Here is a 66,012-nt window from a genome sequence, read left to right as displayed (position 1 = left end):
TGGATTTGGGTGAAGGAGGCGCTGGGGAGGCTTGGGCAAGTAGCTGCGGGTGGTGCGGAGCTGTTGGCTGGGGTTGGGGTAGCCAGAAGGAAAGCATGGCCAGCCGTAGAGAAATGCTTATTGAAATTCTCGATTATCGTGGATTTATCAGTGGTGACAGTGTTTTCTAGCCTCAGTGCAGTGGGCAGCTGGAAGGAGGTGCTCTTATTCTCCATGGACTTTACAGTGTCTATTGGACTTTACAGTGTCCCAGAACTACTTGCAGTTAGAGCTGCAAGATGTAAATGTCTGTTTCTGTATTAGTTCCTGACTTCCCTGAACAGTTGCATATCGCGGGGACTATTCAATATCCTTCCAGGATACCCGGGCCAGGTCGATTAGAAAGGCCTGTTCGCAGAAGTGTTTTAGGGAGCGTTTGACAGTGATGAGGGGTGGTCGTTTGACCGCGGACCCGTAACGGATGCAGGCAATGAGGCAGTGATTGCTGAGATCCTGATTGAAAACAGCAGAGGTGTATATTTGGAGGGCAAGTTGGTCAGGATAATATCTATAGGGGTGCCCATGTTGACGGATTTAAGGTTGTACCTGGTGGGTTCCCTGACAATTTGTGTGAGATTGAGGGCATCTAGCTTAGATTGTAGTTAAGTTCGTTGGAGTTCGTTAGAGTTACCAGCCTCAGAAATTGCAGCCCAAGTCAAATTAAGAAAAACGCTGGAATGAGTAGGTTTGTCCAAACTCTTGACTGGTACTGTATATCTGTACTCTATTCTACTGTATTGTAGTCAATGCCACTATGACATTGCGTGATGTAATATTTATATATTTCTTAATTCCATTCGTTTTACTTTTAGATTTGTGTGTGTTGTTGTGAATTTCTTTTAGATAATACTGCATTGTTGGTGCTAGGAACACAAGTGTCACGCCCTGACCATAGAGAGCCATTGTTTCTCTATGGTGTAGTAGGTCAGGGCGTGACTAGGGGGTGTTCTAGTTTTTTTATTTCTATGTTGTGTTCTAGTTTATATTTTCTATGTTGGTGTTTTGTATGATTCCCAATTAGAGGCAGCTGGTAATCGTTGTCTCTAATTGGGGATCATATTTAAGTTGCTATTTTTCCCACCTGTGTTTGTGGGATATTGTTTTGTGTTTGTGCATGTGCACCACGTAGTCACGTTTAGTTGTTCGTTTATTGATATATTTAGTTTTGTTTAAGTTTCTCTTTGAATTAAATATGTGGAACTCAACATCCGCTGCGCCTTGGTCCTGTTCTTACGACAGCCGTGACAACAGGCATTTCGCTACACCCACCATAACATCTACTAAATATGTGTATGTGACCAATGAAATTTGATTTGAATGACAAATACAAAAACAGAAATACCTTATTTACATAAGTATTCAGACCCTTTGCTATGAGACTCCGTGCATCGTCAAGACAGAACAGCTGCCTCTGCTAAGGCAAGGGGTGGCGGTATGTGTCTATTTGTCAATAACAGCTGGTGTGCAAAATCAAATATTAAGGAAGTCTCAAGATTTTGCTCGCCTGAGGTAGAGTATCTCATGATAAGCTGTAGACTACACTATTTACCAAGAGTTTTCATCAATATTTTTAATAGCTATCTATTAACCACCACAAACCGAAGCTGGCACTAAGACCACACTCAGCGAACTGTTATAAAGCCATAAGCAAACAAGAAAATGCTCATCCAGAGGCGGCGCTCCTAGTGGCCGGGGACTTTAATGCAGGGAAACTTAAATCCGTTTTACCTAATTGTGCAACCAGAGGGAAAAAAACTCTAGACCACCTTTACTCCACACACAGAGACACGTACAAAGCTCTCCCTCGCCCTCCATTTGGCAAATCTGACCATAATTATATCCTACTGATTCCTGCTTACAATAAAAACTAAAGCAGGAAGTACCAGTGACTCGCTTAATATGGAAGTGGTCAGATGACGCAGATGCTAAGCTACAGGACTGTTTTGCTAGCACAGACTGGAATATGTTCCGGGACTCATCCAATGGCATTGAGGAGTATGCCACATCAGTCACAGGCTTCATCAAAAAGTGCATCGATGAAGTTGTTCCCACGGTGACAGTACGTACGTATCTCAACCAGAAGCTTTGGATTAAAGGCAACATCTGCACTGAGCTAAAGGGTAGAGCTGCTGCTTTCAAGGAGCGGGACTCAAACCCGGACGCTTATAAGAAATCTTGCTATGCCCTCAGACGATCCATCCAACAGGCAAAGCGTAAATACAGGACTAAGATCGAATCGTACTACACCGGCTCTGACTCTCGTCGGATGTGGCAGGGCTTGCAATCTGTTAAGGACTACAAAGGGAAGCCCAGACGCGAGCTGCTGAGTGACACAAGCCTACCAGACGAGCTAAACGACGTCTGTGCCTGCTTCGAGGCAAGCAACATGCATGAGAGCACCAGCTGTCCGGAAGACTGTGTGATCACGCTGTTGTGAGTAAGACCTTTAAACAGGTCAACATTTACAAGGCCGCAGAGCCAGGCGGATTACCAGGACGCATACTCCGAGCATGCGCTGACCAACTGGCGAGTGTCTTCACTGACATTTTCAACCTGTCCCTGACTGAGTCTGTAATACCTACATGTTTCAAGCAGACCACCATAGTCCCTGTGCCCAAGAACACCAAGGTAACCTGCCTAAATGACTACTGACCCGTTGCCATGAAGTGCTTTGAAAGCCTGGCCATGGCTCACATCAAAACCATCATCCCAGAAACTCTAGACCCGCTCCAATTTGCATACCGCCCCAACAGATCCACAGATGGCGCAATCTCTATTGCACTCAACACTGCCCTTTCCCACCTGGTCAAAAGGAACACCTACGTGAGAATGCTGTTCATTGACTTTTATTATGACGCTTCGACTATTTCTCTCTATACCATTTGTATTTCCTATACCTTTGACTATTGGATGTTCTTATAGGCACTTTAGTATTGCCAGTGTAACAGTATAACTTCCATCCCTTTCCTCGCCGCTACCTGGGCTCGAACCAGGAACACATCGACAATCTCGGGAGTTGATAGGCTTGAAGTCATAAACAGCGCTGTGCTTCAAGCATTGCTAAGAGCTGCTGGCAAACGCAGTGCTGTTTGAATGAATGCTTACGAACCTGCTCCTGCCTACCACCGCTCAGTCAGACTGCTCTATCAAATATCAAATCATAGACTTAATTATCATATAATAACACACAGAAATACGAGCCTTTGGTCATTAATATGGTAAAATCCAGAAACTATCATTTTGAAAACAAAACGTTTATTCTTTCAGTGAAATACTGAACCGTTCTGTATTTTATAGAACGGGTGGCAATCCTAAGTCTAAATATTCCTGTTACATTGCACAACCTTCAATGTTATGTCATAATTATGTAAAATTCTGGCAAATTAGTTCACAGTTCGCAACGAGCCACGTAGCCCAAACTGTTGCATATACCCTGACTCTGCTTGCACAGAACGCAAGAGAAGTGACACAATTTCTCTAGTTAATATTGCCTGATAACATGAATTTCTTTTAACTAAATATGCAGGTTTAAAAATATATACTTCTGTGCATTGATATTAAGAAAGGCATTGATGTTTATGGTTAGGTACATTTTTCACGAATGCGCTTTTGTTAAATCATCACCCATTTGGCGAAGTTGAAGTAGGCTGTGATTCAATGATAAATTAACACGCACCGCATTGATTATATGCAACGCAGGACAAGCTAGTTAACCTAGTAATATCATCAACCATGTGTAGTTAACTTGTGATTATGTGAAGATTAATTGTTTTTTTAAGATAAGTTTAATGCTAGCTAGCAACAAGCTCGAGCCTCCCGGGTGGCACAGTGGTCTAAGGCACTGCATCGCAGTGCTAGCTGTGCCACCAGAGATTATTTTGGCCCAGCGTCGTCCGGGTTAGGGAGGGTTTGGCCGGCAGGGATATCCTTGTCTCATCGCGCACTCGCGACTCCTGTGGCGGGCCGGGCGCAGTGCACGCTGACCAGGTCACCAGGTGTACGGTGTTTCCTCCGACACATTGGTGCGGCTGGCTTCCGGGTTGGATGTGCATCGTGTCAAGAAGCAGTGCGGCTCGGTTGGGTTGTGTTTCGGAGGACGTTAACTGACTTGCCTAGTTAAATAAAGGTTAAATAAAAAATTGACTGTGTCTTAAATTACACTCTATTCCCTACATAGTGCACTACTTTTGACCAGAGCCTTATGGGACCTGTATGGTTAAAAGTAGTCCACTATATAGGAAGTAGGGTTCCATTTGGGACACAAACATAGCGCTGCCTGAATGCATTATTAAAGCCTGGCCTTTTGTGTTGTCATCCCTATAAATGGACTGTTATGCTGCTACGGCCCTCTAACTGGGTGACCCTGTTTAGCCTACAGGTTTATGTACACTGCTGCTGCTGTGGGACAGGGCTAAAGAGGGAGGGAGGGAGGGAAAGACAGGGGGTGGAAAAAGAGGGAGGGCAGGAAAGGTCTGAATCTGTGTGGGTGGGGGGTCTGGTCAGAGAGAGGGGGAGAGCTAGTCTGCGGATAGAATGAGGGATGAAGCGAGGGAAAGAGAGAGAGGAAGGATGGGGGTCACTGCGAGTGTGTACGTGGTTGGTGGGGGTGTCGTTGGCAGTTGCCAGTGCCCTCCTGACCTGTTGGGGAATGGATGCTACTCTCACTATGCCTGTTTTTACACATTTGCCGATCCGCTGATGCAGCAGCTCAAATAATCCACTGTGTAAGCTCCTTATCTAGAGTACAATTTTGTGGAGAAAAAAAAGCCTAGATTATTCCCTATACGCTTAGGGCTGCCCCCACAATCTTATTGCAGAGTAGGGGAGCTTAATAGTTGACCTTGATGAAAAATACGTTCATTTCAAATAAGGAAACACTTTGCACATCGATTTTACAATCAGTAGATGCGATGTAAAGCACAGTTGCAGGATTTACACAGCAAAGAGAAATGTGGTAAAATAAATGTTCATGCCTATTACACATGTATATCGCATTTGTTACTAAATATAAAAATAAAGAAATAAAGAAGATAGTATTCAACATTGACAGTATAAGAGGCCGATATTGCTATTGTAGCGATCCACGTGTCTCAATCGTTGCCCCACTGAAGCAGCTACTGTCTAGACTACACATCCCAGCCTACATCGCGAGGAAAATAGAACGCTTTTGACGTTATTCTGACGCACTGCATTCCTTTCAGTCGTGGGTAATGTAGTTAATAGACAAGCCACTTCACGGTTTTGAGTAATTGGTTATTATTGTAGGAAAACTACAAATCCCATACACCTCCAGGAATATTGCGGAACGGTAGCTGTCTGTGTTGAGGCAGTCACGTGTAAATAGTGTTCGTTGAGTCTTATTTCTTTCGTTCTTGACTGTAGAGAGAGTGGTCTGTCTGTGCATTTCCCTTATCGTTAGGTGTTTGCTTCATGTTGTGAGCTATCCTTTCATTTTAAATTCACCATTTCACCGAAGAATGAGTGATAACGATGATATCGAAGTCGATAGTGACGTGAGTAAATGTATATTTCGTTACTTTGCTAGCTTGTTGACTAGGTAGCGAGCCATTAAAACGCCTAGTATTTATGAACCCGTGGCTGCTAGCTAGTTGCTAACTACCTAGCTAGTTGGCTAGTACAGTAACTGGTAGTGAGCTAACGTTATCCACAAGAACACCAACAGCTCATAAAAGGTTAGCTAGCTCAGCTAGTAGCAAGCAGTGCTGACTCAGAAATGGATTATGTTCACTTACCAGCTAGCTACAGATATTCTTTGCATTAGGTTTGCTGCAATTATGGGGGTAAAATTGATTGCTAACTAAGTTAGCTAGATCACGCTACATGGAATTGTGGCTACAATCGTACTTTTCTGTTCTGTTTCTTTTTACAGGAAGACTCACCGAGATATCACAATGTGGTGCGTAATGTTAAATATATCCAAATTATTGGAATTCTATCAAATGTATTGAAATTATGCCGTGATCATATCTGGCAAAAAAAAACATGTTCCTTCTGCTAGCTAACGCTAGATGATACACATTGGCCATTCCCGGTAAGCTTAGCAAGTGATGGTGGGAATGGATACTGTGGCGGAATAAAAGGGTTTCCTGCATTTAGTGAGTGAGAATAAATCAACCAACCTTGTTGTTAACTAGCATGCAAACCTAGCCACATACTCCCCCCGAATATACCATTGCACACTACACACACGGAGGATGTAACTAGTAGCCAGAATGTAAGGAGGTAGCTGAAAGATGGGGGTTTGGACAGGAGTCAGCAATTTGTCCTGTGGCAACTATGATTTTACTTTTACATAATGCCTGCGATATATCCATCAAGCCGATGTTTTTGCTTTCGCACATATCATCTTATCCATGTGTTGAAGGATATGTTCATCCCACACGCGGCTAGGAGTTGGAGACACGGAATTTATGCTATATTTAGAATAAATCCAATCCTGAAAAACACGGCAGCAAGCCGAAGCATAGGTACAAAAAAATACTAACCAGCTTCTCCTAGGCATACTGTTCACGACCAGATGCGCTTTTGCCAAATATACTTCTAGGTCATCTGTTTAATCATGAAGTGGCAATTAAATCGCAAATGCGATGCTTTTGAAATGGGAATTTACTAGCTGGCTATTGACAATAGTATCTGTTTAGTTAATAAATGACTGCTTCGTCATGTAAGGAAAGGTGAAGTCACGGAGCCACTGTTTGTTTTTAGGGGTTCAGAGTGAAAATTATATAAAATCGTATTTATTTGTCACATGCTTCTTAAACGACAGGTGTAGACTAACAGTGAAATGGTTACTTACAGGCCGGTCCTAACAATGCAGAGTTAAAGATAAAACAAAAAGTATAAATAGTGACACAAGGAATAAAGAGTGTGTAACAATAACATGGCTATATACAGGGAGTACCAGTACCAAGTCGATGTACTATGTAATTGAAGTAGCTATGTACATATAAGTAGGGTTAAAGTGACTAGGCAACAGGATAGATAATAGACAGTAGCAGCAGAGTATGTGGTGAGTGTCTATGGCGTCAGTATGGGTGTGTGTGTTGGGGTGTCGGTGCAAGAGCTTGCTGAATAGTTAATCAAATGGTTACACAATCTTGTTTAGCAGTCTTATGGCTTGGGGGTAGAAGCTGTTTAGGGTCCTGTTGGTTCCAGACATTGCACTTGTACAGCTTGATGTGCGGTAACAGAGAGAACAGTCTGGCTTGGGTGGCTGGAATCTTTGACCATTTTTTGGGGGCCTTCCTCTGACACTACCAGGTATAGAGGACCTGGATGGCAGGGAGCTCGGTCCCAGTGATGTACTGGGGCGTACTCACTACTAAGGTTGCACATTTTGGGGAATATTCAGAGATGGAAATTATCCATGGGAATTAATGGAAATATATGGGAATTAATGAGAATATATGGGAATTAACGGAAAGATATGCACATTAATGTTAATACCATTTAAATATAATTGGGTTTTTGCTTTGGATATATTTACCATATCATATGGAGACAGAAATATAAACCTTTTACCTTATCATAAGTAGACATAATTTCAAATGATTGAAGCCTTCCAATAGAAATTTAAAAAACAATTTAGTTACGAATTGAACTTTTAATGAAATGAGTTGACTCTTTACATGGGATGATTTCACTGAACAACAAAATAAAGGGAATATTGAATGATCCCCAATGATCCATCGCATCTTCCAAGAACGTTTTCAACAAACATCTGTAAAATTATAGTCTAGAAACTACATCTTTGGTTGTCTTCCTCTCAGCCTTCCATGTCTTCTCCCTGGACCTACTCAATGTTCACCTCTTGAACATCAGACTCTGAGGCCTCATCTTCACTGTCACTTTCCAACCTTGTTGAGGATGGCTCGTTGTCAGGCTCAAAAAGCCTCAAATTTGCCCGAATGGCCACCAATTTTTCAACCTTTGTATTTGTCAGCCTGTTGCGTGCTTTGGTGTGTGTTCCCTAACAAGGACCAGTTGCGCTCGGAGGCGGCTGATGTTGGTGGGATTGAGGATGATGGAGGCAACAGGGAATGAGCCTCAGATCCACCAAGTCCCTTCCACCAGGTGGCTGATGAGATGTTGGCACGACTGCCATATTGCATCTCCATCCCAAAGCCCTTGCTTGGAAGTGTACTTCGCCAGACTGCCAAGAACCTTGCCCTCATCCAGGCCAAGGTGGCGAGACACCGTAGTGATGACACCATAGGCCTTGGTCATCTCTGCACCCGACAGGATGCTCTTGCCAGCATACTTGGGGTCCAACATGTACGCTGCGGCGTGTATGGGCTTCAGGCAGAAGTCTTCATGCTTTTTGATGTATTTCAGAACTGCTGTTCCCTCTGCTTGGAGCAATAGTGAAGTGGGCAGGGCAGTACGGATTTCTTCTCTTACATCTACAAGCAGAGTCTGAACATCAGACAGGATGGCATTGTCTTTCTCAATCCGTCCTATAGATTTCAGGCTGCTTACCACTCTCTCCCAAAATACATCATCCAGGAGGATCCTCTTGATGGGGCTGTCTATTTCGGCAGACTGTGATATGGCCATTTCTTGGAGAGACTCCTTCCCCTCCAGGAGACTGTCAAACATGATGACAACACCACCCCAACGGGTGTTGCTGGGCAGCTTCAATGTGTTGCTCTTATTCTTCTCACTTTGCTTGGTGAGGTAGATTGCTGCTGTAACTTGATGACCCTTCACATACCTAACCATTTCCTTGGCTCTCTTGTAGAGTGTATCCATTGTTTTCAGTGCCATGTTGTCCTTGAGGAGCAGATTCAATGCATGAGCAGCACAGCCAATGGGTGTGATGTGAGGGTAGGACTCCTCCACTTTAGACCAAGCAGCCTTCATGTTCGCAGCACTGTCTGTCACCAGTGTAAATACTTTCTGTGGTCCAAGGACATTGATGACTGCCTTCAGCTCATCTGCAATGTAGAGACCAATGTGTCTGTTGTCCCTTGTCCGTGCTCTTGTAGAATACTGGTTGAGGGGTGGAGATGATATAGGTTATTATTCCTTGCACACAAACATTCAACCACCCATCAGAGATGATTGCAATACAGTCTGCTTTCTCTATGAATTACTTGACCTTCACTTGAACTCTGCATCCAGCAAATGAGTAGATAAAGCATGTTGGTTGGAAGGGTGTATGCTGGGCGAAGAACTTTCAGAAATCTCTTCTAATACACATTGCCTGTGAGCATCAGAGGTGAACCAGTTGCATACACCCCTCAAGCAAGACATTCATCAGCATTTCTCAGACTACGTTCCTCCATTGAGTCAATAAAACTTCTGATTCCAGGAGGACCATGAGATGTTGCTATCGATAAGGTGTCTACTTCTATTCGAGGTGAACATGATGAATCAGAGGGACTTTTATCAGAGGTTGCTTGTTGTGAGCGCTGAGGGAACTTTATGCACTTGGCCAGATGATTCTGCATCTTTGTTGCATTCTTCACATATGATTTGGCACAGTATTTGTAAATGTACACTGGTTTTCCTTCTACATTAGCTGCAGTGGAATGTCTCCACACTTCAGATAGTGCCCGTGGCATTTTCCTGTAAAAATTAGAAAAAATGAGTAAAAACCCAAATACAATGTACACAAATAGTTAATCAGTTTGATTGAACAACTCCTTAGTAAGATAACAGTTTTAAAATGAAACATGTATGGAAACAGGTGAATTAACACTCCTCAGTTAGTTTTAGCTTGTTTGAGCCTGCTAACTAGCAAAAATTGTTAACAAGTTAGAAATGATTGAAACACACTTTGCTGAAAGGCTTCTATTTACTAGTTCACAGAGCATGTAGTCCTTGGCTCAGACTGTATGGTAGTGTGGGCTCAATAGCATCTCATTAGTGTGTAAGATCTTGAGAATCAGCTGTACATGTGATGGAAGAGTGCACTGTGCATGCAGAGGGTTGCAATTCCATTGAATTGGGGATAGTTTAACCAAAATATGCCACAAGACCTAGAATTGCCTTATGTGTATCCCACAAAAAAGGTTCACTGTTATAAGCTAACATTTTGGATGAATTTAAGCAACAATTCCCAGGAATAACTTCCCAGAAATGTATCGGAGTGTTTCCGACCCTTTGCAACCCCACTCACCACCCTATATAGCGCCTTGCGGTTGGATACCTTGCAGTTGCCGTACCAAGCGGTGATGCAGCCAGTCAAGATGCTTTCAATGGTGCAGCTGTAGTATAACTTTTTGAGGATCTGAGGGCCCATGCCAAGTCTTTTCAGCCTCCTGAGGGGAAAAAGGCTGTTGTGCCCTCTTCACAACTGTGTGTGTGTGGACCATGTTAATTCCTTAGTGATGTGGACACTGAGGAACTTGAAGCTCTCGATCTGCTCCACTACAGCCCCATCGATGTGGAAGCGTAGCTGTGAAACCTATTTGTTCTCAGATGTTCTTTTTTTCTTGACATAGCAATATATTCTGTAGTAAAAAAAAAAAAATCTAATTTGGCACACAAACTAGAGGCCATGGGTAACTGGGTCTAAAAGAATGGCACAGATTAGCCTATAAGTGGCTCTGTTATAAAGCAGTCTTACTTAAACCCTCATATCCGTCGCCCTGTTTGATTTAGAGACTTAACTTTCTATGTAGGTGTCTTTCCTCATGCTGAACAAATTCCAGCATGTGGACCCATAAGGTCTGTCAGGATAGATTTTCCTCCGTCTCGGTCATTTGAATACCTTTTTTGAAAAATATATTTTCGTGAATTATACGTACAAGTAATGCCAAATTCACAATAGTCCCTAGAGAGTTTGAGAAGATAACACTGAAGCATTCAAACATGGCCTCACTATACCAGTAGATGCACATTAGCACATATTCAAAAACAAGTGTCATACTTAAAAAATCTTCTCATGAACCATAGGTCCAAATGACACCAAATTTAGAATATGGGCCCATGGTACATGTCTTAAATTAGTTTGAGCCCAAAGGATTGGTCAAAAGATGGCTGATTTTTACATGTCTATTTAAACTACTGTAAATCCACTCCACAGTGGCCTATCAATTTAAAGCTTGTCATCGTCATCATGGACGTCCCTAAGATGATCTGCGATAGTCTTCTCCTCATGAACCCTACGCCAGATTCACTCCAGATTTTTGTATTTAGACACCTTACATCAGTCTTTAATGGCCGCACTGTACCAATAGATGCATGTTAGCACATATGCTAACGCTAAAAATAATGTAAAAAATCTTATGTGAAATTGACTGCAGATTTGCTATATAGCCTCTAATAAATATGATATTGATTAGCTGCTTCATTCAAAGTAACACTGAAAATATTTCACTAATCTTAACATAAACCATTAGTCAAATTGACCTCCGAATTGGTATGCTATATAAACTCAATACGTTAATGACTTTAAGAATTAATTACCTGCTGCATTCAAAGATGACCAACTTACAGCATTAAACTTCACTTGCATCATCCTTGTGGTATTGAGAGATAAACATGGTAATGCGGTCACTGATTGAACATACAGGAAGATAGTGCTTGTTTTCTTATCCAACTGATCTTGTCCTTTCCATCATCTTCTGAACCCCGTTCATTGCTGCTCACAGCTATATTCTTGTCTGCGTGTTTCAGCTAGCTAGTGATTAGTGCCATATTTACTGGACAGGTCACTGTGTACTTACTGGACAGGTCACTGTGTACTTACTGGACAGGTCACTGTGTACTTACTGGACAGGTCACTGTGTACTTACTGGGCTGCTGGCAGGCTGAATGAATGACGTAGCCACGTTGCATACCGGTGAAGAAAACGCGCGTGCTGGTGGCAGGGACATACTTTTGCATTACAGCACATAATGTTTTTCCCCTGTCAGCTAGGTCAGTGTTTATCAAACTGATTCGCATGGACTCAACACATAGTGAACACTGATAATATAGGCAGGGCTTTTATGTCATATTTTTTCAATTTCCAAATAGTACAAATTACAATAGGATATTCCAAAAACAAATATGTACCATGGTTGACCATTTTTGGATGAGGATTGGACTATGAGAACAATTAGACTGTGTTTTGCACATCTCACTTTCAAGTAACCTACAAAATAATCTTTGTTGTCGACGATTCCAATCGATTCCTCATATAAATCTGTTTTAATGCATCTCAAACGTGAGATGTGATGTGACCCATATCTGAGATATATATTTTTTAGTTTTTACATAGTTAACCCAGACATACTGGCTCCTGTAAGACAATAGCTTCCACTGGGGCCCACCTAGTCCCCGAAGAACATGTTTATAAAGTGGAACACACACTGATAAGGATGAGACCTCTCATAACAGGGCATAGTGTACGGACACTGTGTGTATCAGCACCAGAAGTATCTAGCTGTGCAGGGACACTTCATTCTGAGTGTCAGAATTACACGTTGGAAGTGCAGTCAGTGACCTGCTGTCTCTCAATGCAACTCAGTTCTGAAGACTTTCAGCACAATGCAGGGGTGCCACTGGTTTAGTTGGAGGACAGTTACTCTGCTATACTACTGTACTCTAGTCTACTTCACTATTAATTTGTCCCACATGGCACCCTATTCCCTGTATACTGCACTACTTTGGCCAGAGTCCTATGGGCCCTCATCAAAAGTAGTGCACTACAAAGGAAAAAGTGTGCAATTTGGGATTCAAACACTTACTCCACTCAGCAACAATTGGAGGTGTTCTTCTGTTTTCGTAATTGGTTGCTGAACGACCTATGGCAACCTCCTTCCCCTTCACGCCGTGTGATTTGAGATGCTTAATATCAAAGATGTTTATAGTCACGCCACACCCTTACTGTACCCATGTGACCTGTCACTATAAAAGGCGGTGTGGCGTTGTATTTTCTTCACTCTCACGTTTTGTTTTTTACATTGAGATTGCTATTAATCCCTTTCAGATTACTTTCTTACGGAAATACGATTCTTCAACGACTCGAATTGGTGCAGTCAGTAGTTGATTTTTATCAAATCCATTCACATTATTGTGCCTGACCATATTAGCTAACTTTTTGTTTTTTTGTCAGGCATTTCCATTCTTGTGTGTTGTACCTGTTGCTTGTTGACCCGTGGTGTCATGCCAGTCCCTGCTTGACTGCCACACCAGCCCTTTGATCCAGCGTTACCACTCCCTCGCTTGTAGTTTTGCTGTGATCACGGAGCTCAGCGACGCTGTAGGCTTCCGGTCCTCGCTTGACCGAGTCCACCAACCCCCGAGACTGACGGTTCATGCTTGATTGTGCCATTCAGATGACTTCATGTAGGCGGGAGTTCGAGCCCGGACCTTGATACATATTTAGGCGGGAGTCTCGACCCAGAAGCACGATGGGTCGGAGCCAACGGTAAGTAACTTTCTCTCGACGCATCCGAAGCCGATACCGAAGGGCAATCGACGCATACACCAAGACACACTGAACAAAAAGCTACCGTTGTCTTCGAGCACAGCCCTTTCCCTCCTTGGTAATTGATACAATTCAGGTAGCCAGGGCATCTTCTTCGTGAAGCCTGTATTTCTACGTGGAATGTGTTCAGGAAGTTGTGTGTCAGCGATTCTGCATGGTCATCCTTCTCTGCCCAATTCCTGATATTTTGACTTTCCTCCAGGAGGTTATGGCTGCAGGGAATACCTCGAGCTACATTGAACATTTTATGGCAGCCATCTCTATGGGTCATGATCAGTTTGCGGCTACATAACCAGGGACACACCCTCCAGTATCATAATTCATGAAAGGTACCAGCAGGCTACGGCTCCCCTAAAGCTCCTTCCGTACCCTCATGGGAGTTAGATGTTCTTCTATGATCACTGATAAGCCCACCATTTGAGGCCCTGCCTTCACTTGAGCTATTTGAGCTCTGTCAATACCAAGCCTGTTTGAAGAATTACGTTCCATCCTTCATGCCTCAGTTTAGCAGAAGATGGCTTTAAGGCATTGCTTCGGCCATATCCAGCATTCTCTCCTAAGGTGCTTTCATCATCACACGCTAACCAGCCCTTAATCGTAGCTGTATTTCATCGCTCCTCACAGGAGAGTCGTGAGTTGCGTACACTTTGCCGTGTTAGACGTCGTGGCAGCACACGCCACCAGAGGGGCCTTCCTGGACTCGGTGCTGCTGAAAGTTGGACAAGACCCATGTCTTTTTTAGGACGTACGTTTCTGTTACATGGCACCTTCTCTCGACCCAGATAAGTGAGCACACTGTGAGAACCTTGTTCATACTTACTTATCAACCGTCAGTGACATGGATGTTCTATACGAAAGCCTTCCACTCTTGGTGTGCTATTGCACACATTTGAAGCCACCCAGCTTTCAGCTTGCTTGTCTATACGGTTGTGTACGACAGTTAAAATTCTCTGTTACACTGTTGGGTAATTCTATTCTCTTGCATCCTGCGGTGGATACAAGGACGTCCCAGGGACTCATCTGGATTAAGTTAAAAGGCGAGTTATCCCGCTCGGTTTCCCGAATGACCTGTTTTTTGTTACAGCCTCTCCCGTCTTTCGTTTGGTGACCCCCGTTAGAGACCTCTGAGTTACGGATGTAACCTGTGTTCTTTTGAGTAGAGTAATGGGTCGCCAAGCTTTCATTTGGTTCCTCCACATCCGTGGGGTTTTGCGCTATATCATAAACAGTATGTCACGCCAGTCTTTTTAAAAGTGACAGGTCACATGGGTACAGTAAGGGTGTGGCGTGACTGTAAACATCATTTTTGATATTAAGCATCTCAATCACATTGTGTGAAGGGAAAGGAGGTTCCCATGGGTCATTTGGCGACCCCCCCCCCCCTACCCTACTCAGAGAACCAAGGTTCCCTCCTTCACCCAACGTTTTGTCATCTTGATGTTCAGATGTATGAATAGAATGCGAGTGTTAGGTCTAACTAAGCCATGGAGAAGCATGGTATCGGTTGTATGAACAGATGGTGTGATATTGTGCGCTAAAGTAACTGGAGATGAAGGCCTGGTGACACAGAAGGCCTGGTGACACAGAAGGCCTGGTGACACAGAAGGCCTGGTGACACAGAAGGCCTGGTGACACAGAAGGCCTGGTGACACAGAAGGCCTGGTGACACAGAAGGCCTGGTGACACAGAATGCTCTTCCCTCTTATTTGGAAATTACTCGACAGACATCAACATCAAAGACACTGCTGTGTTGTTAAATAAGCCTATACAGTCCCATACACTGAGTGGACAAAACATTAGGAACACCTTCCTAATATTGAGTTGCACCTCCTTTTGCCCTCAGAACAGCCTTAATCCGATAGGCCGGGCTGTTTTGCCCATCCCTTACTTAGATGATGTATTTTCAGGTAGAGATACCTCGCCAAGCAACTTTTCTCTATCCCTCTCGATCGCATCTTCTCGCTTTTCTCCGTATCTGCCCCCACACAGACCGGCCAAGTAGGCCCGCAACGGATTATGGGCATTGTAGTTAATTACCTTGTTTTCTGTGCTAAACTATGTAGAGTGTTGGCCTGTTGGAAACTACAACTTCCTGCTACGTCGCACAGTTTGGGTTTGATCTGTTTTATCTCTAGAGAAACTGCACGTTGATATCACAGAACTAAATAAATGAACAAGATGGAATTAAATTAATCTAACTGACATCAGTAAATTAGTTATGAACACAGCTGGAGAGCCTCACTACATGTCCCTGACCCTAGGACAGCTGTAGAGCCTCACTACATGTCCCTGACCCTAGGACAGCTGTAGAGCCTCACTACATGTCCCTGACCCTAGGACAGCTGTAGAGCCTCACTACATGTCCCTGACCCTAGGACAGCTGTAGAGCCTCACTACATGTCCCTGACCCTAGGACAGCTGTAGAGCCTCACTACATGTCCCTGACCCTAGGACAGCTGTAGAGCCTCACTACATGTCCCTGACCCTAGGACAGCTGTAGAGCCTCACTACATGTCCCTGACCCTAGGACAGCTGTAGAGCCTCACTACATGTCCCTGACCCTAGGACAGCTGTAGAGCCTCACTACATGTCCCTGACCCTAGGACAGCTGTAGAGCCTCACTACATGTCCCTGACCCTAGGACAGCTGTAGAGCCTCACTACATGTCCCTGACCCTAGGACAGCTGTAGAGCCTCACTACATGTCCCAGACCCTAGGACAGCTGTAGAGCCTCACTACATGTCCCAGACCCTAGGACAGCTGGAGAGCCTCACTACATGTCCCTGACCCTAGGACAGCTGGAGAGCCTCACTACATGTCCCTGACCCTAGGACAGCTGGAGAGCCTCACTACATGTCCCTGACCCTAGGACAGCTGGAGAGCCTCACTACATGTCCCTGACCCTAGGACAGCTGGAGAGCCTCACTACATGTCCCTGACCCTAGGACAGCTGGAGAGCCTCACTACATGTCCCTGACCCTAGGACAGCTGGAGAGCCTCACTACATGTCCCTGACCCTAGGACAGCTGGAGAGCCTCACTACATGTCCCTGACCCTAGGACAGCTGGAGAGCCTCACTACATGTCCCTGACCCTAGGACAGCTGGAGAGCCTCACTACATGTCCCTGACCCTAGGACAGCTGGAGAGCCTCACTACATGTCCCTGACCCTAGGACAGCTGGAGAGCCTCACTACATGTCCCTGACCCTAGGACAGCTGGAGAGCCTCACTACATGTCCCTGACCCTAGGACAGCTGGAGAGCCTCACTACATGTCCCTGACCCTAGGACAGCTGGAGAGCCTCACTACATGTCCCTGACCCTAGGACAGCTGGAGAGCCTCACTACATGTCCCTGACCCTAGGACAGCTGGAGAGCCTCACTACATGTCCCTGACCCTAGGACAGCTGGAGAGCCTCACTACATGTCCCTGACCCTAGGACAGCTGGAGAGCCTCACTACATGTCCCTGACCCTAGGACAGCTGGAGAGCCTCACTACATGTCCCTGACCCTAGGACAGCTGGAGAGCCTCACTACATGTCCCTGACCCTAGGACAGCTGGAGAGCCTCACTACATGTCCCTGACCCTAGGACAGCTGGAGAGCCTCACTACATGTCCCTGACCCTAGGACAGCTGGAGAGCCTCACTACATGTCCCTGACCCTAGGACAGCTGGAGAGCCTCACTACATGTCCCTGACCCTAGGACAGCTGGAGAGCCTCACTACATGTCCCTGACCCTAGGACAGCTGGAGAGCCTCACTACATGTCCCTGACCCTAGGACAGCTGGAGAGCCTCACTACATGTCCCTGACCCTAGGACAGCTGGAGAGCCTCACTACATGTCCCTGACCCTAGGACAGCTGGAGAGCCTCACTACATGTCCCTGACCCTAGGACAGCTGGAGAGCCTCACTACATGTCCCTGACCCTAGGACAGCTGGAGAGCCTCACTACATGTCCCTGACCCTAGGACAGCTGGAGAGCCTCACTACATGTCCCTGACCCTAGGACAGCTGGAGAGCCTCACTACATGTCCCTGACCCTAGGACAGCTGGAGAGCCTCACTACATGTCCCTGACCCTAGGACAGCTGGAGAGCCTCACTACATGTCCCTGACCCTAGGACAGCTGGAGAGCCTCACTACATGTCCCTGACCCTAGGACAGCTGGAGAGCCTCACTACATGTCCCTGACCCTAGGACAGCTGGAGAGCCTCACTACATGTCCCTGACCCTAGGACAGCTGGAGAGCCTCACTACATGTCCCTGACCCTAGGACAGCTGGAGAGCCTCACTACATGTCCCTGACCCTAGGACAGCTGGAGAGCCTCACTACATGTCCCTGACCCTAGGACAGCTGGAGAGCCTCACTACATGTCCCTGACCCTAGGACAGCTGGAGAGCCTCACTACATGTCCCTGACCCTAGGACAGCTGGAGAGCCTCACTACATGTCCCTGACCCTAGGACAGCTGGAGAGCCTCACTACATGTCCCTGACCCTAGGACAGCTGGAGAGCCTCACTACATGTCCCTGACCCTAGGACAGCTGGAGAGCCTCACTACATGTCCCTGACCCTAGGACAGCTGGAGAGCCTCACTACATGTCCCTGACCCTAGGACAGCTGGAGAGCCTCACTACATGTCCCTGACCCTAGGACAGCTGGAGAGCCTCACTACATGTCCCTGACCCTAGGACAGCTGGAGAGCCTCACTACATGTCCCTGACCCTAGGACAGCTGGAGAGCCTCACTACATGTCCCTGACCCTAGGACAGCTGGAGAGCCTCACTACATGTCCCTGACCCTAGGACAGCTGGAGAGCCTCACTACATGTCCCTGACCCTAGGACAGCTGGAGAGCCTCACTACATGTCCCTGACCCTAGGACAGCTGGAGAGCCTCACTACATGTCCCTGACCCTAGGACAGCTGGAGAGCCTCACTACATGTCCCTGACCCTAGGACAGCTGGAGAGCCTCACTACATGTCCCTGACCCTAGGACAGCTGGAGAGCCTCACTACATGTCCCTGACCCTAGGACAGCTGGAGAGCCTCACTACATGTCCCTGACCCTAGGACAGCTGGAGAGCCTCACTACATGTCCCTGACCCTAGGACAGCTGGAGAGCCTCACTACATGTCCCTGACCCTAGGACAGCTGGAGAGCCTCACTACATGTCCCTGACCCTAGGACAGCTGGAGAGCCTCACTACATGTCCCTGACCCTAGGACAGCTGCTGTTTCCCCAGGGTTAGTCCCAGACCCTAGGACAGCTGGAGAGCCTCACTACATGTCCCTGACCCTAGGACAGCTGGAGAGCCTCACTACATGTCCCTGACCCTAGGACAGCTGTAGAGCCTCACTACATGTCCCTGACCCTAGGACAGCTGCTGTTTCCCAGGTTTAGTCCCAGACTCTAGGACAGCTGTAGAGCCTCACTACATGTCCCTGACCCTAGGACAGCTGTAGAGCCTCACTACATGTCCCTGACCCTAGGACAGCTGTAGAGCCTCACTACATGTCCCTGACCCTAGGACAGCTGCTGTTTCCCCAGGGTTAGTCCCAGACTCTGTGACAGCTGTAGAGCCTCACTACATGTCCCTGACCCTAGGACAGCTGTAGAGCCTCACTACATGTCCCTGACCCTAGGACAGCTGCTGTTTCCCCAGGGTTAGTCCCAGACCCTAGGACAGCTGTAGAGCCTCACTACATGTCCCTGACCCTAGGACAGCTGCTGTTTCCCCAGGGTTAGTCCCAGACCCTAGGACAGCTGTAGAGCCTCACTACATGTCCCTGACCCTAGGACAGCTGTAGAGCCTCACTACATGTCCCTGACCCTAGGACAGCTGTAGAGCCTCACTACATGTCCCTGACCCTAGGACAGCTGTAGAGCCTCACTACATGTCCCTGACCCTAGGACAGCTGTAGAGCCTCACTACATGTCCCTGACCCTAGGACAGCTGTAGAGCCTCACTACATGTCCCTGACCCTAGGACAGCTGTAGAGCCTCACTACATGTCCCTGACCCTAGGACAGCTGTAGAGCCTCACTACATGTCCCTGACCCTAGGACAGCTGTAGAGCCTCACTACATGTCCCTGACCCTAGGACAGCTGTAGAGCCTCACTACATGTCCCTGACCCTAGGACAGCTGTAGAGCCTCACTACATGTCCCTGACCCTAGGACAGCTGTAGAGCCTCACTACATGTCCCTGACCCTAGGACAGCTGCTGTTTCCCCAGGGTTAGTCCCAGACTCTGTGACAGCTGTAGAGCCTCACTACATGTCCCTGACCCTAGGACAGCTGCTGTTTCCCCAGGGTTAGTCCCAGACTCTGTGACAGCTGTAGAGCCTCACTACATGTCCCTGACCCTAGGACAGCTGCTGTTTCCCCAGGGTTAGTCCCAGACCCTAGGACAGCTGTAGAGCCTCACTACATGTCCCTGACCCTAGGACAGCTGTAGAGCCTCACTACATGTCCCTGACCCTAGGACAGCTGTAGAGCCTCACTACATGTCCCTGACCCTAGGACAGCTGTAGAGCCTCACTACATGTCCCTGACCCTAGGACAGCTGCTGTTTCCCAGGTTTAGTCCCAGACTCTAGGACAGCTGTAGAGCCTCACTACATGTCCCTGACCCTAGGACAGCTGTAGAGCCTCACTACATGTCCCTGACCCTAGGACAGCTGTAGAGCCTCACTACATGTCCCTGACCCTAGGACAGCTGCTGTTTCCCCAGGGTTAGTCCCAGACTCTGTGACAGCTGTAGAGCCTCACTACATGTCCCTGACCCTAGGACAGCTGCTGTTTCCCCAGGGTTAGTCCCAGACCCTAGGACAGCTGTAGAGCCTCACTACATGTCCCAGACCCTAGGACAGCTGCTGTTTCCCCAGGGTTAGTCCCAGACCCTAGGACAGCTGTAGAGCCTCACTACATGTCCCAGACCCTAGGACAGCTGCTGTGTCCCCCAGGGTTAGTCCCAGACCCTAGGACAGCTGCTGTGTCCCCCAGGGTTAGTCCCAGACTCTAGGACAGCTGCTGTTTCCCCCAGGGTTAGTCCCAGACCCTAGGACAGCTGCTGTTTCCCCAGGGTTAGTCCCAGACTCTAGGACAGCTGCTGTGTCCCCCAGGGTTAGTCCCAGACCCTAGGACAGCTGCTGTGTCCCCCAGGGTTAGTCCCAGACCCTAGGACAGCTGCTGTGTCCCCCAGGGTTAGTCCCAGACCCTAGGACAGCTGCTGTTTCCCCCAGGGTTAGTCCCAGACTCTAGGACAGCTGCTGTGTCCCCCAGGGTTAGTCCCAGACCCTAGGACAGCTGCTGTTTCCCCAGGGTTAGTCCCAGACTCTAGGACAGCTGCTGTGTCCCCCAGGGTTAGTCCCAGACTCTAGGACAGCTGCTGTGTCCCCCAGGGTTAGTCCCTGACCCTAGGACAGCTGCTGTTTCCCCAGGGTTAGTCCCAGACCCTAGGACAGCTGCTTTTTCCCCAGGGTTAGTCCCTGACCCTAGGACAGCTGCTTTTTCCCCAGGGTTAGTCCCAGACTCTAGGACAGCTGCTGTTTCCCCAGGGTTAGTCCCAGACTCTAGGACAGCTGCTGTGTCCCCAGGGTTAGTCCCAGACTCTTCATGCATTCCTCTAATAACTTGTCATGGAGAGACTTGGTGGTGATTTCATGGGGTTTCCTATCCTAATGTTACTTTCACACAGGCCTGGCCAAACCCTGTAGACAAGTTGGAACCAAAACACACCCACTGCATCTGACAATATATACACTAGATGATTGACAGGGCACTGTTTTGAAGCCAACCTGCCTCCATCTTGGCACTCCCCCACCATTATGAAAAATATTTTGGAAGCTATAGAAATGCATTTATTATTTGGTTTGTAGGGTTGTTCTTTATTTGTACTATTTTCTGCATTGTAGAATAATAGTGAAGACAAACTATGAAATAACACACATGGAATCAAAATATATTTTAGATTCTTTAAAGTAGCCACCCTTTGCCTTGATGACAGCTTTGCACACTCTTGGCATTATCTCAACCAGCTTCATGAGGTAGTTACCTGGAATGCATTTCAATTTACAGGATTGCCGTGGTTAAAAGTTAATTTGTGGAAGTTCTTTCCTTAATGCGTTTGAGCCAACAGTTGTGTTGTGACGAGTTAGGGGTGGTATACAGAAGGTAATTCTATTTGGTAAAATACCAAGTCCATATTATAGCAAGAACAGCTCAAATAAGCAAAGAGAAACGACAGTCCATTACTTTGACTGACCTTCATGTCTTAATCTGAAAAATGTCAACTTTTAAAGTTTCATTAAGTGCAGTTGCAAAAACCATAGAGCGCTATGAGGAAACTGGCTCTCATGAGGACTGCCACAGGAAAGGAAGACCCAGAGTTACCTCTGCTGCAGAGGATAAATTCATTTAACTGCACGTCAGAAATTGCAGCCCAAGTAAATGCTTCAGAGTTCAAGTAACAGACGTCTCAACATCAACTGTTCAGAGGAGACAGTGTGAATCAGACCTTCATGGTCAAATTGCTGCCAGGAAACCACTACTAAAGGACACCAATAAGAAGAAGAGACTTGCCTGATTGACATAGTGTAGAATTCCATTCATTCCTATGGAGGATTGCTCCTTCTGGGGAGTGCCAGTATGACCAGCCTCTCTCTGGCCAATACGCAGCGTCAGAAATCCAGGGTTTATATACAGTACATAATTGGTTATGAGTCAGAGTCGAGGACCTTTGGGAGCTACTGTTGCTTGGCCTGAAACACGTTTGCTGCAGGTGACTGGCTGCTCTTGGCCTAGTCCTAGTCCTATCTTGTAAATATCTCAAGGCTGTTTTACAGTGGAAGGAAATGGCTTCTTTTATGCACATTCAACTTTGAGTCCTGACAGAGTGGGTTTGACAGGCCCGACGGAGCGGGTTTGACAGGCCTGATAGTCACTCATACTGCACTATCTATTTGGTGGCTGAAGCCTGTCAAACCTCTATTGTTCTGTCTGGTGTGTACAGAGACATGGACTAACTATGGCTGTGTCCCAAATGGCACCCTATTCCCTATTGGTCCTGGTCTAAAGTAGTGTACTACATGGGGAATAGAGAGGAATTTGGGAAACTAGCTATGTGTGTTGGGTAGATGAGGCCCTGGCAGCAGTATGGTGTGACTGAGGAAGGGCTGTCTCTGTGTTGGGTAGATGAGGCCCTGGCAGCAGTATGGTGTGTCAGAGGAAGGGCTGTCTCTGTGTTGGGTAGATGAGGCCCTGGCAGCAGTATGGTGTGACTGAGGAAGGGCTGTCTCTGTGTTGGGTAGATGAGGCCCTGGCAGCAGTATGGTGTGTCAGAGGAAGGGCTGTCTCTGTGTTGGGTAGATGAGGCCCTGGCAGCAGTATGGTGTGACTGAGGAAGGGCTGTCTCTGTGTTGGGTAGATGAGGCCCTGGCAGCAGTATGGTGTGACTGAGGAAGGGCTGTCTCTGTGTTGGGTAGATGAGGCCCTGGCAGCAGTATGGTGTGTCAGAGGAAGGGCTGTCTCTGTGTTGGGTAGATGAGGCCCTGGCAGCAGTATGGTGTGACTGAGGAAGGGCTGTCTCTGTGTTGGGTAGATGAGGCCCTGGCAGCAGTATGGTGTGACTGAGGAAGGGCTGTCTCTGTGTTGGGTAGATGAGGCCCTGGCAGCAGTATGGTGTGTCAGAGGAAGGGCTGTCTCTGTGTTGGGTAGATGAGGCCCTGGCAGCAGTATGGTGTGACTGAGGAAGGGCTGTCTCTGTGTTGGGTAGATGAGGCCCTGGCAGCAGTATGGTGTGTCAGAGGAAGGGCTGTCTCTGTGTTGGGTAGATGAGGCCCTGGCAGCAGTATGGTGTGACTGAGGAAGGGCTGTCTCTGTGTTGGGTAGATGAGGCCCTGGCAGCAGTATGGTGTGACTGAGGAAGGGCTGTCTCTGTGTTGGGTAGATGAGGCCCTGGCAGCAGTATGGTGTGTCAGAGGAAGGGCTGTCTCTGTGTTGGGTAGATGAGGCCCTGGCAGCAGTATGGTGTGTCAGAGGAAGGGCTGTCTCTGTGTTGGGTAGATGAGGCCCTGGCAGCAGTATGGTGTGTCAGAGGAAGGGCTGTCTCTGTGTTGGGTAGATGAGGCCCTGGCAGCAGTATGGTGTGACTGAGGAAGGGCTGTCTCTGTGTTGGGTAGATGAGGCCCTGGCAGCAGTATGGTGTGACAGAGGAAGGGCTGTCTCTGTGTTGGGTAGATGAGGCCCTGGCAGCAGTATGGTGTGTCAGAGGAAGGGCTGTCTCTGTGTTGGGTAGATGAGGCCCTGGCAGCAGTATGGTGTGTCAGAGGAAGGGCTGTCTCTGTGTTGGGTAGATGAGGCCCTGGCAGCAGTATGGTGTGTCAGAGGAAGGGCTGTCTCTGTGTTGGGTAGATGAGGCCCTGGCAGCAGTATGGTGTGTCAGAGGAAGGGCTGTCTCTGTGTTGGGTAGATGAGGCCCTGGCAGCAGTATGGTGTGTCAGAGGAAGGGCTGTCTCTGTGTTGGGTAGATGAGGCCCTGGCAGCAGTATGGTGTGTCAGAGGAAGGGCTGTCTCTGTGTTGGGTAGATGAGGCCCTGGCAGCAGTATGGTGTGACTGAGGAAGGGCTGTCTCTGTGTTGGGTAGATGAGGCCCTGGCAGCAGTATGGTGTGTCAGAGGAAGGGCTGTCTCTGTGTTGGGTAGATGAGGCCCTGGCAGCAGTATGGTGTGTCAGAGGAAGGGCTGTCTCTGTGTTGGGTAGATGATCCCCACAAGATGTCTGTTCTGTGTGTATTCTATAGAGACTAAAGGTGATCCTCACTAGACAGCAGATCATAGGGATAATTATGAGGTTTGTGTTCAGAACAACAGGCTATATATAGCCATACGCCTAAACCACAAAATATGCCTACTGTTAGGCCGTAACAAACATTTTATGAAATGGTCCGTAACAAATACAATAGGCCTTTACAATACATAACAAAAACAGATATTCTGAAGACACATTTCACTGTATGAGAACACACCAACATCAGTAAATTCATCTACAGATGCATCCCCCATGATACAGTGCCAAATAACAAATCCTCAAGTTGTTAAATACCAGTCCTAACCCAGAACATAACTCCTAATAATTTGTCAGTCAGTCCTAATTGTCAGGTGTAGGCGAATTAGAAACTGTAACACTAAAACACGATGTCACCATTTTACCCCTCACCCACCCTCTCACCTCATCTGAATGGGTTTAGTGTCTTTCTCCACCCTGGGGTCAGTTCTAGTCAACCCTGTAGAGCACAGCTGTGCTGGGGTCAGTTCTAGACAACCCTGAAGAACACAGCTGTACTGGGGTCAGTTCTAGACAACCCTGAAGAACACAGCTGTACTGGGGTCAGTTCTAGACAACCCTGAAGAACACAGCTGTACTGGGGTCAGTTCTAGACAACCCTGAAGAACACAGCTGTACTGGGGTCAGTTCTAGACAACCCTGAAGAACACAGCTGTACTGGGGTCAGTTCTAGACAACCCTGAAGAACACAGCTGTACTGGGGTCAGTTCTAGACAACCCTGAAGAACACAGCTGTACTGGGGTCAGTTCTAGACAACCCTGAAGAACACAGCTGTACTGGGGTCAGTTCTAGACAACCCTGAAGAACACAGCTGTACTGGGGTCAGTTCTAGACAACCCTGAAGAACACAGCTGTACTGGGGTCAGTTCTAGACAACCCTGAAGAACACAGCTGTGCTGGGGTCAGTTCTAGACAACCCTGAAGAACACAGCTGTGCTGGGGTCAGTTCTAGACAACCCTGAAGAACACAGCTGTGCTGGGGTCAGTTCTAGACAACCCTGAAGAACACAGCTGTGCTGGGGTCAGTTCTAGTCAACCCTGAAGAACACAGCTGTGCTGGGGTCAGTTCTAGTCAACCCTGTAGAACACAGCTGTGCTGGGGTCAGTTCTAGTCAACCCTGTAGAACACAGCTGTGCTGGGGTCAGTTCTAGTCAACCCTGTAGAACACAGCTGTGCTGGGGTCAGTTCTAGTCAACCCTGTAGAACACAGCTGTGCTGGGGTCAGTTCTAGTCAACCCTGTAGAACACAGCTGTACTGGGGTCAGTTCTAGTCAACCCTGTAGAACACAGCTGTGCTGGGGTCAGTTCTAGTCAACCCTGAAGAACACAGCTGTGCTGGGGTCAGTTCTAGACAACCCTGAAGAACACAGCTGTGCTGGGGTCAGTTCTAGTCAACCCTGTAGAACACAGCTGTGCTGGGGTCAGTTCTAGTCAACCCTGAAGAACACAGCTGTGCTGGGGTCAGTTCTAGTCAACCCTGAAGAACACAGCTGTGCTGGGGTCAGTTCTAGACAACCCTGAAGAACACAGCTGTGCTGGGGTCAGTTCTAGTCAACCCTGTAGAACACAGCTGTGCTGGGGTCAGTTCTAGTCAACCCTGTAGAACACAGCTGTGCTGGGGTCAGTTCTAGACAACCCTGAAGAACACAGCTGTGCTGGGGTCAGTTCTAGTCAACCCTGTAGAACACAGCTGTGCTGGGGTCAGTTCTAGTCAACCCTGTAGAACACAGCTGTGCTGGGGTCAGTTCTAGTCAACCCTGAAGAACACAGCTGTGCTGGGGTCAGTTCTAGTCAACCCTGAAGAACACAGCTGTGCTGGGGTCAGTTCTAGTCAACCCTGAAGAACACAGCTGTGCTGGGGTCAGTTCTAGTTAACCCTGAAGAACACAGCTGTGCTGGGGTCAGTTCTAGACAACCCTGAAGAACACAGCTGTGCTGGGGTCAGTTCTAGACAACCCTGAAGAACACAGCTGTGCTGGGGTCAGTTCTAGACAACCCTGAAGAACACAGCTGTACTGGGGTCAGTTCTAGACAACCCTGAAGAACACAGCTGTACTGGAGTCAGTTCTAGACAACCCTGAAGAACACAGCTGTGCTGGGGTCAGTTCTAGACAACCCTGAAGAACACAGCTGTGCTGGGGTCAGTTCTAGACAACCCTGAAGAACACAGCTGTGCTGGGGTCAGTTCTAGTCAACCCTGAAGAACACAGCTGTACTGGGGTCAGTTCTAGTCAACCCTGTAGAACACAGCTGTGCTGGGGTCAGTTCTAGTCAACCCTGTAGAACACAGCTGTGCTGGGGTCAGTTCTAGTCAACCCTGAAGAACACAGCTGTACTGGGGTCAGTTCTAGTCAACCCTGTAGAACACAGCTGTGCTGGGGTCAGTTCTAGTCAACCCTGTAGAACACAGCTGTGCTGGGGTCAGTTCTAGTCAACCCTGTAGAACACAGCTGTGCTGGGGTCAGTTCTAGTCAACCCTGAAGAACACAGCTGTACTGGGGTCAGTTCTAGTCAACCCTGTAGAACACAGCTGTGCTGGGGTCAGTTCTAGTCAACCCTGTAGAACACAGCTGTGCTGGGGTCAGTTCTAGTCAACCCTGTAGAACACAGCTGTGCTGGGGTCAGTTCTAGTCAACCCTGTAGAACACAGCTGTACTGGGGTCAGTTCTAGTCAACCCTGTAGAACACAGCTGTGCTGGGGTCAGTTCTAGTCAACCCTGTAGAACACAGCTGTGCTGGGGTCAGTTCTAGTCAACCCTGAAGAACACAGCTGTGCTGGGGTCAGTTCTAGACAACCCTGAAGAACACAGCTGTGCTGGGGTCAGTTCTAGTCAACCCTGTAGAACACAGCTGTGCTGGGGTCAGTTCTAGTCAACCCTGAAGAACACAGCTGTGCTGGGGTCAGTTCTAGACAACCCTGAAGAACACAGCTGTGCTGGGGTCAGTTCTAGTCAACCCTGTAGAACACAGCTGTGCTGGGGTCAGTTCTAGTCAACCCTGTAGAACACAGCTGTGCTGGGGTCAGTTCTAGTCAACCCTGTAGAACACAGCTGTGCTGGGGTCAGTTCTAGTCAACCCTGTAGAACACAGCTGTGCTGGGGTCAGTTCTAGTCAACCCTGAAGAACACAGCTGTGCTGGGGTCAGTTCTAGTCAACCCTGAAGAACACAGCTGTGCTGGGGTCAGTTCTAGTTAACCCTGAAGAACACAGCTGTGCTGGGGTCAGTTCTAGTTAACCCTGAAGAACACAGCTGTGCTGGGGTCAGTTCTAGTCACTAGTGGGGTGGGGTGGTGCCAGTGTTACTATACCAGTTGTAGAAATAAACAAAACCATAGAAATGAATGTAGAATATAATCATAAATGAATATTCAAGATCTATGGTGGCAGTCAGTTTCCTCCGTGAACAACTCCTTAGTTGAACAACTCCCAGCACTTAGTTGCCAACTCACTGCCTGCCCATTCTGGGACGGACCCCACACACACGACTCTGAACTGGTGCAGGTAGGGATTCATGGGGACAGTTAGTTGCTGAAGCTTGGTGTGTATCCGGTCCCTCTGTCAGTCCTAACTAGAGGTCGACCGATTTTATGATTTTTCAACGCTGATACTGATTATTGGAGGACCAAAAAAAGCCGATACTGATTAATAGGCAGATTTAAAAAATAAAAAAAACCTTAAAAAAATAAATAAACATTTATTTATTTTTTAAATGTATACTTTTTTTAATGTATGTGTAATAATGACAATTATAACAATACTGAATGAACACTTATTTTAACTTAATATAATACATCAATAAAATCAATTTAGTCTAAAATAAATAATGAAACATGTTCAATTTGGTTTAAATAATGCAAAAACACTGTTGGAGAAGAAAGTAAAAGTGCAATATGTTCCATGTAAGAAAGCTAAAGTTTAAGTGCCTTGCTCAGAACATGAGAACATATGAAAGCTGGTGGTTCCTTTTAACATGAGTCTTCAATATTCCCAGGTAAGAAGTTTTAGGTTGTAGTTATTATAGGACTATTTCTCTCTCTACCATTTGTATTTCATATACCTTTGACTATTGGATGTTCTTATAGGTACTATAGTATTGCCAGTGTAATCTCGGGAGTTGATAGGCTTGAAGTCATTAACAGCGCAATGCTTGAAGCACAGCGAAGAGCTCCTGGCAAATGCAGGAAAGTGCTGTTTGAATGAATGCTTACGAGCCTGCTGCTGCGTACCACCGCTCAGTCAGACTGCTCTATCAAATATCAAATCGTAGACTTAATTATAATATATTAACACACAGAAATACGAGCCTTAGGTCATTAATATGGTCAAATCCGGAAACTATCATTTCGAAAACAAAACGTTTATTCTTTCAGTGAAATACGGAACCGTTCCGTATTTTATCTAACGGGTGGCATCCATAAGTCTAAATATTGCTGTTACATTGTACAACCTTCAATGTTATGTCATAATTATGTACAATTCTGGCAAATTAATTACGGTCTTTGTTAGGAAGAAAGTTGGCACAGTTATCAACGAGCCAGGCGGCCCAAACTGCTGCATTTACCCTGACTCTGCTTGCACAGAACCCAAGAGAAGTGAAACATTTTCCCTAGTTAAAATAAATTCATGTTAGCAGGAAATATTAACTAAATATGCAGGTTTAAAAATATATACTTGTGTATTGATTTTAAGAAAGGCGTTGATGTTTATGGTTAGGTACACATTGGTGCAATGACAGTGCTTTTTTCGCGAATGTGTTTGTTAAATCATCACCCGTTTGGCGAAGTAGGCTGTAATTTATCATTGAATCAACAGGCACCGCGTCGATTATATGCAACGCAGGACAAGCTAGATAAACTACACATGGTTGATATTACTAGTTAACTAGTGATTATGTTAAGATTGATTGTTTTTTATAAGATAAGTTTAACGCTAGCTAGCAACTTACCTTGGCTCCTTGCTGCACTTGCGTAACAGGTAGTCATGCTGCCACGCAGTCTCCTCGTGGAGTGCAATGTAGTCGGCCATAATCGGTGTCCAGAAATGCAGATTACCGATTTGTTATGAAAACTTGAAATCGGCCCTAATTAATCGGCCATTCCGATTTAATCGGTCGACCTCTAGTCCTAACCTCCCTGGACAACCCCCCCCCCCCCCCCCCCTGTGACTCTCTCATTGCAGGCAGACAAACGAGCACACCACAATGCACTGGAGCGCAAGCGTCGGGATCACATCAAAGACAGCTTTCACAGCCTGCGGGACTCGGTGCCCGCCTTGCAAGGGGAAAAGGTTGGTAGAGAGGTAAAAACCCAACGCTTTTAGGGAGACGGGATCCTTTTGGGGAGGGAAGGCTTGTTTTTGTGTGCGTTCAGAGCAATGTATTTAGAGTTGGGACACCTTTTTAGAATTTGGAGTGTTGTAATTCTAGACATTCCGTTACATAGCATTGTTGAAATATTCCTCATGTAACGTTAATGGGGTTCTAACATGGCTGCCATAGAATGTTGTAGTGTCATGTAAATGCATCATAATTTTCCTTCTGAACATTCTATTCCTCATGTAATGCATTGTCTTACATCAGGTGGCGTCACTCCTACGCGACGCTCGTCCCCCAACAGGGACCAGTGCAGGCGGAATCGTCGCGCTATCTGACGTAAGACTGCCATGTAATGTTGATGGAAATCATCATAATGCAGAAACCTCAATGTCCCCACTCTCTAAATGCATGGCTCTCTGTGTGTCAAGGAATTATCATTCTGAGGATTGTTCAAATGCAATATGGGTAAACAAAGTGAATGTAATTGCAATGTGTTATGATATCTTATATGTTGAGATGTAGGTTTGTGTTGCTGTAATTAATATTTGTAAATAATAACACAAATATAGCTACTTCCTTCAGTGTATACAATACATAGCTAGTTATGACATGGAAGGGAGAGGAGTGAGAGTGATGGAGAGGAGTGAGAGTGATGGAGAGGAGTGAGAGTGATGGAGAGGAGTGAGAGTGATGGAGAGGAGTGAGAGTGATGGAGAGGAGTGAGAGTGATGGAGAGGAGTGAGAGTGATGGAGAGGAGTGAGAGTGATGGAGAGGAGTGAGAGTGATGGAGAGGGGAGAGTGATGGAGAGGGGAGAGTGATGGAGAGGGGAGAGTGATGGAGAGGAGAAGAGATGTTCTAAACAGACACACTGAGACACAGGCTAGCGGCAGGAAATTATGACTAAATCTGTTGTTGCTTCCTGTTTTGACATCTCTGACATTGAGGGCATCGGAGCACGCCCAACAGCCCAGGCTATGGTTAGGCACAGCACCCTGTTTACTTTCCAAACCAAACAGCCCCCCCCCCCCCCCCCCCCCCCCCCCCCCCCAGTCATCACTTACTCAGGAGGGGGGGGTTGGAAGGGAACCGTTAAAGGAGACGCACAGATGTTTTCTGAAGACCTCAGTGTGCAGAGATAGCAGGTTAGGTTGGTGTGCAACATTTAAATCGATTCCAAACTGAAGAGCCAATCATTTCAGCCTTTTGTTGATGCAGAGACGGAAGATGAAGCGAGACATCTCACTGGCTCTTTTTTTTTCTGGTTCATCTAGTCACTGAACTAACCAGACCCAGCTGTTACCTGGTTCATCTAGTCACTGAACTAACCAGACCCAGCTGTTACCTGGTTCATCTAGTCACTGAACTAACCAGACCCAGCTGTTACCTGGTTCATCTAGTCACTGAACTAACCAGACCCAGCTGTTACCTGGTTCATCTAGTCACTGAACTAACCAGACCCAGCTGTTACATGGTTCATCTAGTCACTGAACTAACCAGACCCAGCTGTTACCTGGTTCATCTAGTCACTGAACTAACCAGACCCAGCTGTTACCTGGTTCATCTAGTCACTGAACTAACCAGACCCAGCTGTTACCTGGTTCATCTAGTCACTGAACTAACCAGACCCAGCTGTTACCTGGTTCATCTAGTCACTGAACTAACCAGACCCAGCTGTTACCTGGTTCATCTAGTCACTGAACTAACCAGACCAGACCCAGCTGTTACCTGGTTCATCTAGTCACTGAACTAACCAGACCCAGCTGTTACCTGGTTCATCTAGTCACTGAACTAATCAGACCCAGCTGTTACCTGGTTCATCTAGTCACTGAACTAACCAGACCCAGCTGTTACCTGGTTCATCTAGTCACTGAACTAACCAGACCCAGCTGTTACCTGGTTCATCTAGTCACTGAACTAACCAGACCCAGCTGTTACCTGGTTCATCTAGTCACTGAACTAACCAGACCCAGCTGTTACCTGGTTCATCTAGTCACTGAACTAACCAGACCCAGCTGTTACCTGGTTCATCTAGTCACTGAACTAACCAGACCCAGCTGTTACCTGGTTCATCTAGTCACTGAACTAACCAGACCCAGCTGTTACCTGGTTCATCTAGTCACTGAACTAACCAGACCCAGCTGTTACCTGGTTCATCTAGTCACTGAACTAACCAGACCCAGCTGTTACCTGGTTCATCTAGTCACTGCACTAACCAGACCCAGCTGTTACCTGGTTCATCTAGTCACTGAACTAATCAGACCCAGCTGTTACCTGGTTCATCTACAGTCACTGAAGTAATCAGACCAGACCCAGCTGCTATTGCATTGGTGTCTATGGGAGAACCACTCCTTAAGTGGACTGGAACTGTGACCATTTATTTCCAATTGGTACTTGGCCCGAGTAAGACCACATCATTTATCCACCATCTTTGGTTGTTGTCTGTGAGCAGGAAGTTGCTCATGGGTTTGTGGAGTTGTCTGGTGTTCTCGTAGACTTCATCATTGCTAAGGTTGTAATGAGAGTAAAGGCTTTGTGTGGTTCTGACTGACTGGGAGAAGCTGGATCAAGGCTTTGTGTGGTTCTGACTGACTGGGAGAAGCTGGATCAAGGCTTTGTGTGGTTCTGACTGACTGGGAGAAGCTGGACCAAGGCTTTGTGTGGTTCTGACTGACTGGGAGAAGCTGGATCAAGACTTTGTGTGGTTCTGACTGACTGGGAGAAGCTGGATCAAGACTTTGTGTGGTTCTGACTGACTGGGAGAAGCTGGATCAAGGCTTTGTGTGGTTCTGACTGACTGGGAGAAGCTGGATCAAGGCTTTGTGTGGTTCTGACTGACTGGGAGAAGCTGGATCAAGGCTTTGTGTGGTTCTGACTGACTGGGAGAAGCTGGATCAAGGCTTTGTGTGGTTCTGACTGACTGGGAGAAGCTGGATCAAGGCTTTGTGTGGTTCTGACTGACTGGGAGAAGCTGGATCAAGGCTTTGTCCCAAATGGCTCCCTATATAGTGCACTTCTTAGTGCTCTGGTCATAACTCTAAATTAGTTCACTATGAGAATAGGTTGCCATTTGTGACACAGCCTTTGCATTGCTGTGCTATGAGAAGCTGGATCAAGTCCATATTCCATGCTGATGCCGTCTGTGTGTCCCTGACGATGCCGTCTGTCGTGTCCCTGCCGATGCCGTCTGTCGTGTCCCTGCCGATGCCGTCTGTCGTGTCCCTGCCGTCTGTCGTGTCCCAGCTCTAAGTTGGGCTCGTCACACAGGCTTACATATGTGACAGGCTTACATCTTTACAAACTAAAATTAGGGAAATCTATTTTGATCTGCATAGGCACTTGATCAGTCTCTGTCCCTCGTCTCGAAGCCTGGTTCGTCATAGAAACGGTCAAATTATGGAAATGTAAACCATTTTTGGCTCACATTCAGCTTCACATTCGTGAGTTTTGTTCCAGCCAGGCTTATTATTTGCATAGTTCTGGATAATTCTGATTTAGTGTTCACTCCTTTTCAGAAGTGTTAAAGGAAGGTTTTATTGATTTAAATGTCACGTTATCATCATCCTAGCAGCTTCATTCACTGCGTAGGCTCTGGTTGTTAGACTGCATTATAGTGGCCCGGGGGAGGGTTTGGTAGTGTGGGCCCGGTTAAAACAGACAACACTGTGCCAGCATTGTGAGAGAGAAGCCATAGAATTATATGTAGGGTGTCTGAACTCAGTATTCAGTCTGGTTTAACCAGGCTAGTGTTAACAGCAGTAGTATTACAGTAGCTGTGTGGGAGGGGTTAGTCGGTGCATTAGGGTAGCTGTGTGGGAGGGGTTAGTCGGTGTATTACGGTAGCTGTGTGGGAGGGGTTAGTCTGTGTATTACGGTAGCTGTGTGGGAGGGGTTAGTCGGTGCATTAGGGTAGCTGTGTGGGAGGGGTTAGTCGGTGTATTACGGTAGCTGTGTGGGAGGGGTTAGTCGGTGTATTACGGTAGCTGTGTGGGAGGGGTTAGTCGGTGTATTACGGTAGCTGTGTGGGAGGGGTTAGTCTGTGTATTACGGTAGCTGTGTGGGAGGGGTTAGTCGGTGTATTACGGTAGCTGTGTGGGAGGGGTTAGTCGGTGTATTACGGTAGCTGTGTGGGAGGGGTTAGTCGGTGCATTACGGTAGCTGTGTGGGAGGGGTTAGTCGGTGTATTACGGTAGCTGTGTCGGAGGGGTTAGTCTGTGATGTCACTGCAACCCTTGCCTCGTGTCAAATTAGTTTTTCCTTTGTTTCCAACAGCAATCTATCAAACAGGCGTCCCGAGCTCAGATCCTAGACAAAGCCACGGACTATATCCAGTACATGAGGAGGAAAAACCACACCCACCAGCAAGACATCGACGACCTGAAGAGGCAGAACGCTCTGCTGGAGCAGCAAGGTATGATGGAGAATCTACCGTACCTACGGACCATCTCTACCTGTAGTATGATGGAGAATCAACCGTACCTACGGACCATCTCTACCTGTAGTATGATGGAGAATCTACCGTACCTACGGACCATCTCTACATGTAGTATGATGGAGAATCTACCGTACCTACGGACCATCTCTACCTGTAGCTTGTGTGTTTGTCTGCTTATGGGCCAAATGTTGACCTCTTCATTTCCCCCACCCCCTTTTCTGTATTCCCCCTTCCCTCGCTCTCTCTCCTCCATCCTCTTTTCTTTTGTCCATTTCCCTTCTTTCTCCATCCCTCTCCTCCTCCCTCTTTCTATTGTCTCTCCCCTACAGTGCGTGCCCTGGAGAAGGTGAAGGGTTCGACCCAGCTCCAGGCCAGCTACAGTTCTTCAGACAGCAGCCTGTACACCAACCCTAAAGGCAGCGCTGTGTCTGCTTTCGACGGAGGCTCTGACTCCAGCTCCGAGTCCGAGCCAGAGGAACCCCCCGCCCCCAGGAAGAAGCTCCGAGTGGAGGCCAGCTAGAGCGACAGGCTAGCCCACAGCACCACGCCTGGCGTGGAGGGGTACTGCATGCACAGTTACTGGTCCAGTAGTCGGTACTGCTCCTCTAATTCCCACTACCTTCTTCTCCTCCTTCCCTCCCTCCCTGCATATCGCTGAATGTGCTCTCGCTGGAGAGTGGAGATTCCATCCGTCCCTGCCGATCTGTCTATCCTGACGTCCTTTCATCACGCCATCCCCTGGGGAGGGAGGGAAGCCAGCTGGGAGGAAGAAAAGTAGACTGATTTAGAATAGGACGTGCAAAGCTTCTGTTTTTTCCCCTGTCGGTTCCTTTCTTCCTTTTCTGTCCTTCTCTTTCTGACTTTACAGCATTGGTATCTCTCAGCAACTATCCAAAACCCGACATGAGGCAGCTTCACTCCCTAAAGGACTCAATGCTTTTGTACCCTCTACTACGTACTCTCTCCTCTCGGCTGAAAACTACGGAGAGAAGAGAGGGAGGCGTACTCCAAGCACTGAGAACATGTAATACTTTTGTTTATTTCATCAATTTATCTTGATAAGAACCTGTTTTTAGAATTTATACACACGCTTAGAAGAGTCGTCCTGTCGGTTGGAGAAGCATACCTTCAAAACAGTGGTGCTGTGGGCTTTGATGTGAAAGTTAAACACACCTCAGGACAACAGGATTGCAGATCTTTTCCATTTTGACACATTTGTTAGAAATTAAATATCATCCCCTTTGTGGAAAATAATTGATGTTATGGAAAAAAAGATTCCAAAACTTGTATCGTATTTCGTCCTTTAGCTTCAACTAGTGAATGAATTTAGGTGGCAGAGCAAAAGTTAGGAATCTTGATTTAAAAAAAAAAAAAATGGTTATTGATTGGATGTTTTTAAGGTCTCTACACAATGTGATGCATTTTGTATTCTCACAAATCATTGGAAAATACCAATTTGTCATTTGTAGTTTACCTTCAAAGTATGAAATTAGATATGGATTATCAAAAGGTAGTCAATTTTTTTTTCAATATGAGGAGAAAATTAAGTCGATGTGTTGTGAATTACACAGTAAATCTTAAATGTCGCTGACTCAACTAAAAAAAGAAACATTTTGCGTCTAGGAAATGTGTGTGTATATTCCCCTCCCCCCATGTATTTCTCTCCCCCCCCCCTTTTTTTTAGGGTGTGATTAGTGTATACTAGATAGATCTTTGATTCCATTCCATGGAAATTACAAGTATGTTGTACATACTGCCAAGAATTGTCTTGCAAGTTGAGGCCTACCTTTACTATGAGACTATAAATAAAACTATTTTATCCTTTAAAAAGTGTTGGTTGTTAATTCTGTATTTTGTTGCATCCCCTCAGTGAAGTGGACAATATATCCAAGCATTTATGGAGTTTATCTGAAGAGAAATGTCTTTTTATTTTGTTAAATTTGTGATGACATTCAGTTTTGTGTTTTAACTACTTGTTGCATTGTTGGATCCAGTTTAATGCATAATTAATATAATTCACCAATAACTTTTTTTCTTTGTAGTCAAACATATTGCAAATCACAGCTGGCCTGGTACATTGTGTCCTTCCACAACCCATTCGGGATGCACCGTTTCAGTATTTAAGAAAACGGACGACTGTAACTAAGGCTGGGAATGTCAATACAAGCAAGGGCAATGATCACAAGTCAGTCATGACGTGGCTAGCTAAGACGTCAAACAAGGCCTGCGGGACACAAGGGAGTATAAATGAGTCGACAACTTTATGAAAGTGTAGCCTGATGCGCTCGCATTGGTGAATTCAACATCAATTGCGCTGCATTCGTGTGTCCCGATTACAGCGCGCAGCGGAGGGAAAGTGTACAGACACACGCCACAGTCCTAGCTAGGCTACTAAAATGTACCAGTCTGGGTTCGGTTTTTAAAGCTTGCCAATGATTAACCACACGTAGGCCTATTACAGCAGCATTTGATTAGTAGCCTAGGCTGGCTACTCGACTACAATACATTTTGAGTGCTGCATTCAACCGCACCGGTGATCCATGCATTTAAATACGTGTTTTAAGTTTAAATGTTACAACAACATATAGGTACATTTTGTTTTCTTCGTTTATAAATACTTTAGGCTCACAGTATTATACACATCTGCAAGCATAGCATCAAAGTATGGACAAATATTTATCTTGTTTTAATGTTAATATACATCTATACATAGACACACTGAACAAAAAAATAAATGCACCAATTTTACTGAGCTACAGTTCATATAAAGAAATCAGTCAATTGAAATAAATGAATTAGGCCCTAATCTACAGATTTCACATGACTGGGCAGGGATGTAGACATGGGAGGGCATAGGCCCACCCTCTAGGGAGCAAGGCCCAGCCAATCAGAATGCGTTTGTCCCCACAAAAGGGCTTTATTACAGACAGAAATACACCTTAATTTCATCAGGTGTCTAGTCAGATGATCCCGTAGATGAAGTTGGATGTGGAGGTCCTGGGCTGGCGTGGTTTCACGTGGTCTGCGGTTGTGAGGCCGGTTGGATGTACTGCCAAATTCTCAAAAATTACATCGGAGGCAGTTTATGATAACTGAACAATAATTTCTCTATTTGGCAAACAGCTCTGATGGACATTCCTGCAGTCAGCATGCCAATTGCACGCTCCCTCAAAACCTGAAACATCTCTGGCATTGTGTTGTGTGACAAAACTGAACATTTTAGAGTGGTCTTTTGTTGTCCCCAGCACAAGGTGCACCTGGAACATTCTTGGGATCTTATTTCAGCTCATGAAAGCTACATGTTGCGTAGATATTTTTGTTCAGTATACTTGTGGACTTTATAAAACAATGGCCAGTTTGGGTTGCAGTTGCATGGTTTTCTGTAAAGACAAATAGGTTATGTCTGGCCCAAGAATTCGTTTTTTCAATATGGTCTGTGCGCTGATTGAGTTTGACACCCTGGGCTAGGGTATCTATTTATGTAGCCGATTAATAACACAGAGCCTAATGTTAGCTAGCTGCTGGGAGTATGTCATGTCGTTTTTCCTATAGGCTACAGCTAGAGATGCTTCCCGTGTCATTTGGTTAGCTAGCAAGAAATGTGAATCACTTTGCTAGCTATACTAAACTTGAACGACTTATCCACAGTTAGCATTTCTCTTAGTTGTCAACCAAATGTATTTGGCATCGATCAAATGGGCGGGCGGGCAGGCAAGTTCCCATTCAGTTGTCAAAACATGGGTTGGGACCAGCATGCATTGGCAGGCAAGTTCCCATTCAGTTGTCAAAACGTGGGTTGGGACCAGCATGCATTGGCAGGCAAGTTCCCATTCAGTTGTCAATACGTGGGTTGGGACCAGCATGCATTGGCAGGCACTAGCATCCTACTATTACCCATCGTTTATCAGTGCAAATTTGACGGCCAACTAGCTGAAAAAGTTTAAGAGGGTTTCAGATTAAGAGTAAAGACTAAGGGGGTGGGGAATGACCGTGGAGCAGCAGCACGGCCGTGGGGGAGCAGCAGCGCGGCAGTGGGGGAGCGGCAGCACGGCCGTGGGGGAGCAGCAGTGGGGGAGCGGCAGCACGGCCGTGGGGGAGCGGCAGTGGGGGAGCGACAGTGGGGGAGCGACAGTGGGGGAGCAGCAGCGCGGCAGTGGGGGAGCAGCAGCACGGCAGTGGGGGAGCAGCAGCACGGCCGTGGGGGAGCGGCAGCACGGCCGTGGGGGAGCAGCAGCAGCGCGGCAGTTGAGTGAAATAAAAACAAAAGTAATACTATACATATTAACAACAGTGATGAATGTCGTTGGGGTGGGGGGGGGGCAGAGTACAGTCCGTCGGGGGGTAAGAACGTACATAGGGGTACTAGCAGGTAAGGTAAGTGAGAGTTGGAGGGGGGGGGGTTATTTACTATAGTGTCCAAATGCACGGCCACTTTTCCACTATATTGCTATAGAATTTTCACAAATGCCCTACTCAACGTCATTCCTAAACATTAATGTATGAAAACGTGAAAACTACCATATCTAAGTGCTCGCTTGTCAGAAAATGTGTCATATTCTTCTTGGGGGTGTATATGAACATATTTTATAAGATTTAATGTGGCTAAAATGCTGCCAGTTCCACGTTAAAGATAAAAGGGGGAAACTATTAAATGTTAACCTATCCAATACAAACAGAGTTACATGTTCCTGTGTTGTGTGCTGACAGCCAAATCATATGTATTTATATAGCCCTTCTTACATCAGCTGATGTCTCAAAGTGCTGTACAGAAACCCAGCCTAAAACCCCAAACAGCAAGCAATGCAGGTGTAGAAGCACTGTGGCTAGGGAAAACTCCCTAGAAAGGCCGAAACCTAGAGAGGAACCAGGCTATGAGGGGTGCGCCAGTCCTCTTCTGGCTGTGCTGGATGGGAGATTATAACATGGCCAAGATGTTCAAATGTTCATAAATGACCAGCATGGTCAAATAATAATAATCACAGTAGTTGTCGAGGGTGCAACAGGTCAGCACCTCAGGAGTAAATGTCAGTTGGCTTTTCAGTCCACCTAGATGATTTCTGATTTGTAACTGATGTAGCCAGGTAGTTAGTTACGCGTTTGGTGTCTGACGGACAGAGGCATATATAACTCCTTTTATATTGTACAACTGGTTTGCCCTCGCTGGTATACAGTCATGTTTTACTTTGTTTTGCAAGACTGGAATTCTGTTTTGTGAGCCGTTTGATGACAAACTGGCCGCCCTTTGACTTTGTCTAAAATTAAGTGGGTGGAGCCAGAGCAATACATTTTAAATCTAAATACACAGTTCTGGCTGGAGCTAGTATGATTTACTTGGTATAAACCCCTTTACTCATTGAGGAGCACATAGGTCATCCACAAACGTTCTCCACTGGTAGTGAACATTTGTTTTTCTGTTCATTTGCTGTCTGGACAGCAAGGTGTGTTAGTTCAAATCAAATCAAATTTTATTTGTCACATACACATGGTTAGCAGATGTTAATGCGAGTGTAGCGAAATGCTTGTGCTTCTAGTTCCGACAATGCAGTAATAACCAACAAGTAATCTAACCTAACAATTCCGCAACTACTACCTTATACACACAAGTGTAAAGGGATAAAGAATATGTACATAAAGATATATAAATAAGTGATGGTACAGAACGGCATAGGCATATACATATGAGTAATGTAGGGTATGTAAACATAAAAGTGGCATAGTTTAAAGTGGCTAGTGATACATGTATTACATAAAGATGGCAAGATTCAGTAGATGATATAGAGTACAGTATATACATTATATTAAGTGGCATAGTTACACTATACACTTCTAAAGTCAATAACTTACAGCCACACAAGATTCCAAATATTTTTATTCAGGCCTTTATTTGGACAGCCCTAATTCTGACATTTCTCACAATCCTTTCTTTGTCTGCTGTAGACCAGCGATCACTCTGTTGGATCCCTGCACACAAGTGCAGCCCCACTCTTTAGCAAGCATACAGCACAGTACCACTCAACATACAGTTCCCTTAGCCATAGATCTAGGATCAGATTTACCCTACCCTGAATCATTAGCAGAATGGAAAAATATCTGACCCCGTATCAATGGTTGCCTCCTCCAAGATGTATTAAATGAGTTGGAGGGAAAGGGTCTGTGCCGTGCTGCAGCTTAGTGATTCTGCACAGCGCCTTGCTTAGGTCCATCTCCTGTAACACTCGCGTAGACATGCCCATACTCTCCAATCGGTAAATGGTTAGGCCGAGGACCCCTCTTTCTGTGCAGGCACGGGGACGGACAGCTGGTGGAAGTGTTGGATGGCCTGGGCCACCTTCTCTGGACAGATGTTGTAAACAGGGTGGCTCGGGGCCTGGAGGGAAGCACAGGACAACAGGTTAGTACGAACGCAACCGGGAGGGGATCTACCTGAATTTGTCCAATAGAAACCCGTTTTCCGCTTGGATTAATCGACTTTTGGTTTTGCAATGGTTTCGGACTAATGAATACACCCCTGTGGAGGTACTACCTGAACTTGTCCAACAAGAAATGTTTGTTTTTGTTTTGTAATGGTGTGCCCTAATCAATGAACCCAATCCAGGACTAGTGAGTGGTAGTTTACAGGGGAGAGAGAATCAAAGACACTGGACAGAAGAAAATTTAAACATTGCAGAAAAAAGCATCCCAGTGACACCCAATGTCCATGGACTAATAGCCAAAACCCATCAGCTTCTGAAATTAATAAATAAATAAAAAATAAATAAATAAATCGCAGTTTATGCGGACAGTTACACTGAAGCAAATGCATCCCATAATATTTTGGAATGCAAACAGCATTACAAAATCCGACGTAGTCTTACCAGTCTGTTCTCCTCCCGGCCGACGATCAGCTCGTGGTGCAGGTCCATGTTGCCAAAGTGCTGTGCTACGGACAGACCACTCAGACAGTAACAGGTGTGGTAGAAATCTCTGGATCTGGGAGAGGGAAGAATGTGTGACAGACAGATTTTTTTTACACAAAATATGACAGGTTTTGTTTTTGCAATCAAAAGTGAAAAAAAAAAAAAAAAGTGTGTATGTTCTGTGTGTGTGTGTGTGTGTGTGTGTGTGTGTGTGTGTGTGTGTTACGTACTTGCCAGGTTTGTCCAACAGTCCACCAGCAGTGTTCTGACAGCAGAGGAGGATATACTCCTGTAATGCCTGCTGCTCAAACATCCACTTCTGCAGGCTCAGTGTCGAGTCCCCTACACACACACACATATTTGATGAAACACACATTTGCATCTGAAAATCATGTATTTATATAGCCCTTCTTACATCAGCTGATGTCTCAAAGTGCTGTACAGAAACCCAGGCTAAAACCCCAAACAGCAAGCAATGCAGAAGCAGTGTAGAAGCACAGTGGCTAGGAAAAACTCCCTAGAAAGGCCAAAACCTAGGAAGAAACCTAGAGAGGAACCAGGCTATGAGGGGTGGCCAGTCCTCTTCTGACTGTGCCGGGTGGAGATAATAACAGAACATGGCCAAGATGTTCATAGATGACCAGCAGGGTCAAATAATAATCACAGTGGTTGTAGAGGGTACAACAGGTCAGCACCTCAGGAGTAAATGTCAGTTGGCTTTTCATAGCCGATCATTCAGAGTATCTCTACCGCTCCTGCTGTCTCTAGAGAGTTGAAAACAGCAGGTCTGGGACAGGTAGCACGTCCCGGTGAACAGGTCATGGTTCCATAGCCGCAGGCAGAACAGTTAAAACTGGAGTCAGGTTTGTAGGCCTCCTTGCTAGCACACGCGTTTTTAGTTCTGCCCACACATTTTCTATAGGATTGAGGTCAGGGCTTTGTGATGGCCACTCCAATACCTTGACTTTGTTGTCCTTAAGCCAACTTTGGACGTATATTTGGGGTCATTGTCCATTTGGAAGACCCATTTGCGACCAAGCTTTAACTTCCTGACTGATGTCTTGAGATGTTGCTTCAAAATATCCACATCATTTTCCTTTCCTCATGATGCCATTTATTTTGTGCACCAGTCCCACCTGCAGCAAAGCACCCCCACAACATGATGCTGCCACCCCCGTGCTTCACGGTTGGGATGGTGTTCTTCGGCTTGCAAGCCTCCCCGTTTTTCTTCCAAACATAACGATGGACATTGTGAACAAACAGTTCTATTTTTGTTTCATCAGACCAGAGGATATTTCTCCAAAAAGTGCGATCTTTGTCCTTATGTGCAGTTGCAAACCGTAGTCTGGCTTTTTTTAATGGCAGTTTTGGAGCAGTGGCTTCTTCCTTGCTGAGCTGCCTTTCAGGTTATGTCGATATAGGACTCGTTATACTGTGGATATAGATACTTTTGTACCCGTTTCCTCCAGCATCTTCACAAGGTCTTTTGCTCTTGTTCTGGGATTGATTTGCACTTTTCGCACCAAAGTACGTTCATCTCTAGGAGACAGCGCTCCTTCCTAAGCGGTATGACAGCTGCGTGGTCCCATGGTGTTTATACTTGTTCATCTGTACAAACAATAGTACACGTGGTACCTTCATTGCTCCCAAGGATGAACCAGACTTGTGGAGGTCTACAAGGTCTTGGCTGATTTCTTTTGATTTTCCCATGATGTCAAGCAAAGAGGCACTGAGTTTGAAGGTAGGCCTTGAAATACATCCACAGGTACACCTCCAATTGACTCAAATGATGTCAATTAGCCTATCAGAAGCTTCTAAAGCCATGACATTTTCTAGAATTTTCCAAGCTGTTTAAAGGCACAGTCAACTTAGTGTATGTAAACTTCTGACCCACTGGAATTGTGATACAGGGAATTATAAGTTAAATAATCTGTCTGTAAACAATTGTTGGAAAAACAACTTGTGTCATGCACAAAGTAGATGTCCTAACCAACTTGCCAAAACTATAGTTTGTTAACAAGAAATTTGTGGAGTGGTTGAAAAACGAGTTTTAGTGACTCCAACCTAAGTGTATGTAAACTTCTGACTTCAACTGTTTGTATGAACTCCTTCAAGACTGTTGGAAAGCATTCCTCATGATGCTGGTTGAGAGAATGCCAAGATTGTGCAAAGCTGTCATCAAAGCAAAAGGTGGCTACTTCGAAAGAATCTCAAATATAAAATATATTTTGATTTGTTTAACACTTTTATGGTTACTACATGATTCCATATGTGCTATTTCATAGGTTTGATGTCTTCACTACTATTCTACAATGTAGAAAATAGTAAAAATAAAGAAAAACCATTGAATGAGTTGGTGTGTCCAAACTTTTGACTGTTACAGTATATATATATATATTTTGTTTTTTGGGGGGGGGGGGGAATTCACACGCCCCCTTGCCAACCACTAGAGGGCGCACCCCGCATTTTGGGAACCACTGCCTTAGGGCAGCACTGTAATCGTTTCTGTAGTTGTACCTTCTTTGAAGAGGGCTCTGTGTAGCAGGGGGAGCAGCCCGGCCTGCCAGAAGGAGTAGCAGCCATCCACCAGTTTGTTACAGCGACCCTGGAACCCTCCCTCAAACCTCATCTGTCTGCTGGCCACCCACCGCTAAGGGAGAGAGGGAGGAGGAGAGAGGCAGTAAGAGTGAGAAAGGGAGAAAGAGAGAGTTATGGTTGCTACTGTCACTTATCACAACGGGAGAAACTGACAACATGTTGCTAACAGTCCCAGCAAGGCAGCCATTTTCTATCCAGCCAGCCATACAGTGTAAATATAGCTTGGTTCTTGATGTACAACCAGCCTATTATAACCCGACTGTTCAATGTACACAGTGAGAGCTGTTTGAGTTTCATCCAGCCCTTTATTCTCTACGAAAGCAGCCAGATGATGAAATCCCATGAGGTTCCTATCAGAGGGGCTAATAATATGAATTGATATTTGTCAAACAGAGAAATTTGGACACGGTTGCTATAGCAACCACTAATTGGAGTCCTTCTAAAAACCCAAGGACTGGATCCTTATTGAATTGGTGTAAATACCAGCTGGAGTCCTCAATCCTGTCTGTTGTCCTAGGGAGCTGGGCTAGAGAAGATAGCCTAGTGAAAATGACTTTACATTTATTTTGTGGTGTGGATTGATGCAGTGTGGGGTGGTATCAGTGTGGTGTGGAGAGGTGTGGTGTGGACTGATGCGGGGTGGGGTGGTATCAGAGTGGGGTGGAGAAGTGTGGTGTGGAGAGGTGTGGTGTGGAGAGGTGTGGTGTGGACTGATGCGGGGTGGGGTGGTATCAGAGTGGGGTGGAGAGGTCTGTACCAAAATGGCACCCTCTTCCCTCTATAGTGCACTAGATTTGACCAGATCCCTATGGGCCTTGCTTAAAAGTAGTGGACTATTTAGGGGGTAGGCAGCCATTTAAGACAGCCTCCGACCTACAGGGGCCTCCAACCTACAGGGGCCTCCAACCTACAGGGGCCTCCAACCTACAGGGGCCTCCAACCTACAGGGGCCTCCAACCTACAGGGGCCTCCAACCTACAGGGGCCTCCAACCTACAGGGGCCTCCAACCTACAGGGGCCTCCAACCTACAGGGGCCTCCAACCTACAGGGGCCTCCAACCTACAGGGGCCTCCAACCTACAGGGGCCTCCAACCTACAGGGGCCTCCAACCTACAGGGGCCTCCAACCTACAGGGGCCTCCAACCTACAGGGGCCTCCAACCTACAGGGGCCTCCAACCTACAGGGGCCTCCAACCTACAGGGGCCTCCAACCTACAGGGGCCTCCAACCTACAGGGGCCTCCAACCTACAGGGGCCTCCAACCTACAGGGGCCTCCAACCTACAGGGGCCTCCAACCTACAGGGGCCTCTGTGCATCTCCTAAATGCTCTGGGGTTACTCTGGTTACCATTGATAAAGTCATCTGAATTATCTGGGGACAGGAAGTAGTGACATGGGATACCTCTGCAGAGAGGAGGACACCAAGTGACATTGGACAATTGTAGGGAACTGGATGGCTGCTACAGAGGACAAAGCTACTGTAGGTCTAAGCTTACCACCACAAATAACCCCTTTTAACTGTGTTAGCAAGCAAGCACGCACGCACGCACGCACGCACGCACGCACGCACGCACGCACGCACGCACGCACGCACAAGGTAGTTCTGGACGAGTGAATTAGCATCAACTAACTGACGCGTAGAGAACTCACCAGCAGGGTCTTGAGATCCAGCATGTGCTCCTTCCCCAGGATGACCATGGCAGCCGTCCCACAGAAGGTGTACCCTCCGTGGGCTTCCAGGCCCGGGACGCCCCCTAGACCCCCCTCCCAGTTCTGACAGCTGGAGGGAGACAGAAAGGACAGTGAGTAGGCATTTACTGTCTTCCTATAGAACTATGTAAACACATGTTCACTACACAGTTCTTTATCTAATGTATAAGGGGCCCAAATCCTTGATATTATTACATTCAACAAAGAATAATACTGATAGTACGATTACACTATTTTTTAAATAAATGTGATTTAAAGGTTTATTATAAAAATTACTTTAGGAACGCTAGCCAGTTAAATAGCCACAAATGAACTAAATGGTGTGTGGGGGACACGTGTGTGAGCTCTATACTGCAGTACCTGACGATCCATGTGGGCGTGTCCTGGAACAGTGTAGGTGTCATGATGTTGGTGAGAGACGCCACTGACGCAGCACAGTACGTACTCCTACAACACGAGAAGGGTAGGAGTTAATACACCAGAGAGAGACAGAGAGAGAGACAGACGGAGAGAGACAGACGGAGAGAGACAGACGGAGAGAGACAGACAGAGAGAGAGATTTAACTTGTGAGCATCAGGCTCCTCCCAGCCTTAAACAGGCTGTTGTAGAGAGGCTGTTGGTTGGGTGAGAGAGTGGTCTGAACTGGCACATTTCTGTCTGCTACCAAGATAGAGAAAGCAAATGAGTTAAACAGTGAGACGCAGACAGAAAGGACAGCAGGGGGTGAGAGAGAGAGAAATGGACAGGGAGACAGAAAGGACAGCAGGGGGTGAGAGAGAGAGAAATGGACAGGGAGACAGAAAGGACAGCAGGGGGTGAGAGAGAGAGAAATGGACAGGGAGACAGAAAGGACAGCAGGGGGTGAGAGAGAGAGAAATGGACAGGGAGACAGAAAGGACAGCAGGGGGTGAGAGAGAGAGAAATGGACAGGGAGACAGAAAGGACAGCAGGGGGTGAGAGAGAGAGAAATGGACAGGGAGACAGAAAGGACAGCAGGGGGTGAGAGAGAGAGAAATGGACAGGGAGACAGAAAGGACAGCAGCGGGTGAGAGAGAGAGAAAGCGAGCGAGAAACAGACAGAGGACAGAGGACAGCAGCGGCGAGAGAGAGCACGAAAGACAGAGAGGACAGAGGACAGCAGAGAACAGCAGAGAAGAGGAAGTGTGGTTGTTATCACGTCTCAGCAGTGCTCCAGTCACAGTGAAACCATGGCGATGGAAAGAAGGCTGTCTCACCTGACGTCCACCTCTCCTCCTATGTGCATCACAAAGGACCCATCTGGCTGCTTCACAGAGAACAGGAAGGAGAGCAGCTTCTCCCTGGGAGGAGGAGGGAGGGGGGAGGATTTAAAAAACATCACACCTGCTGCTGCTACGGCAACACCGGGGTCATGTTGATTAGTTCAGTAGGCGGTACTATAAAATCGGAAACATTTCCTACCTTGGCTTCCTTTGGGGTTTTAATTTAGGTGTGAGAACTTTTTAAACGTTTATTTTTTTACACCCCGCCCCCCCCACTGCCCGTCTCTGGCGCCCCGCCCCCCACTGCCCGTCTCTAACTGTACCTCGTAGTGGTAACAGGAGCGGCTGTACCTCGTAGTGGTAACAGGAGCGGCTGTACCTCGTAGTGGTAACAGGAGCGGCTGTACCTCGTAGTGGTAACAGGAGCGGCTGTACCTCGTAGTGGTAACAGGAGCGGCTGTACCTCGTAGTGGTAACAGGAGCGGCTGTACCTCGTAGTGGTAACAGGAGCGGCTGTACCTCGTAGTGGTAACAGGAGCGGCTGTACCTCGTAGTGGTAACAGGAGCGGCTGTACCTCGTAGTGGTAACAGGAGCGGCTGTACCTCGTAGTGGTAACAGGAGCGGCTGTACCTCGTAGTGGTAACAGGAGCGGCTGTACCTCGTAGTGGTAACAGGAGCGGCTGTACCTCGTAGTGGTAACAGGAGCGGCTGTACCTCGTAGTGGTAACAGGAGCGGCTGTACCTCGTAGTGGTAACAGGAGCGGCTGTACCTCGTAGTGGTAACAGGAGCGGCTGTACCTCGTAGTGGTAACAGGAGCGGCTGTACCTCGTAGTGGTAACAGGAGCGGCTGTACCTCGTAGTGGTAACAGGAGCGGCTGTACCTCGTAGTGGTAACAGGAGCGGCTGTACCTCGTAGTGGTAACAGGAGCGGCTGTACCTCGTAGTGGTAACAGGAGCGGCTGTACCTCGTAGTGGTAACAGGAGCGGCTGTACCTCGTAGTGGTAACAGGAGCGGCTGTACCTCGTAGTGGTAACAGGAGCGGCTGTACCTCGTAGTGGTAACAGGAGCGGCTGTACCTCGTAGTGGTAACAGGAGCGGCTGTACCTCGTAGTGGTAACAGGAGCGGCTGTACCTCGTAGTGGTAACAGGAGCGGCTGTACCTCGTAGTGGTAACAGGAGCGGCTGTACCTCGTAGTGGTAACAGGAGCGGCTGTACCTCGTAGTGGTAACAGGAGCGGCTGTACCTCGTAGTGGTAACAGGAGCGGCTGTACCTCGTAGTGGTAACAGGAGCGGCTGTACCTCGTAGTGGTAACAGGAGCGGCTGTACCTCGTAGTGGTAACAGGAGCGGCTGTACCTCGTAGTGGTAACAGGAGCGGCTGTACCTCGTAGTGGTAACAGGAGCGGCTGTACCTCGTTGTGGTAACAGGAGCGGCTGTACCTCGTTGTGGTAACAGGAGCGGCTGTACCTCGTTGTGGTAACAGGAGCGGCTGTACCTCGTTGTGGTAACAGGAGCGGCTGTACCTCGTTGTGGTAACAGGAGCGGCTGTACCTCGTTGTGGTAACAGGAGCGGCTGTACCTCGTTGTGGTAACAGGAGCGGCTGTACCTCGTTGTGGTAACAGGAGCGGCTGTACCTCGTTGTGGTAACAGGAGCGGCTGTACCTCGTTGTGGTAACAGGAGCGGCTGTACCTCGTTGTGGTAACAGGAGCGGCTGTACCTCGTTGTGGTAACAGGAGCGGCTGTACCTCGTTGTGGTAACAGGAGCGGCTGTACCTCGTTGTGGTAACAGGAGCGGCTGTACCTCGTTGTGGTAACAGGAGCGGCTGTACCTCGTTGTGGTAACAGGAGCGGCTGTACCTCGTTATACTAACAGGAGCGGCTGTACCTCGTTATGGTAACAGGAGCGGCTGTACCTCGTTATGGTAACAGGAGCGGCTGTACCTCGTTATGGTAACAGGAGCGGCTGTACCTCGTTATGGTAACAGGAGCGGCTGTACCTCGTTATGGTAACAGGAGCGGCTGTACCTCGTTATGGTAACAGGAGCGGCTGTACCTCGTTATGGTAACAGGAGCGGCTGTACCTCGTTATGGTAACAGGAGCGGCTGTACCTCGTTATGGTAACAGGAGCGGCTGTACCTCGTTATGGTAACAGGAGCGGCTGTACCTCGTTATGGTAACAGGAGCGGCTGTACCTCGTTATGGTAACAGGAGCGGCTGTACCTCGTTATAGTAACAGGAGCGGCTGTACCTCGTTATAGTAACAGGAGCGGCTGTACCTCGTTATAGTAACAGGAGCGGCTGTACCTCGTTATAGTAACAGGAGCGGCTGTACCTCGTTATAGTAACAGGAGCGGCTGTACCTCGTTATAGTAACAGGAGTGGCTGTACTTCGTTATAGTAACAGGAGTGGCTGTACCTCGTTATAGTAACAGGAGTGGCTGTACCTCGTTATAGTAACAGGAGTGGCTGTACCTCGTTATAGTAACAGGAGTGACTGTACCTCGTTATAGTAACAGGAGTGGCTGTACCTCGTTATAGTAACAGGAGTGACTGTACCTGTCTATGACGTTGTATGCCTCCTGGGTGCCGATGATACAGAGTGCGTTGACAGCAGCGTAGGTGGGAGCCAGGTGGGCAGCTTGACCTGGACCTCCAGCAAAACCCCCAGTAGGACTCTGACACCGCGCCAGGAACTTACACACACTGGACGGGGCAGAGGGGGCAATAGAAGTTACACACACTGGTCAATAGAAGTTACACACACTGGACAGGGCAGAGGGGGCAATAGAAGTTACACACACTGGACGGGGCAGAGGGGGCAATAGAAGTTACACACACTGGACGGGGCAGAGGGGGCAATAGAAGTTACACACACTGGACGGGGCAGAGGGGGCAATAGAAGTTACACACACTGGACGGGGCAGAGGGGGCAATAGAAGTTACACACACTGGACGGGGCAGAGGGGGCAATAGAAGTTACACACACTGGACAGGGCAGAGAGGGCAATAGAAGTTACACACACTGGACAGGGCAGAGAGGGCAATAGAAGTTACACACACTGGACGGGGCAGAGGGGGCAATAGAAGTTACACACACTGGACAGGGCAGAGGGGGCAATAGAAGTTACACACACTGCAAAGCAGATCACGTCGCCAGGGGTTACACATGTAAATGCTACAACTATCAGTTTATATTGTAAACCGTATTTGACCTTTATTTAACTCGGCAAGTCAGTTAAGAACAAATTCTTATTGATAATAATAATGTGTGACCCCAGTAGCAGCGTGACCCCAGTAGCAGCGTGACCCCAGTAGCAGCGTGTGAAAGGGCTGTAGGTTGATAGAACATTTGTCCAGCATCAGAGTACAGAGCAGGCTGTATACACCCACAGTAGGTAGGTAGGTAGTTGAGCCCTGCCCGGGTATTCATTTTAAGCCCGAGCCCTACTCATGCCAGCGACGTTCAGACCATACCCTACCCAGGCCTGATTGCTTCTGCCAAATTTCAGGCCCAGCCCTGCCCGTCCCCTAGTTACCGATGAGACAACAGGCCCTGCCCGTCCCCTAGTTACCGATGAGACCTAACCCGATGTATAATGCCGAGGCCTGTCGGGTCGGGTAGCAGAGCTCTAGTTGGTAGTGACGGCCAGTAGGTTGGCATTATGGTTGGGGTGGTTTGTGTTGGGACAAGGTGTGTTACAGTGTCAGTGGGTATATAACTGTTATGCTAGTGTAGCAGGACAGTGGCTGTACTCACTCTGAGGCGATGGAGGTGGGGACATGTTCCTCCAGCAGCTCCAGACTGTGTAGGATCCAGTAGCACAGCCACGGCCTGCTGGCGTCCAGACACTACAGAGAGAACACACACACACTATAGATACTATAGGATCCAGTAGCACAGCCACGGCCTGCTGGCGTCTAGAAACTACAGAGAGAACACACACACACACACTATAGATACTATAGGATCCAGTAGCACAGCCACGGCCTGCTGGCGTCCAGACACTACAGAGAGAACACACACACACACTATAGATACTATAGGATCCAGTAGCACAGCCACGGCCTGCTGGCGTCCAGACACTACAGAGAGAACACACACACTATAGATACTATAGGATCCAGTAGCACAGCCACGGCCTGCTGGCGTCCAGACACTACAGAGAGAACACACACACACTATAGATACTATAGGATCCAGTAGCACAGCCACGGCCTGCTGGCGTCCAGACACTACAGAGAGAACACACACACACTATAGATACTATAGGATCCAGTAGCAGAGCCACGGCCTGCTGGCGTCCAGACACTACAGAGAGAACACACACACACACTATAGATACTATAGGATCCAGTAGCAGAGCCACGGCCTGCTGGCGTCCAGACACTACAGAGAGAACACACACACACACTATAGATACTATAGGATCCAGTAGCAGAGCCACGGCCTGCTGGCGTCCAGACACTACAGAGAGAACACACACACACACTATAGATACTATAGGATCCAGTAGCACAGCCACGGCCTGCTGGCGTCTAGAAACTACAGAGAGAATCTGACTGTTCTCTCTGTAGTGTAGTATCTGACTGTTCCCTACTGTCAGACACTAGAGAGAACAGTCAGATTCTACACTACAGAGAGAACAGTCAGAGACTATAGTGACACAACCTACTGGCTTCAAGACACTACGTGTAAATTGACAAATAATCCGCTTGGTGGGCGAGTTGAGGGTCATGAAATATCGCGTGGATGAAAGGCGTGTGGGTAGTTGGGCGGGTTGAGGGTCATATCGCGTGGATGAAAGGCGTGTGGGTAGGTGGGCGGGTTGAGGGTCATATCGCGTGGATGAAAGGCGTGTGGGTAGTTGGGCGGGTTGAGGGTCATATCGCGTGGATGAAAGGCGTGTGGGTAGGTGGGCGGGTTGAGGGTCATATCGCGTGGATGAAAGGCGTGTGGGTAGTTGGGCGGGTTGAGGGTCATATCGCGTGGATGAAAGGCGGGTGGGTAGTTGGGCGGGTTGAGGGTCATATCGCGTGGATGAAAGGCGGGTGGGTAGTTGGGCGGGTTGAGGGTCATATCGCGTGGATGAAAGGCGTGTGGGTAGTTGGGCGGGTTGAGGGTCATATCGCGTGGATGAAAGGCGGGTGGGTAGTTGGGCGGGTCGAGGGTCATATCGCGTGGATGAGAGGCGGGTGGGTAGTTGGGCGGGTCGAGGGTCATATCGTGTGGATAGTTGGGCGGGTCGAGGGTCATATCGCGTGGATGAAAGGCGGGTGGGTAGTTGGGCGGGTCGAGGGTCATATCGCGTGGATGAAAGGCGGGTGGGTAGTTGGGCGGGTCGAGGGTCATATCGCGTGGATGAAAGGCGGGTGGGTAGTTGGGCGGGTCGAGGGTCATATCGCGTGGATGAGAGGCGGGTGGGTAGTTGGGCGGGTCGAGGGTCATATCGCGTGGATGAAAGGCGGGTGGGTAGTTGGGCGGGTCGAGGGTCATATCGTGTGGATAGTTGGGCGGGTCGAGGGTCATATCGTGTGGATGAAAGGCGGGTGGGTAGTTGGGCGGGTCGAGGGTCATATTGTGTGGATGAAAGGCGGGTGGGTCATATCGTGTGGATGAAATGCGGGTGGGTAGTTGGGCGGGTCGAGGGTCATATCGTGTGGATGAAAGGCGGGTGGGTAGTTGGGCGGGTCGAGGGTCATATTGTGTGGATGAAAGGCGGGTGGGTAGTTGGGCGGGTCGAGGGTCATATTGTGTGGATGAAAGGCGGGTGGGTAGTTGGGCGGGTTGAGGGTCATATCGTGTGGATGAAAGGCGGGTGGGTAGTTGGGCGGGTTGCGTAAAGAGAAAACAATGCATTCATATCTGTAGGCTACATTGAGGTTTTTCTTTCCTTTCCTTTATCTGCCGTTAGTTGCGTAGCCTCAGCATACGCTTTAGGGTCTAACTGTACTGCGCCAAATACACACCAATAGCCAAATGCTTCCGGGAACTTGGGCAGGAAAAAGTTCACGTCGATCCACTGAGGCTAAAAGGACAATGTCAGAGTTTAATTCAATAAGAGAAAAGCTACGAAATGGAGAGTTGAAAATAAAGAGAAGGGAGGGTCAGAAAAGTTATGTTTGGGAAAGATTAGGTGACGTGGTAAAAGAGGATGATGGCAGTGCCATGGCTATGCTATGTCTATGTTATGGCTATGCTATGGCTATGTTATGACTATGTTATGACTATGTTTATGCTATGACTATGCTATGGCTATGTTTATGTTATGGCTAACCTATGACTATGTTATGTTTATGTTATGGCTATGCTATGACTATGTTATGTCTATGCTATGGCTATGTTATGGCTATGTTTTGGCTATGCTATGGCTATGTTATGTTATGGCTAACCTATGACTATGTTATGGCTATGTTTATGTTATGGCTAACCTATGACTATGTTATGTTTATGTTATGGCTATGCTATGACTATGTTATGTTTAGGCTATGTTTTTGCTATGCTATGGCTATGCTATGGCTATGTTATGGCTATGTTTATGTTATGGCTAACCTATGACTATGTTATGTTTATGTTATGGCTATGCTATGACTATGTTATGTTTTGGCTATGCTATGGCTATGTTATGTCTATGCTATGTCTATGTTATGGCTATGTTATGGCTATGTTATGGCTATGTTATGGCTATGTTATGGCTATGCTATGGCTATGTTACATGTGATGATTGTGAAGCGCTACACAAATTCAACAGTAACAAGACGTGGACTTCAAAATGGCACGTCAAGGGAACTCAGCGGTTCAGATGGGTTAAATGGAATAGTAGCCTAGCTGAAATCTAGACACTGACTGTAGGTCTATAACCGCTCACATGAAGTGCCTTCAGAAAGTATTCAGACCCCTTGACTTTTTCCACATATTGTTACGTTACAGCCTTATTCTAAAATTGCTTAAATAAAAATGATCCTCATCAATCTACACACAATACCCCATAATGACATCACAATACACCATAATGACAGAGAAAACAGATTTTTAGAAATTTAGCAAATGTATTACAAATAAAAAGATACCTTATTTAGTGAATCCTGTTTCCATTGATCATCCTTGAGATGTTTCTACAACTTGATTGGAGTCCACATGTGTTAAATTCAATTGATTGGACATGATTTGGAAAGGCACAAACCGGTCTATATAAGGCCCCCACAGTTGACAGTGCATTCCAGAGCAAAAACAATGCCACGAGGTCAAAGGAATTGTCCGTAGAGCTCCGAGACAGGATTGTGTCAAGGCACAGATCTGGGGAAGGGTACCAAAACATTTCTGCAGCATTGAAGGTCCCCAAGAACACAGTGGCCTCCATCGTTCTTAAATGGAAGAAGTTTGGAACCACCAGGACTCTTCCTATAGCTGGCCGCCGGGCCAAACTGAGCAATCTGGGGAGAAGGGCCTTGGTCAGGGAGGTGACCAAGAACCCGATGGTCACTCTGACAGAGCTCCAGAGTTCCTCTGTGGAGATGGGAGTACCATCTTGGCATCTCCACCAATCAGGCCTTTATGGTAGTGGCCAGACGGAGGCCACTCCTCAGTAAAAAGGCACATGACAGCCCGCTTGGAGCGTGCCAAGTGGCACCTAAAGGACTGTCAGACCATGAGAAACAAGATTCTCTGGTCTGATGAAACCAAGATTGAACTATATGGCCTGAATACCAAGTGTCAGGTCTGGAGGAAACCTGGCACCATCCCTACAGTGAAGCATGATAGTGGCAGCATCATGCTGTGGGAATGTTTTTCAGTGGCAGGGACTGGGACACTAGTCAGGATCGAGGAAAAGATGAACGGGGCAAAGTACAGAGAGATCCTTGATGAAAACCTGCTCCAGAGCTCTCAGGACCTCAGACAGGGACGAAGGTTCACCTTCCAACAGGACAATGACCCTAAGCACACAGCCAATACAACACAGGATTTGCTTCTCTTAATGTCCTTGAGTGGCCCAGCCAGAGCCCAGGCATGAACCCGATCGAACATCTCGAGAGACCTGAAAATAGCTGTGCAGCGACGCTCCCCATCCAACCAGACAGAGCTTGAGAGAATCTGCTGACAAGAAATGGGAGAAACTCCCCAAATACAGGTGTGCCACGCTTGTAGCGTCACACCCAAGAAGACTCGAGGCTGTAATCACTGCCAAAGGTGATTCAACAAAGTACTGAATAAATGGTCTGAATACTTATGTAAATGTGATATCAGTTATTTTTGCCCAAAACCTGTTTTGCTTTGTCACTATGGGGTATTGTTTGTAGATTGACGAGGGGAAAAAACCCGATTTAAATCCATTTAGAAAAAGGCTGTAACGTAACAAATTGGGGAAAAAGCGAAGGGGTCTGAATACTTTCCGAATGCACTGTACCCTAATATAATATTGACTACTCCAGAATTAAGAGTTTCAGTAAAATTATACCCCAAATGTACATTTTGCCTCTGGAACAGGAGAGGTGAAATATGATTTATTTATATCAGAAAACGGTTTGGTGTTTTTTTAAATAGTCTATATCCTGCAAGTTTAGCCTACAATGTTTTTGTCAATGTTTGGAATACTTAAGAGACAACAAATTGCAATGGGCGGAACATTGGCTCCAAAGTTTAAATTCTTAACGCTTCTTAGAAACTATGACGAGGATGAAAGGAGACAGGAGACCATTTTAGAGGCACATCTTCAGTTCTGACCAATAGCGATGAAGAAGAATATCTTGATTAAATCCACCCCCCAACCACTTGTTTGTTCCTACAAGTACTGACTTTTCTGATAGCTACTATATTGAGGAAACACGTGCGGTTGACTCACCTAGCTATCTTTACAAGAATACAAATAAGTGGTGGAGACGAGTTCTGAGAGATGACATAAGCCCATGTTCAGATAAATGGCAATTATTATATATAGTATGTGGTCATCAATGATGTGCTATGTGGGAAATACTCTTAGGTAATTAGTTCTCATGCAGGCTCAGAGTGTATACAGTTGTCAGCCTGACAGTAGTCTACATACCGCATAAGCATCGGAGAGATGACGCAATCCCTTCTTCAGGTACTGGTAGTGCTGGTCTCTCAATAGAGTGGGTCTGAGGAGAAAACACAGGGTGGAAATCCATACATGAAACACATAATGGTTGCTAATAGGCTGAGCGCCAGTCTGTTTGTGCCATCGTGCCAACTCACTGCCATGTTTGGCTTGACAATGACAGCAATGGAGCAGGCGAGAGTATAAACTGATCTGGGACCAGCGTACATTATGGCTGCTAATGCTAGTGGCACATCTATCACTCCAGTGTTAATGCTAAATTGTAATTATTATTTCGCCTCTATGGCCTATTTATTTCCTTACCTCCCTACATTTGCACACACCGTACATATATTTTTTATATTGTGTTATTGACTGTACGTTTGTTTATGTGTAACTCTGTGTTGTCGCACTGCTTTGCTTTATCTTGGCCAGGTCGCAGTTGTAAAATGAGAACTTGTTCTCAACTGGCCTACCTGGTTGAATAAAAAAAATCTGATATTGGCTTGGATACATACACAACAAACATAGGTTACACAATAAGCTAAATACATTTGGGGTACCTTAAACTACTAGGCTACCTTGTATGCATATAATATGCATTTTTATACACGTTTCAAACTACTGTACATTCTACTGAGAGTGATGTCTCTAACAACTTCAGAAGACAATCATCTCTCTCCTTTCTCCTAATTAACTCAGTACTGTTGATCTGCAGGTGCCAACAGTGACACGTGCACATCCATTCCCCTGCGTCAAAGGCTGTGTGTCACATCACACCCGACACTCCCCCTCCTCTCCCGAGTAAGTAACCTTTCCTCAGCGGTGTATGTGCGAGTCTGGTGTGTGTGTGTGTGTGTGTGTGTGTGTGTGTGTGTGTGTGTGTATAGAGGTGCATGTAATTAGAATCTACCTGCTCTGGTCTGCTATGTTCAGTACAGGCTTAGTCACAGATCAGCTGGCATTTCATTATTACCCTACTGTACAATAAAGAAAATCACAACACCCCAGCAACCACACAGACGTTAACACACTACAGCTGTTACATATTGTAGCAACCTTTGATAAAGCATACTGTCCTTTCAAACTTGAATGTTTGGACTAGGATGGATAATAACTTTACAGGCTAATCAGAATTAAATTAGAAGTTGTAATTTATATTCAGATGTGCTGGTCTGTCTTCATCTCATATATATATATATATATATATACACTGCTCAAAAAAATAAAGGGAACACTTAAACAACACAATGTAACTCCAAGTCAATCACACTTCTGTGAAATCAAACTGTCCACTTAGGAAGCAACACTGATTGACAATAAATTTCACATGCTGTTGTGCAAATGGAATAGACAAAAGGTGGAAATTATAGGCAATTAGCAAGACACCCCCAATAAAGGAGTGGTTCTGCAGGTGGTGACCACAGACCACTTCTCAGTTCCTATGCTTCCTGGCTGATGTTTTGGTCACTTTTGAATGCTGGCGGTGCTTTCACTCTAGTGGTAGCATGAGACGGAGTCTACAACCCACACAAGTGGCTCAGGTAGTGCAGCTCATCCAGGATGGCACATCAATGCGAGCTGTGGCAAGAAGGTTTGCTGTGTCTGTCAGCGTAGTGTCCAGAGCATGGAGGCGCTACCAGGAGACAGGCCAGTACATCAGGAGACGTGGAGGAGTATGAGGGCCCGACGTCCACAGGTGGGGGTTGTGCTTACAGCCCAACACCGTGCAGGACGTTTGGCATTTGCCAGAGAACACCAAGATTGGCAAATTCGCCACTGGCGCCCTGTGCTCTTCACAGATGAAAGCAGGTTCACACTGAGCACATGTGACAGATATGACAGAGTCTGGAGACGCCGTGGAGAACGTTCTGCTGCCTGCAACATCCTCCAGCATGACCGGTTTGGCGGTGGGTCAGTCATGGTGTGGGGTGGCATTTCTTTGGGGGGCCGCACAGCCCTCCATGTGCTCGCCAGAGGTAGCCTGACTGCCATTAGGTACCGAGATGAGATCATCAGACCCCTTGTGAGACCATATGCTGGTGCGGTTGGCCCTGGGTTCCTCCTAATGCAAGACAATGCGAGACCTCATGTGGCTGGAGTGTGTCAGCAGTTCCTGCAAGAGGAAGGCATTGATGTAATGGACTGGCCCGCCCGTTCCCCAGACCTGAATCCAATTGAGCACATCTGGGACATCATGTCTCGCTCCATCCACCAACGCCACGTTGCACCACAGACTGTCCAGGAGTTGGCCTGGACAGTCTGTGGTGCAACGTCAGTCTCATCAGGAGCATGCCCAGGCGTTGTAGGGAGGTCATACAGGCACGTGGAGGCCACACACACTACTGAGCCTCATTTTGACTTGTTTTAAGGACATTACATCAAAGTTGGATCAGCCTGTAGTGTGGTTTTCCACTTTAATTTTGAGTGTGACTCCAAATCCAGACCTCCATGGGTTGATAAATTTGATTTCCATTGATAATTTGTGTGATTTTGTTGTCAGCACATTCAACTATGTAAAGAAAAAAGTATTTAATAAGAATATTTCATTCATTCAGATCTAGGATGTTATTTTAGTGTTCCCTTTCTTTTTTTGAGCAGTGTATATTATAGTTACTAATAGTATGAAGGAAAAAGGAAACCGCACACTGCTCTTGATAGTATCACCGATATTTAATAAGCTTACGTATCGGCCACACGGCCTTCATCAGAACAAAAAGCTCTGATGAAGGCTGTGTGGCCGATACGTAAGCTTATTAAATATCGGTGATACTATCAAGAGCAGTGTGCGGTTTCCTTTTTCCTTCATCTTGTTCAATTGTTGCCATGCACCTGCAAATAAGATTGCTCAGATGTGCGAGTGCCTTTTTGAATGTGCATGTGTTAGCATATGGTCTCACAAGGGCTCTGAGGATCTCATCTCGGTACCTAATGGCAGTCAGGCTACCTCTGGCGAGCACATGGAGGGCTGTGCGGCCCCACAAAGAAATGCCACCCCACACCATGACTGACCCACCGCCAAACCGGTCATGCTGGAGGATGTTGCAGGCAGCAGAACGTTCTCCACGGCGTCTCCAGACTCTGTCACGTCTGTCACATGTGCTCATGTGCTCAGTGTGAACCTGCTTTCATCTGTGAAGAGCACAGGGCGCCAGTAGCGAATTTGCCAATCTTGGTGTTCTCTGGCAAATGCCAAACGTCCTGCACAGTGTTGGGCTGTAAGCACAACCCCCACCTGTGGACGTCGGGCCCTCATACCACCCTCATGGAGTCTGTTTCTGACCGTTTGAGCAGACACATGCACATTTGTGGCCTGCTGGAGGTCATTTTGCAGGGCTCTGGCAGTGCTCCTCCATGCACAAAGGCGGAGGCAGCGGTCCTGCTGCTGGGTTGTTACCCTCCTACGGCCTCCTCCACGTCTCCTGATGTACTGGCCTGTCTCCTGGTAGCGCCTCCATGCTCTGGACACTACGCTGACAGACACAGCAAACCTTCTTGCCACAGCTCGCATTGATGTGCCATCCTGGATGAGCTGCACTACCTGAGCCACTTGTGTGGGTTGTAGACTCCGTCTCATGCTACCACTAGAGTGAAAGCACCGCCAGCATTCAAAAGTGACCAAAACATCAGCCAGGAAGCATAGGAACTGAGAAGTGGTCTGTGGTCACCACCTGCAGAACCACTCCTTTATTGGGGGTGTCTTGCTAATTGCCTATAATTTCCACCTTTTGTCTACTCCATTTGCACAACAGCATGTGAAATTTATTGTCAATCAATGTTGCTTCCTAAGTGGACAGTTTGATTTCACAGAAGTGTGATTGACTTGGAGTTACATTGTGTTGTTTAAGTGTTCCCTTTATTTTTTTGAGCAGTGTAAATATAGTGCATCCCTAATAAATATATCTGTGAACATATCTGAATCGGCTGATATTAGCTAAAAATGCCAACATCGGTACCGATGTCTAGTTTAACGCCGATGTGCAAAACCGATGTCAAAGCTGACGTACCTACGTTATATAGGTAGGCACATGACGTAATGACGCCACGTAAAATGTTGCGCTCCACGTGCAACACAGCATTCCTAACCTAGCCCACAACGTCTGCTGTGTGGTTCGAGCAGTCAACAAGTCGAGCAGTCATTTGAAAGAGTAAGAACATTTCAGCGAGACAACTCAAAGGCGAAATCCATTAAAGCCAAGATAATGGAATTCATTGCCTTTGACAATCAACCGTTCTCTGTCGTGGGTGACGTTGGCTTTCGGCGACTGGTTGAGCACCGGTACACACTACCAAGTGCGCTATTTTTCAGATGTTTCCCTACCGGAGTTACACAGTATTAGCGTCACTGCTATTAGCTACATACTATGGAATGCCGTTTGGGTCTTTGCGGGTCAAAAAAGACACAGTAAAACTTTCAAAGCAGTACTAAAAAAAGTATACAAACCAGCAAACACCATCCACGAACGATGTTCATAATACCACGTTGGCAATATATCATGATTTGTTTTACCGCAACTTCTGGGGTAGCTAGCTTTAGCATGGTACCTAGCTAGCACCAATACAACCAGTCTGAAAACAATGACCAGTAGAAACTGCAGTCATTTTCATTATTCTTAGCAATGATTTAGGAATCTTTGTGAGTAAGTATTAGCTAGGTTGCCACTTGTTCGGCTATTGAAATTGAACTTAAGTACAGGAAAATAAATAGCTAGCCAGCTACTTAACCCTGTTGCCCAAAGCTAACGTTATAAGCAGCCAGCTAGCTTCATCTGGCTAGTGAGACTCGACTGGACCGGGTTATGTGTTGTGAAGCTAGCCACAATAAGGATTAGGCACAATAGTGGACTTTGCGGTTAGCCTTCAAAATAAAAGTATGGCATAATTCTACTATTTGTATTTATTTGCATCACTGTCAATGACATACTTTTATTTTGAAGGCAAACCGCAAATTCCACTATGTCATTGACAGTGATGTTAATAAATACAAATATTAGAATTATGCCATACTTTTATTTTGAAGGCTAACCGCAAAGTCCACTATTGTGGCTAATCCTTATTGTAGCTAGCTTCACATAGATGGGTCCGACCATGAATCAAATAAGAACTGTCTTATAAATTAGGGTTATTTTAGATGACACCTAGCTATATAGTTAGCTAGCGATAGCTACGGAAACAGATTGTCGTTTCAAAGCAAACAACAAAACATGTGTGTGTGTGTGTGTGTGTGTGGGGGGGGGGGGGGTTCAAAGCAAACAACAAAATATATGTGTGTGTGTGTGTGTGTGGGGGGGTTCAAAGCAAACAACAAAATATATGTGTGTGTGGGGGGGGGGGGGGGTTCAAAGCAAACAACAATATATGTGTGTGTGTGTGTGGGGGGGGGGGGGTTCAAAGCAAACAACAAAATATGTGTGTGTGTGTGTGTGGGGGGGGGGGGGGGGGTTCAAAGCAACAACAAAATGTGTGTGTGTGTGGGGGGGGGGTCAAGGCAATCAACAAAATATATGTGTGTGTGGGGGGGGGGGGGGGTTCAAAGCAAACAACAAAATATATGTGTGTGTGTGTGGGGGGGGGGGTTCAAGGCAAACAAAATATGTGTGTGTGTGGGGGGGGGGTTTAAAGGCAAACAACAAAATATGTGTGTGTGTGTGGGGGGGTTCAAAGCAAACAACAAAATATATGTGTGTGTGTGTGGGGGGGGGGGGGGTTCAAGGCAAACAAAATATGTGTGTGTGTGGGGGGGGGGGGTTAAAGGCAAACAACAAAATATGTGTGTGTGTGGGGGGGGGGGGGTTCAAAGCAAACAACAAAATATGTGTGTGTGTGGGGGGGGGGGGGGTTCAAAGCAAACAACAAAATATGTGTGTGTGTGTGTGTGTGGGGGGGGGGGGGTTCAAAGCAACAACAAAATGTGTGTGTGTGTGTGGGGGGGGGGTCAAGGCAATCAACAAAATATATGTGTGTGTGGGGGTTCAAAGCAAACAACAAAATATATGTGTGTGTGTGTGTGGGGGGGTTCAAAGCAAACAACAAAATATATGTGTGTGTGTGTGTGGGGGGGTTCAAAGCAAACAACAAAATATATGTGTGTGTGGGGGGGTTCAAAGCAAACAACAATATATGTGTGTGTGGGGGGGGGGGGGGGGGGTTCAAAGCAAACAACAAAATGTATGTGTGTGTGGGGGGGGGGGTTCAAAGCAAACAACAAAATATATGTGTGTGTGGGGGGGGGGGTTCAAAGCAAACAACAAAATATGTGTGTGTGTGTGTGTGTGGGGGGGGGGGGTTCAAAGCAACAACAAAATGTGTGTGTGTGTGTGGGGGGGGGGTCAAGGCAATCAACAAAATATATGTGTGTGTGGGGGGGGGGGGTTCAAAGCAAACAACAAAATATATGTGTGTGTGTGTGGGGGGGGGTTCAAGGCAAACAAAATATGTGTGTGTGTGGGGGGGGGGGGGTTAAAGGCAAACAACAAAATATGTGTGTGTGTGGGGGGGTTCAAAGCAAACAACAAAATATGTGTGTGTGTGGGGGGGGGGGTTCAAAGCAAACAACAAAATATATGTGTGTGTGTGTGGGGGGGGTGGGTTCAAGGCAAACAAAATATGTGTGTGGGGGGGGGGGGGTTAAAGGCAAACAACAAAATATATGTGTGTGTGTGGGGGGGTTCAAAGCAAACAACAAAATATGTGTGTGTGTGGGGGGGGGTTCAAAGCAAACAACAAAATATATGTGTGTGTGTGGGGGGGGGGGGGTCAAGGCAAATAACAAAATATGTGTGTGTGTGTGTGTGTGGGGGGGTTCAAAGCAAACAACAAAATATATGTGTGTGTGTGTGTGTGTGTGTGTGTGTTCAAAGCAAACAAAATATATGTGTGTGTGTGTGTGGGGGGGTTCAAAGCAAACAACAAAATATATGTGTGTGTGTGGGGGGGGTTAAAGGCAAACAACAAAATATATGTGTGTGTGTGTGTGTGGGGGGGGGGGGGTTAAAGGCAAACAACAAAATATATGTGTGTGGGGGGGGGGGTTAAAGGCAAACAACAAAATATATATGTGTGTGTGTGTGTGTGTGGGGGGGTTCAAAGCAAACAACAAAATATGTGTGTGGGGGGGGGGGTTCAAAGCACACAACAAAATGTGTGTGTGTGTGTGTGGGGGGGGGGGGTTCGAGGCAAACAACAAAATATGTGTGTGTGTGTGTGGGGGGAGGTGGTTCAAGGCAAACAAAATAAAATATATAACCCTAACCTATCGGTAGATGGGTAAAAATAAAAAAATAAAATGGACATTGAATATCCCTTTGAGCATTGTAAAGTTGTTAATTACGCTCCATTGATGTATCAATACACCCAGTCACTACAAAGATACAGGCGTCCTTCCTAACTCAGTTGCCGGAGAGGAAACCCCTCAGGGATCTCACCATAAGGCCAATGGTGACGTAAAACTGTTTCAACAGCATTGTAGTTACTCCACAATACTAACCTAATTGACAGAGTGAAAAGGAGGTCTGTACAGAATACAAACATTCAAAAACATGCATCCTGTTTGCAAGAAGGCACTAAAGTAAAACTGCAATAAATGTGGCAAAGAAATGAGCTTTATGTCCTAAATAAAAAGCGTTGTGTTGGATTTTCCCCAAACATATCACTGATTATCACTCTTCATATTTTCAAGCATGGTGGTGGCTGCATCATGTTATGGGTATGCTTGTCATCAGCAAAATCCTAGAGGAAAACCTGGTTCAATCTGCTTTACAGTCACTGGGATACAACTTTCAGCAGGACAATAACCTAAAACACAGGGACAAATATACACCCGAGTTGCTTACCAAGAAGACAGTGAATGTTTCTGAGTGGCCGAGTTACCATTTTGACTTAAATCTGCATGAAAATTTATGGCAAGACTTGAAAATGGCTGTCTAGCAATGATCAACAACCAACTTGACAGAGCTTGAAGAATTTTTAAAAGAATAATGTGCAAATATTGTACAATCCAGGTGTGCAAAGCTCTTAGAGACTTACCCAGAATACTCACAGCTGTCATCGCTGCCAAAGGTGACTAACATGTATTGACTCAGGAGTGTGTGAATGAGATATTTCCGTATTTCAATAAAATCACTTTGTCATTATGGGGTATTGTGTGTAGATGGGCGAGGGAAAAAAATATTTAATTAATTTTTAAATGTGGAATAAGTCAAGGGCATGAATACTTTCTGAAGGCAATATGATATACTCATTCTGTCATGGTGGTAAAAACAGGTGTGGTGCTTTGAATGGAAAGAAAATGACAGAAACAAGACATTGCTTTGATGTTCCGGTACTAGTACTACCTCTGGTCCGCTGTTACAGCCGCTACTACCTCTCGTCCGCTACTACCTCTCGTCCGCTACTACCTCTCGTCCGCTACTACCTCTCGTCCGCTACTACCTCTCGTCCGCTACTACCTCTCGTCCGCTATTACAGCCAGTACTACCTCTCGTCCGCTATTACAGCCAGTACTACCTCTCGTCCGCTACTACCTCTGGTCCGCTTTTACAGCCGCTACTACCTCTCGTCCGCTACTACCTCTCGTCCGCTACTACCTCTCGTCCGCTACTACCTCTCGTCCGCTATTACAGCCAGTACTACCTCTCGTCCGCTATTACAGCCAGTACTACCTCTGGTCCGCTACTACCTCTGGTCCGCTACTACCTCTGGTCCGCTATTACAGCCGCTACTACCTCTCGTCCGCTACTACCTCTCGTCCGCTACTACCTCTCGTCCGCTACTACCTCTCGTCCGCTACTACCTCTCGTCCGCTACTACCTCTCGTCCGCTACTACCTCTCGTCCGCTACTACCTCTCGTCCATAAGGATCTAGGGTATATTTAGCTCTGATCCTGGGCATAATTCAGCTGTGCTCTCTCTGTCACTCAGTCAGTCACTGGCCATGTCCAAATACCCATACTTGCGTCCTAAATAGTTGGCCGTTTGAGTATGCGAAAAAATGATGTTTAATAGTATGCAACAAATCGAGTATACTTCAAATGCCCGGATGCAAGTCATTTCGGCTTTGACAACAGCTGATAATTAGATATCAACAAATAGTGGGAAACAAAATGCTTTATTATGTGTGAATTTTCAAAAAATCTAGTATGGTTTAAATGCCAGGATGTTCTACTCATTTCCTCTCTTCTTCTAGTAGGATTAGATGCACACTTTTCCTCAATGCATTGGAAGAGGTGGGCCGCGAGTGATATGCCCTAGTTCTGCCAAATAATGTTTGTAACATGTTGTTGTCATGTTGTGCTGCTACCATGCTGTGTTGCTCCCTGTTGTCATGTTGTGTTGCTACCATGCTGTGTTGCTACCATGCTGTGATGTCATGTGTTGTTGCTACCATGCTGTGTTGTCATGTGTTGTTGCCTTGCTATGTTGTTGTCTTAGGTCTCTCTTGATGTAGTGTTGTGTTGTCTCTCTTGTTGTGATGTGTGTTTTGTCCTCTATTTATATTGTATTTTTTATTTTTAATCCCAGGCCCCCGTCCCCGTAGGATGCCTTTTGGTAGGCCGTCATTGTAAATAAGAATTTGTTCTTAAACTGACTTGCCTAGTTAAATAAAAGGGTAAATAAATAAAATTATAATAAAACAATCAAGTAGCCAAACAACAAAACAAGGCTACTTAAATTGGGAAGATGCCGAATAGCGAAGCTTCTGCGGTGGTGTTCAAATGTAGACCGTCATTTTGGTTCTCCTTAAAAGGATCACGAGTATTACATCGTAGGCTACATCTTGGAAAACAGAAGTCTTATTCAATTTTTAACCCAAAGTAGATTTCTATTTTCTCATTGAAAAAAAAAAAAAAAGTGTTTCTTGTTCTCTTGGCCTTCGTCAAAGCTTTTAAACTAAGTACTAAACCACCTTTTGATTTCTGCCACCGGGGCACCTGGGACTCGTGATGTGGCTGCGTTATTGATGTCATGTTAATCATATGGATTGTGGATTGTTTTAGGTTTTGTAGGCTAGACTACCTATTTAATGAATGGATCAAGCCTTAGCAGTCATTCTGATCTCCTTCCCAATGAGCAGTGTTTCAGTTTATTACGTTGCTGCGGTTCTGAATTGAGATGCACCAGCCTTTTGATTAGACTTTTTTGTTGTTGTGTGTTTAAGCTATTTGACTGATTAAATAACAAAGTCAAGGTATTGGAGTGGCCATCACAAAGCCCTGACCTCAATCCTATAGAAAATGTATGTGCAGAACTGAAAAAGCGTGTGCGAGCAAGGAGGCCAACAAAACTGACTCAGTTACACCAGCTCTGTCAGGAGGAATGGGCCAAAATTCACCCAACTTATTGTGGGAAGCTTGTGGAAGGCTACCTGAAACGTTTGACCGAAGTTAAACAATTTAAAAGGCAATGCTTCCAAATACTAATTGAGTGTATG

At 46.7% G+C, this 66,012-nt stretch overlaps 2 protein-coding genes across 6 annotated transcripts in view; one reads left to right on the top strand and one right to left on the bottom strand.

Moving 5' to 3' along the window:
• The first annotated feature begins 5,384 nt into the window (after window positions 1-5,384).
• LOC120060156 (protein max) lies at window positions 5,385-35,909 on the top strand. Of its 5 annotated transcripts, none has more exons than XM_039009272.1 (6): window positions 5,386-5,552; window positions 5,930-5,956; window positions 29,510-29,617; window positions 29,910-29,981; window positions 33,917-34,055; window positions 34,409-35,909. In XM_039009272.1, exons 1-6 carry the CDS (start codon window positions 5,517-5,519, stop codon window positions 34,597-34,599), a joined length of 573 nt encoding a protein of 190 aa, XP_038865200.1. In that variant the 5' UTR covers window positions 5,386-5,516; the 3' UTR covers window positions 34,600-35,909. The 5 variants fall into 5 exon arrangements, with proteins under 5 accessions (XP_038865201.1, XP_038865202.1, XP_038865200.1 ...); XM_039009271.1 differs by having other exon boundaries at window positions 29,510-29,629; XM_039009273.1 differs by lacking the exon at window positions 5,930-5,956 and having other exon boundaries at window positions 5,385-5,552; window positions 29,510-29,629.
• Window positions 35,910-39,930: 4,021 nt separating this feature from the next.
• The window catches only part of fntb (farnesyltransferase, CAAX box, beta), a 27,799-nt gene continuing 1,717 nt past the window's right edge, over window positions 39,931-66,012 (bottom strand). The window contains exons 3-12 of the mRNA XM_039009270.1: window positions 55,572-55,644; window positions 50,291-50,382; window positions 49,090-49,236; window positions 46,521-46,604; window positions 45,645-45,731; window positions 45,225-45,354; window positions 43,493-43,625; window positions 41,206-41,317; window positions 40,934-41,048; window positions 39,931-40,446 (exon numbers count right to left, since the gene is read on the bottom strand). Of these exons, the coding sequence (XP_038865198.1) occupies window positions 40,333-40,446; window positions 40,934-41,048; window positions 41,206-41,317; window positions 43,493-43,625; window positions 45,225-45,354; window positions 45,645-45,731; window positions 46,521-46,604; window positions 49,090-49,236; window positions 50,291-50,382; window positions 55,572-55,644 (1,087 nt within the window). The 3' untranslated portion in view covers window positions 39,931-40,332. The remainder of the gene's footprint in view (window positions 40,447-40,933; window positions 41,049-41,205; window positions 41,318-43,492; window positions 43,626-45,224; window positions 45,355-45,644; window positions 45,732-46,520; window positions 46,605-49,089; window positions 49,237-50,290; window positions 50,383-55,571; window positions 55,645-66,012) is intronic.

The sequence above is a fragment of the Salvelinus namaycush genome, chromosome 15, assembly GCF_016432855.1.
Source record: "Salvelinus namaycush isolate Seneca chromosome 15, SaNama_1.0, whole genome shotgun sequence".
Taxonomy (NCBI): Eukaryota; Metazoa; Chordata; class Actinopteri; order Salmoniformes; family Salmonidae; genus Salvelinus; species Salvelinus namaycush.
Note: the sequence above shows the minus strand (reverse complement) of the source record. Positions and strands in the feature narration are given on the sequence as shown.

What these genes read in the sequence shown, in the direction of transcription:
- LOC120060156 (XM_039009271.1), top strand. Translation starts at nt 5,517, where the DNA reads ATGAGTGATAACGATGATATCGAAGTCGATAGTGAC. An exon ending in GGGAAAAGGTTGGTAGAGAG is followed by an intron (nt 29,630 to 29,909) that starts GTAAAAACCCAA and finishes GTCTTACATCAG; the next exon opens with GTGGCGTCACTCCTACGCGA. An exon ending in CGCTCTGCTGGAGCAGCAAG is followed by an intron (nt 34,056 to 34,408) that starts GTATGATGGAGA and finishes TCTCCCCTACAG; the next exon opens with TGCGTGCCCTGGAGAAGGTG.